We start from the raw sequence: 72089 nt of genomic DNA on the forward strand, positions 1-72089 counted from the left end.
GGCGTACGGGGAGTACGTTGGGCGTACAAGGATGAGTGATCGCAGACAACCCTTGGAGTATGCTAGGCATACTCCAGTCTGGTGCAAACCCGAATTTAGGGTCTTGGACCCTATTTAAAGGCCTTAACTTATGTGCAAACCCTATTCTCTTCAGCCTCCATCAACCTAAACCCAAAAATCAAAACCCTAGCTTCCTTTGAGTAATCTTAAGCCTTTTGAGTGATTTGGAGTGCTTTTGGTACACATTGAAGAGGAAGGAGCACATTAGAGAAATGTTGGTTATCTTGGAACTTGTGGATCTAGACTTTGTGTATCTTGATCTATCTTCTGGAGGTATAAAGCTTCAAACTTGTAACACCCGGATTTCCAGGTATATTATTTTAATTATTTATTTTGTGAATCATTGACCTACTCGACGAGTTGGTGTTATAAATCGTCGAGTAGAAGCGGGGTGGCCACGTAAGTTTAATGAACTACTCGACGAGTCCATGAGTAGACTCGCCGAGTAGGCGCTGTGGGTGGAAACCCTAAATCCTCGGGCCTGTGCCCTATTTAAGGAACCTTATGGCCCTCATTTGCGGCTACCAGTCCAAAGAGAGAAACCCTAGTGAGCTTGAGTGTGTGGTGTGAGGAGAAAGGCTATTTTAATCCTTGTTGGTGTGGTTTTTGCAAAGAAGAAGGAGATTCCAGCAAAAGAAGGTCAAAGGGGTTGCTATTCTGTGATTTCAAGCAAGGAAACTCCATCTTTGAGGTATTAAATCGAACCCTTTTCTGTTTTGGTGAAGAACCTTTCAATCTAGGGTTTTCTCTATCCTTTATTGGCTTGGATATGATGCTTATGATGTCCCTTTTGAGTGTTAAACTCTGGATCTGGACCTTGAGAGGTCCGGAGAGCCCCAACCTCCCTGCTTTATGCTACTTCCTTAGAGATATGAGCCTAGGTTGCCATTTTAGAGGCTATTTCACCAAAAGAAGCATATTGAACGTTGCATGAGTGTAAAGGTCGGACCTTTACGTGATTATTGAGTATGGTAAGGTCAGATCTATAGGTTAGAGAAACAGATCTGACCTCAGAAGGTCATTTGAGTGTTGCCATGGAAGGAACTCGCCGAGTCTATAAGGGGACTCGACGAGTCGAGTCGGGTTGCCCCGCGATTCATGACCGGTGGTAACCCGTTGAGTGAAAGGTTAACTCGACGAGTCGAGTGAGGATCTATGAGGATTCGGAAGACACCGGACTCGCCGAGTCACACAAGTGTACTCGACGAGTCTGGTCAAAGTTTGACCATTGACTTGAGTTGACTTCAGTTGACCTTAGGGTTCGGGTCAAGCTAGTTCTAGAGAAAGATCTGGGAGGGGTAGAATGGTCTTCTACCCACTCCTTAGAAATGAGGACAAGAGAAAGTATTGATTAGAGATGTTATTATGTTGATAGGAGAAGGCTAGGTCGGGTTATCGAGCACGAGAGGTTATCCGACATCGTACGAGGTGAGTCTTCTCACTATACTTTACCTAGAGTGGTAATATGTGTGATCGGAAGGTCATATGTGCTAAGAGGAGTATGTGATGTATGTTATTATTTAACATGTATGTGCTATGTTATGTTATGGGTAGTATGTTATGGACCGGAAGGTCATTATGATATGGACCGGAAGGTCATTATGTTATGGACCGGAAGGTCATTATGATATGGACCGGAAGGTCAACCAGGATTGTGGGACGGAAGTCCCCTGAGACACATGGACCGGAAGGTCTTATAGAGCTATAGCCTTGAGTGGCGTATGTGCGTATGTGGTATTTTGGGGAAATCACTAAGCATTTATGCTTACAGTGTTTGTGTGATGTGTTTCAGGTACCAGTGAGGATCGCGGGAAGGTGCCGGCATGATCTGTACACACTGATGAGATTTATGTATTGGAGATCTTGGGATTTGTTTTATTAAGATGACATGTGACACAATGGATTCTTATGATATCTTATGAATGACATTATGTTTTAAAAATGAAAAATTGTTTTGAAAATTTACGTTGTTACAAAACTTTATGGTTCTTTAGACTGGATCTAGTTATGGGTTTTGATAAGCATGTTTTGGTCCCATGGCTTGAGTTTTTGAGTAGAAGTTACTCCAAAACCTTTAGACTTCATATCTTGTCATTTCAAAGCTTGTTAAGTGATAAAAATAGGATCTTTGGGGTTGATGTACACCCATGCATGAGTTGTTGGCCATTTCATGGAAGTAGAATGTTAGATCTAGAATTTGGACCTCATGGAGCCATGCTATGGCTTAAAGCTATCAATTTTATGGATTAAGACCTTAGCTAGAAGTAGATCTGAGGTGTGGACATTAAGGTATTAAGGGGTTAAGCTCATTTGGTTGAGTTTTGGCACCCTGATGCGTACGCTCAACGTAATGCATGAAATCCCCACCTGTAAGCTTTAGAGACTTGTACGTTGTGCAGCGGCGGGAAGTACACGGGGCGTACTCCCGAGAAGCTCATTTTGGGTGTAACATCCCAAAAATTTCAACAAATTTAAACCTTTCAAAACAACTCAGTTATTAACAAAAGTGTTTACAAAAACATTGTTTCCAGGACATGATTTAAAACTAGAGTCTCCCAAGATCCCATCTGATGTAAAACCAAGGATGTGTACTGTCACACCTTCACCTTGCCAAGAATCATTTGAAGAACCTGAAACCATAAACAAAACTGTAAGCACAAATCTTAGTGAGTTCCCCCAAAGTATCAACACTCAAGCGGATAGCATATATAAATAACAGCATGCACTGGGTCCATAGCTAAAAGACTGGATTACCCGTGAGCCCACAGTATGAGTATGGCTTGCCTAACGGGCCCAAAACTCATATCTGGTCTGCTCTTGAGCCCACATCGTAAGTCTGGCTTGCCCCCAGGGCCCACAGCTTATGTCTGGCTTGCTCCAACCTAGTCAGTCATCGGACTGGAAGACCAATGTTCAGCCCTCAGTACAAGTCCGGTATACCAACCGGGTCCTCAACTCGTATCTGGAATGCTATTGAGCCCTCAGTATGAGTCTGGCATGCCCTACCCGACCCTCATATCATATATGGATTGCTCCAATACTCTCAAGCCCTCAGTACGAGTCTGGCATACCACCAGGTCCTCAGCTCGTATCTGGAAACTCTACTCAGCCCTCAGTATGAGTTTGGCATTACCTACCGGCCCTCAGCTCATATCTGGAATGCTCCAGGGTTTATTGGCTACAACACGAAGCAGTACAACCTCAACCCAACATAATATGTCGACAAATAACAACATATACAGATAATCGTGTAGACAGAAACACAGGTAGTCCTATAGATCTACCAGACTAGCATATCAAGACTAGCATGCATATCCAATCCATACTCAGCATATCAGCAATATCAGGTTATCAACAATTGGTCCGGCCTTGGTGCCTTCGACCAGAAAGTATAGTGAGGAAAAATCACCTCGCACTGTCGAATCATACATATGATCCCTAGCTGCTGGCTGACAGATCCCCGAACCGCCAATAGCAAGACAAAACCCCATCACAGTTGATCCCGCGAATAATCTCTGACCCCAGATCCGCTAGGAACCATGCGCTATCTGATATCACAATGATAACCCATCAACATCTAGCCCCTGACTTACACTATGAGTCCAAATTAGGGTAAAAGACCTTTTTACCCTTATTCAAGCTTGGCCCAAAGCGAAGGCCCAACTAGATGACCAAAAGCCCAAAATCCAAGAATAATATCCAAGGCCCAAATATGGGCCAACTTTTCAAATTGGGCCTAATTTCTTTCATGTGCCTTTACCCAAGAAGGCCCAGCAAAATAAAACAACCCAACAATAAAATCCAGATAGCCCAACATGGCCCAACACAGCCCAACCCAAACTGAAGTCCAAAACGCAAAAAGACCCAAGTCTACTGAGTACGCGGGCGTACTCAACCTATACGCTTAGCGTACTGCTTGGAAGGCTTGTATGCGCAGCGTACAGACTTGTACGCCCAGCGTACTCACCAGCCCAAAGCCAACTTTCCAAATTAAGCACTTCATCCGTTAAGACTTGGATCCAAACTCAGATCTGACTTCCCCAAGGCGGTTTATCACATAAAGTTGCCAAATTTATGTGCATGCATGGCTAAATGGGACTCTAGAGCTCAAAAGAGCTTAATACTTGAATTAATACATGCATGGACCCAAACCACGATAAAGTTTGCACCTTTATGCCCAAGGATTTCCTGATACAACTAGATCTACAATTACAAGCTTCATAAACGACTTAAACTCCCAATCATCAACCAAATGGATCAAAATTACCAAAAATGAACCAAGAAGAAGATATATGAAATGAAAAGGCAAGGTTGGGACTTTATACCTCCCAAGCTACCAAAAGGAGGTGAAAATTTTGGATCTCAAAGCTTTCCTTCAAACAATAAGTCTTCAAGTTCCTCCTTCATCTTCTAGATCCACAAAATGAACACCAAATCCTCACCTAAGGCTCCAACACCCAACAATGGAGGCTAAGACTCGATCTTAGGGTTTTTGGGGATTTAGAGGTTGATAAGGTGGCCAACCTTAAGAAATAAGGATGTTTAAATAGAGTACACATGATCAAAAATTAGGGTTTAGACACCCCTCGTACAACCAACGCACTCCTCGTACGCCCAGTGTACGAGGCCGGACCTTCGCGACCAAGACCGCTGACTATGCTAAGCTTACGCCAAAGTACGCCCAACGTAAATGCCCTTGCATGAGTATACCCTCCGTACATCCCATGTACGCCCCGCGTGCTAGAGTTTTCCCAAAAACCCTAAATTCTTCCGAAGGCCATAACTTCTTCATTCTAAGTCCGTTTACAACGAACTTTATATCCATGGAAAGGTGGTGAGAAGCCCTACACTTCTAGAAACCTATAAAAGCCTTGGAGTTCCCCAAACCATACCCAAAATTCATAAGGAACCGAGATAACAAATTACAATTATGCCTATTGGGCTCCGAAACACCATCGCACACTCAGATCACTTAGACTTTAACACCCTCATTCCAAAAAGGGCCAAATCCTTTCTTCCACGGGCTCCCACGCCTTATGATAACTGATGATCGGGCCGTAACCCCGAATAATGAAGCGATTCGAAACGGGTGTTACATTGGGCCTTTTGGAGGTTGGGCCATGGATTATTGGACCAAATATGGGAAGGGTAAAATGGTCTTTTACCAATGGGAAAATACAATATAGATTGGACCATGAATTTTTGGAGTGGCCTTAATTATTGATTAAGATATTTGGTTATGATCAGTGTGAGGTTTTCGGTAGCAGCAACATGTATATCTTGGTTATCTCAAATTGAGGTAAGTCTCCTCACTGTACTCGTGGGTTGACGAAACCAATGCCAACCTACTAGGATTTATTATGCTAGTTGTCTTTGTGACTCTTGCATGGTATGTTGGGCTAGCCCGTTGTATGACGGGCTAGGCCCATTTGTATTCTAGACTGGGCCCATGGATCTGGAAGGGCTAGGCCCAATGTATGTTATGCTGGATGCTAGTTGTCTCTGTGACTCTTGCATGGTATGTAGGGTTGGGCCCATTGTATGAGGGCTAGCCCATTATGGTAGGTTGGGCCCAATATGTGGGCTAGGCCCAATGATATGTATGGTATGTGGTATTTGGGGAACTCACTAAGCTTTGTGCTTACGATTTTTATGGTTATGATTTCAGGTACTTCCGGTTCGAAAGGGAAGGGCCCAGCTTGATTGCATCACATCCACCCACGTTTCCACAACTTGATGATTTTGAGACTGTACTCTGATAACTGTTTATTATGATACACTTTTGAATGTTTGGAGAAAGATTATTGGTGTTTTTGGTTAAACTAAAAATAAAATTTTTACCTTATAATTTTTGGATCGTTACAAATAATCTTCTATCAAAAAGTCATTTTAACGCTTAATATATCTCAACTGACTAGCCCAAATCTGTGGGTGTTACAACCGTAGATTTGTTTTGCATAATTTTCTATCCTTTAAGCTCCTAGCTTCAGCTCTAGTCCTCAAAGTATCCAACTTTTGTCGGATTCAGTCCTTTTTCTTTAGGAATGTCTTTTTTGGCAGGAAAATAGAATTTAACTTAATAAGTACCAAATATCTTTACATTTTACCAGAATATAGATAAAATGTATTAAAATAATGCCTAAAAATATGTATAAATATGACAATATCAGTAAACACAAGGACCATCTTGGCCATGAGCAAAACCAAAATCCTTGATTTATCATAAAATTGAAGATTTTAGCTCCTTGATGTTTGTTTCGATCCTTAAAAAGATAATTGAAGCTTGTATACTCTTTTAGGATACTTTTTGATTCACAAACCTTTTTCTTGTTACACCATAAATATATCTTCGATTAGGTGACCATTCAAGGAAACATTTTTGACATCTATTTGACATATCTTCATAATCATATTTTGTATTTGTGGAAATAAGAATTTTGATAGCTTTTACGCTTAAAGTTGAAGAAAAGGTTTTCTAATAATCTATAATATGAAACCTTTCACCATGACATGAGCCTTGAAGGTGTGTAAATTTTTTTCTTTATCAGTATTCATCTTGAAGACCTACTTATACCCAATAAAATTGTTGTAAAATATAAGATTAACATGTTGATAAAAATGATACTTTCGTTCATATTCATAATAAAATAAAATGTTTAAAAGTTATAATATAAAATAGATATCAATATCCACGTAATTGATAGTAATTGATATAATTAACTTTTACAATCTCATGTCTTTATAGACAACTTGTCCTTTATTAGGATACATGGTGTGAGTTCTCACATTCTCTTATTTTTCCACGTCACCCTAGTGTCACACCACTCCCATCATTCTCCTTTCACTTCTTTTTTCACATAGGAAGTGGTCACTTCACGACCTCTTATTTTTTATATGTTCAAGGCTATTAGACTGTATAAGTGAGGAAGAAAAAAAGAAAAGAAAAGATGTTGTAGGATGTAATGTGTTTTCACAGTGAAGGCCCTATTGTGCAGTGATATTAGGGAGGGGGCGATGTTCATCATGGTCCACCACGACTATGTAGGCTCAACGTGATGGCCACCACATGCCCCATGGCTTTATTCAGGGCCGAACTAGGCATGTGTGGGGCAAGCGACAACACATGACCCATAAGAGCCATAGTCTTGTAGTCTATGTATAGGTTTTTTTTCTTAATATCATAAAATGCAATTACATTTCAAATAGTATTGGCGCTGTGATTTTATCACGAAGACCAAAATTCAATCCTTACAAGTAAAACTTTTTTTTAACCCAACCCACTAGTAGTTGTTAGGCACCGCTGCTGGTCAAGTGTTTCAATCCCTTTACCATGCAATTCCAAGTTTTTTTAATGTTTTCAGTAACCATTAGGGAAGACGGAGTCGACAATTGGGTTGGGAATGGGTTGAGGCGGTACCGATAGTACCGTCGGGTTATGAATCCTTGATCGGCGGTTCCAACGCTTACAACAGGTTGGTGAAGCCGTCTCTTTCTCTTCTCTTCTTACATTGAATCAAATGGTGGATCCTCTTGGAGGAAAACCCTAACTTGCTTGGAGGAGGAGAAGACTGTTGCTATTGATTTTGGGAACTCAAAACATATTAATTAGAAGTGTTTTTGTAATGCCCTAAACTTTCTAGGGTTATGCACTTGGGCTGAATATTGAGCTCAATAAAATAAAATTAATAATTTATCAAAATTCTATTGGACTCAAGATATAAGATTAGAATTAGATCATTACATTGCAAACTTCTTTTGTTTTGGTCTAAATAATTTTTAATTAATTGTCCTTATTTCATTATTTTATAGCATTTGAGTTTCAATCTGCTAAATCTTTGACAAATGATTTGGTTTTCTCTAGTAATTTTTTATGTTTAATTGATTGTCCTTGTACCAAAATAATTTTGCATGTTTTTAAATTAGTTTTGTAGGTTTTTAATATTTTGTAAATAAGTTTTGCATAATTTTTATTAGTTTATGTTTATTTTTGATAGGTCATAGATTAGTGGTTTGGGCTAGGCAATCATTTGTATAAGTCTTATAGGGTCTTGGTCATGTTAGAGGTGTTTTGTAGCTTGTTGATGTGTGTTTACGGGTGAGTTGGTGTTCACGGCCAGTCAATCCCTATAAATAGTATGTGTCAGAGTCTGTCAGAAGTGACGTATCATAAGTGTTTACGGTCAACTATGTGTAATTCAAGGTGTACCAGACGTTCTTCCTTAATAAACGTGTGCATTGCTTGATAATTCTCTTCTTCTACTCATTATTGTTGTCGATTGTTTTGATCACTGGTTTGGATCTTGTAATTAGGACCTTACAATTCGTATCAGAGTAAATCTGGTGTCAAAACAAACTTTAGTGGTGTTTACGGTTGAAAGAATCTTCAATTTCTTTGTTGTTCAAGGCTTGGTTCTATATTAGATCGTGTTTTCACAGCTATGGGAATCAAGAACTGACTGAATAACACTTGTTTTCATCGTTTTTGGGGGTTTACAGTTATTGGTGTTGAAGGGAGTACGGTCGTAAACATTTTATACAGCTGTAATCCATTGATCTTCAAAGGCCGTAAATAGCTAATCTTCTAAAGCCGTAAACAGTTAATCTTCAAGGACCGGAAACTCTTGCTTGACCGTAATCTATCGAACTGTATTCGAGTATACGGCCGTAAACAGCTTTCGGCCGTAAACTAGTGTGAATTGATTACGGCCGTAAACTAGTTCTTGTATTCTAATTTTTGTTTTCAAGTATCTTTTCACTTAATTTGGAAATTTTTTAAAAAAAAACAACAAAAACAAAATCAAAAAAATGGATTCACAAAATTCTCACCATGAACTTGATTCTGTTATGGGCACTACCACTCGCATCCCCCGTTTGTTATCGGCTGAGGGGTTTCCGGAATGGAAATATCGTATGGAGAAATATATCAAGATGAAAGATTTCAAAATTTGGAGATGTATTTTGAAAGGACCTATCAGAATCACCACAACACTTCCGGATAAAACGATCGTTGACAAGGCTGTCAAAGAGTATACTAATGAAGAATTTGATAAAGTTGAACAGCAAGAGAGAGCACTTGCTACACTTACTATGGCTTTGTCACCAGAAATTGCTCAAGGATTTCGTGAATACACGTCTGCAAAGGCACTATGGGAGGCACTGATAGAAGTTTATGAAGGGAATGAGGATATGAAACAAAGTCGATAGGATATGCTGAGACAAAAGTTTAACATGTTCAATCATATCTTGGGAGAATCTCTTGAGTCTCAACTGTAGAGGTTCACTTCTTTAACAACTGAGATGAGCTCTGCAGGCATCTTGGTCACCAGGTCTGAAATAAATAAGAAGTTGCTCAATTCTCTGCCGAAGTCATGGGACATGAACGTGTCTGTGATTAAGAAGATGAAGGACCTTAACCATCTGAGTCTGGATGAAACCATGACAATTATTAAAGCTTGTGATCTGGATGACAAGCAAAGGGAGATCAATCACGTCAATTCGTACTCCACTGGTAATCTTGGGATTCAATCCAACAATGCATTCTCATCCTTCACCACTCCTCAAGTTTAGTCGTTTGTTGCTCCTCAACCATCATCATATGCCACTCCATTCATGCAAAGTGTTCAACCTCCAGTATCTTATCCACAAGTTGCTTCTTCTTCAAAAGCACCTACTCCAGCTCCTACTACCAAGGAAAATGATGAAAATTTGGCTCTTGCTACTGGTCTTGTCGATTGCTACAATGCTTTTGTGGCTGACGAACTACCTCCTCAACTATCTTTCGTTGATTTGGATCAAATTCATCCCGAAGATGTTGAGGAGATGGATATTACATGGCAAATTGCTATGGCGGTATTCCGGGCAAAACAATTCTCCAAGAAGACTGGCAAAAATAATTGGGGAATGAATGCTGAAAAGAAGGTGGGGTTCAACAAAGGCAAACTTCGATGCTTTAACTGCCATGAACCTGACCATTTTTCCAGAGACTGCCCGAAGCCTGACAGGAGAGAAAACAACGAAAGAACAATGGTGCCAGTGGGTAACAGCAGGGGAGCTACCACCAGCAACCAGACTGCAAATCTTGTTGTGGTAGCTCAGTCGTTTGATTGGGATGACCAAATTCAGGCCCTGAACATCTCGGGACCTGAAAATGCGCATCTTGCTCAAATCAACGACATTGCAGAAGAAGAAGCTGAGGTGGATCCAGAGGCGGAGATGATGAATCTACAATTTGCATTCATGATTCAAACTACGCCAGAGCCTGAAAAGTCAGAGGTCAGTGAAATCACTTGCTCTCCATCTTGTATTAAAACTATCAACTTTTTTTGTGAACAGGCTGATTTGATGTGTAGAGAAATAGAGGAACTAAAGTATGAAGGATACCAACTTAGGAAAGGCCAGAAACCATTGAAAGACCAATTAGAGGCCAAGACAAATGACTATAAGAAATTACAGGCAGACTATAGTGACAAGTGTGTTCATTATAGATATCTTAAAAAGGATTTTGATGTTGTAACTGCGGAACTTGACACATTGAAAACTTGTTTTGCAAATGCTGATTTTAACTTCAAGAAATTCGATGTGTCAAGTGAAAGAGTTGCAACAATAATTGAAAAAAAAAATGAAATGGAAGGATCAGAAGCAAGTAGGAATAGGTTATGAGAGTGTCCCTCCCCCATTCAATCACACTTATATTAACACTCCATTAACTCAAGCTGAAATAGACCGAGAACCATTTATGGTTTATGGTAAACCAGCTGCTGAACAGGAAACCGAATGTAGTGCTAGGAATTTAGATACTAACGTTTCTACTTCCGATGCAGATTCATCAGTAAGCCAGGAAAAGCAGGAGAATGGAAGAATTGAGTCTGATAATAAGTTTGTGTCAAAATTTGGTGTTCCTATTTCAAAAGTTGATGAGTCTGTTTTTGATGGTAAGACTGATGTTTTAATTTGTGATGATTTGGAGTCAAATGTTAATGTCTCTGATAAATGTGGTGTTGTTTTTGTGAAACCTACTGAATTTGAATCTGACACCAGCACATCCACATCTTCTACACCTGTCACACAATCTGACTCCTGCACTTGCACGTGTGGGAAAGTTAGAAAAGTCAATAAGAGCATGAAATCTGATAAAGGCGGTACCAGGTCTAATGATAATAAGCAAATATGTTTCAACTGTGGTACTGCCGGCCACATTGCTCGAAATTGTTTCAACAGGGCATTTGTGCATCTTTCATCACCGAGGAAAGAAAAGGAGTCTCGAGGAAGATCTCTAACGAGAAAGTCCTCGAGATCTCGTATTCGTAATGATGATCGGAAAATTCATGATAATAAGAAAAGGGCTGATCTTAAATCGAACAAAAAGGTTTTCTCTAAACCAGCCACAGGTACTTTGCTGAAATCGACTGCGGCTAAGCCAAGGTCAATTTCGTCAAAGGGTGCGTCTAGATCTTCGCCTAATTGTAGCCGAAAATCTAAACGCTAAAAGAAAAGGAAAAATGTTTCTAATTCACCTGTGAATACTTTAAAACCTAACTACGAATGGGTGCCCAAATCTATAATTGTCTGATCATCTTCATCCTATGAAAGTGTTTCTGATATTAATGCAAATTTGAAAAATCAAAAAGATAAATCCGTTAAAGTCAAGGGTACACCCAGGGCTGTAATAACATGGGTTCCCAAATCTAAATAATCCCACTCACTGTGCAGGAACAGCTGCGGAGGAATGTCGCCAGACCATGCTATGTCGACATCGGTTGTTCCAGGCACATGACAGGAGACATCTCCCAACTGCACAACATTCGGAATTTTAATGGGGAATATGTTTCCTTTGCGGGAGGAGATGGCGGAAAAATCACTCAAAAAGGAACAGTTTCCAATGGAGTGCTGAGCTTCGAGAATGTTAACTACGCGCCCGAGTTAAAGCATAGTTTGTTGAGCGTCTCTCAGATTTGTGACAAGGGCTATTCGACACATTTCACAGATAAAGAATGTTTAATTTTGAAGCCAGGCATTGTCATTCCAGAAGAATGGATTCTTGTGAAATCAAAACGGGATGGCAATGCATATATCATTGACATGAACAACAATCTTCCTGAACAAGTCACTTGCCTTTTCTCAAAAGTTTCCGAGCACAATGATATGTTGTGGCATCGAAGACTCAGACATGCTAACACAAAGAACTTGAATCGTCTTGCTAAGAATGAAATAGTACGCGGGATTCCTGTCAAGGATTTCATCACGTTTGAAAAGTGTGTGGCATGCGCCCAAGGAAAACATCACAGAAAGCCACACCTACCTAAACATGTCAAATCAATCAACCAGGTGCTCCAATTGTTACATATGGACTTATTTGGTCCGGTCAACGTCCTCAGTATCAACATAAATTCATATTGTCTGGTTGTGATTGATGACTTATCGCGGTTCACGTGGGTTTTCTTCTTGTCCAACAATGATGGGGTTGCTGACTTGATTAAGAAGTTTATTGTGATGATAGAGAACCAGACCAACCACTGGGTGAAGGCGCTCAGAACTGACAATGGGACAGAATTCAAGAATGTTGTTCTCGATCACTTTTGTGTAGAAAATGGGATAGTGCATCAATACTGTGCCGCTCGCACTCCTCGACAAAATGGTGTTGCTGAGCGGCGGAACCGAACATTACAAGACGCCGCAATGAGGATGTTATGTGACTCCAAACTTCCGGTTTTCTTTTGGGCCGAGGGGATCAACACAACGTGTTATGTTCAAAATCATGTTCTGATCAACAAAGCTCAGATGAAGACTCCATACGAAATTCTCTGCGGTCACAACCATCTGTTAGTCACTTATATATTTTTGGCTGTCCTCGCACCCTCCTTCATCTGGAATCCAATCCCAAATTCAATGCCAAAGACGATGATTGTTACTTTGTGGGGTATGCTGCTCGTACGGTGTATAGGGTCTACAATAAGAAGACAAAGCAAATCGTAGAATCCTTCGACGTGCGCTGGTTGGAAGAGAACGAAACGGATGCCAGAGTCGGTCCAGATTGGTTGCTTAATTATACATCTTTATTCAAGTCGTTCAATGTATTTTCAGATGATTTTTCTGGTTCCATCTCTGGTTCGAAGGCTGTGATTGAAGATGAAGACGAAGAAGTTGTTTACGGACCGTCGGTGGTGTCCTCTACGACTCCTACAGTGGATGCATCTGTTCCAAGTGATTCGTCAGAGTCTCCATGTCAACAAAATATTCCAGATGCTAATACTACTCCTCTTACTCCTGATGAAAGAGAGTTCATGTCCAAAGATGCTTCCGTTGTTACTCAAACATTCATGGAACTTCTCTTTCCCGAACCGATTGCTAATGAGTTTGTGGCAGGCCCCTTTCACGATTCCAGACCGTCTGAGGTGGATCATTCGACAGATGATGGATTTGTCAATATTCACAACTTTCCCGTAACGCTCAATGACATCATCCAAGAGCTACCTTCCAGAATTCAACGCGATCACCCGATCGAAAACGTTATTGGTCAGCTGGGCGACAGTGTTCAAACGCAGAGTCAGAGTGGAGATGTAAACACATGTCTCTATTCTTGCTTCATATCTCAAATAGAGCCAAAGAATGTTTAAATTGCTTTGAATGAGCCCAGCTGGGTGGATGCTATGCACGAGGAGTTAAATCAGTTTGAAAAGCTTGGGGTTTGGAAGTTGGTTGAATTACCTAAGGGCAATAAGTCTCTCGACACGCGCTGGGTCTATCGGAACAAGCAAGATGATTCAGGGGTCATTGTGCGGAATAAAGCCCGATTGGTTGTTCGTGGATTTCGTCAAATTGAGGGTCTTGACTACACCGAAGTTTATGCTCCAGTGGCTCGCTTGGAGGCTATTCGAATTTTCCTCGCGTACGCTTCTTACATGAACTTCACGGTTTACCAGATGGATGTCAAGACTGCCTTCCTGTACGACACTGTGAAAGAAGAAATCTATGTTGATCAACCTCCTGGGTTTGTCAATTCGAAGTTTCCGAATCACGTCTATAAGTTGGACAATGCTTTATACGGGTTCCATCAAGCTCCAAGGGCGTGGTATGCAACTCTTACGAAGCACTTGCTCGAGCATGGCTATTCACGGGGAACAATTGATCAAACCTTGTTCATTAAGCATGTTGCTGCCGATCAGATTCTTGTTCAAATCTACTTCGATGACATCATCTTCGGGTCGACAAGTCCACAGCTATGCAAAGAGTTCGAATGTGTGATGAAGAAGAGGTTCGAGATGAGTTCTCTGGGGGAGATGACCATGTTTTTGGGGCTTCAGGTCAAACAAGACTCAAGCAGAATCCTGCTACGTCAAGCCAAGTATGTTGAAGATATGCTTGAGAAGTTCGGGTTTCGAGACGCAAAACCTGCATTGACGCCAATGGCCGAGAGACCACTGTTGACTCTAGATATTGAAGGCGAATCCGTAGATCAGACTGACTACAGATCGATGATCGGATCGTTGATGTATCTAACCGCAAGCAGGCCAGACATCATGTTCGCGGTTTGTCAATGCGCACGATATCAGGCTAATCCTAAACTTTCACATCTTATTGCTGTCAAAAGAATTTTTCGGTATCTCAAAGGCAGCCCAAAATTGGGTCTTTGGTATCCAAAAAATTCTGAATTTGATTTATATGCTTTTGCTGACAGTAATTATGGAGGCTGTTAGCTTAACAGGAAATCAACGCCTGGCGGATGTCAATTTCTTGGAGATCGGCTGGTGTCATGGCAGTGTAAGAAACAACATACAGTCTCAACCTCAACGGCAGAGGCGGAATATGTAGCTGATTCTGCCTGTTGTTCTCAAGTTATCTGGATACAACATCAATTACTGGACTACGGTTTGAATTTTCTAGAAACCCCTATTTTTTGTGATAATGAAGCTGCAATTCAAATTGCTAAAAATCCAGTCCAACACTCGAAAACCAAGCACATCGATATCAAAGTGCATTTGATCAGAGATTGTTATGAGCGTTCGCTCATTCGGTTGGAACAGGTTCCCACTTCTAATAATGTGGCGGACTTGTTCACAAAACTGTTTAACAAACCTCGATTCGATGTGCTTGTGGGATTTTTAAAAATGATTCGCTTTGAGGACTAATTTTTGTTTTAGGTTAGTTTAAATTTGCGCATTTAATTTTCATTCTCACTCATGCACAAATTTAGCGGGAGAAATTAAACAAAATTAGAAATTAAAAAAAAAACAGTTGCTTTTCTGTAAGTGATGTGATGGGAAGTGATATATTCATGTGATAACAGACAATTTGAACATGTGTAATGTACCAAAGTTGAATTGTCTAGGCTCTGTGTTCGATGTGCTGGTAGACACGAAAGATTTAAATGGACTTGACTAGGTGTAGATGAACTTAAGGAATCTAGAGATTTGAAAAATCTTAACTTAGATAGTTCCACTTAGCCTGAAAATACGACGCTTGGGTAGATTGAGCAGGGAGATCTACATGAGAATCCACCGGTCACAGTAAAGTAATTCGTATCTAGAACCGTGGTTTAACTCTTCCTCGATGAATAGACTCTGTCCTTAATTCCGGTATTGATGGGGCGACTGGGGAATTCCGATAAAGTAGGTCTGTAGGAAATTATTTTCTTGCTTTCTTTCTTTTAGTCATATATTGCCTCCTTTGTGTGATTGAAATACATCCGACCTGGACTGCAACATATGCAATTCTATTTCTCTGCATCTTCTATCTATGCAGTTCTTCCTATCTGTTAGTCATATGCTGTCTCCTTTGCGTGATTGAAATACATCCAACCTGGTACACAACATATGCACCATTCTACTTCTCAATCCCTCTAAATCTGGTTAGTCATATGTTTCACCGTCTGCGAGATTGGAAGAGATCCAACCTGGGTGTATAGCATATGCATTCTAAATCTGACTTCTCTCATAATAATTGTCTGCTCACCTAAAGTAAGGAGTACTTTGGAAGTTCCTGATTATTGGGGTATGTCAGGAAGCGGGAAACATGTTCTAGTACATTTAAAATTGAACAATCACTAGGTTGTCTGTAGATCTCGCTACTCAATTTAGGTGGACAACAATATCCTTGGTTGTCGTCAGATGAATGGTCCTTAGGAATTTTATCTAGAAACGTAATTTCACAATGCCTTGTCATTTATAGTATGTCAAAAATTTGTCACAAACTTTCGTGTTTAAGTGGACCACAATACTGGCGATCGACCAGATCTAGACATGAAGGTAGAGGGACCGATAAACGGATTTGGACTGTCTAAAAACTTTGATCCCAATCTCATAAAATTTTATTAGTGTTAGTTGAAGTGAAATTAATGTTAATTCATTATAATTTCAAGTTTTATCTTTATGTTTATTTTTATTTTTATTTTTATCTTGATAAAAATCAAAAAAATTAAAAAATTAAAAATTAAAAATTGTTTAGTTTAATTGTTAGAATTTGTTTTATTTTATTTTATTTTTATAGTTCTCAAAATGCATTATTTTTAAATTGTTTTTGGGTATTGGGCTTAAGTTTTGAAGCTTTTTGGGTTGTAGTCCATGGGTTTTGGACCGGGTCTTGGGTCCGGGTATATAAAGTGCTAAGTTCGGCTGTAAACTCATTATCTCTCACTTTTCTTTCTACGACCGTAAACTCAATCCTGAATCCTCTTTATCACTGTTCATCGATCCATCTCATTTGTGTTTATAACTCGAAATCGACTGTTTACTCTTGTAGGTATGCATATTCCGACCACCAAAATGCTATTTTAACAAGAAATCGACCGTGAATCGAAGGATTAATCGACGAAATTGAATCTGTCGGCGTTTACGGCTCTTGAGCAGTTTACGGCCATTGAAGAGCTTACGGCCGTACGCCCGTTTACGGACGTACACCTCCTACATGACCGTACACTCAAGTTTTGGACATTTGAACTGTTTTTAACTCTTAATCACCATTAAAGCCTAATTAAATTGTTACATGAGTAAAACCTTAGTCTTAAATGATTAAATAAGTTGTTTTCTCACTTGGCTTGGTTAAGTGCAGATCAAATGGCTGGCCTCAAATTTGCTGATAGTCATAATTTGGCGATCTTTTTGGTCGACCCTCCAGCAGCTCATGGTGAATTCAAGTCTATGATCCATGGTTTGAAGAAATGCTGCTTAGCTACTGCTCTGACTCTAAATCCAGTGGTCATAGCAAGGGCTGCAAAGTCAGCTAAGTTACTGTCAAGGGATGCAAAGTCATAGCAACAGAGCAGATCATCCGGGAGGTGCTAAGAATTGAAGATCAGCTAAGTTTCCCCACTGAGATTGCAATGGATCAAGCTCAAGAACTCCTTGGTAAAATGGGATATGAAGGAGATTTTCCTCCTACTCTCAAGAAGCTGTTACCACCATACTGGAGGTTTCTAGCTCATGTCTTTGTGAGCTGCATCTCAGGAAGGCGATCTAGGGCAGACGAAATCTCTCTATGGAATACAGGCGCAATCGCTGCTCTGGCTGCAGGGTTTGATTTCAACTTCTCCAAGTTCATCTTGGACGAACTTGTCGAGAACCTTGAAGGAAAGAATAGAGACAAATTCTTCATGTATCCAAGATTCCTTCAAGTGATCATCAATGAGCAATACCCAAAGATTGAGAAAGTAGGAGAAACACTTGATATGAAATCTCTTGGATCAAACACTGTTGGTTTAATCAAACAAAACCGTAAGGGTAAAGTCATGTTTCAAGGAAAATATCCTTTGGTGAAGTTTGGAGCATTTACGGAGCTAAGTGATTCATCTGAGTCTGAAGAGTCCTCTGAACATTTGGAATCTGAAGATGATGTGATAACTGTCGCTGACCATGAAGATAAGAGAGTTCCTCCTGTTGCAATTGTAGCAGAGGAACATGATAATATGGTTAATGTGGAAGTGCAGAGTGACTTTCATGAGAGTGTAAATACTGGTGATGATGGTGGTGAAGAAGAGGGATTTGAAGATGATGATTCAATTTTTGGAGGAGATATGTCTGGGCCATGCAATTTCAACATGTCAGGACCAAATGATTTTGACTTGAACTTCGGATTTGGGAATGATTATTGCCCTACAAACGAGGACCTTGACATGTTCTTTGATAATGTCCATGAAGTTGCTCAACCGGCAACGGCGACACGGGAAGTGGATAATGTTCAAGAAGCTACGCCTACTTCATCAGCACAGATGGCCAGTACTCCAATAGATACGGATACAACATCAAGGATTCCTCCCCTTAATGTTGATGTTCCAACTTCTACGCCATTTGTGAGTGATCCGCCTATGACACACACCTACCAGCCTCTATTGAAGCGAAGAAGACATAATCTGAGGCCGGGGGTACTAATTCAGGAACATACCTCACCCATTCAGCCTGCAATCACAACATCAGCTACTACTCCAACCGTTTCAACTGCTCCTGATCATGAAGGACCAAGAACCATATTTGAAGCAGGGAGTGCTTCAACTCCTGGAGGCTCCTCCCTTCCAAGGCTTGATCATGACATCGCTTCTGAAAGACTTGCACAGGCCTTGGCAGCACCAGAAGCAACAGGCCTTCCTCTTTGCGGAAAAGGCATATCTATTGAGGAAGGTAGATCCGGGGAGTTGAGCCTTCCAACACAGAGCTCAAGGGTGAGATTGGTGTGTTGAAACATACGATCATCGAAAAAGATGTTTTGATAGGTAATCTTGACATTCATCTTTCAGATGTTGAAGTTCACAACAGGGCCAAGACAAAGCAAATAACTGATCTCCAAACTCACCTTGGAGCTCTGGCTGCATGCTACTATGACTTGAAGAATAAACTTTATGAAGAATTTGGTGACAAATTCAAGTCATCAGTAGATCTGTCTGCAACCACTGAAGGTCTTTCTAGTTTCCCTGTCCAGCCCACTCAAAATGACAACCCTGTGGATCCTCCACCTCCTAGAACCACACGAATTGTCGATCGATTCGAAACTGAGCCTGTCAATGCCAATCCTCGAATTACTATCAAGCACGCTAAGAGAAAAGTTTCTGCTGAGAAGAAAGAAGGATGGTTGTTTATGAAGAACTCTGATGAGAATCGAAGTGGAGACCAACATCAACTCACGGTGACTGATCTCGAAAAATGGAGGTTTGGTGACAAATATGGCAATCGATCGGAAATTAAGATGTGGGGATATCATGCTGACTTAACACGGTGGTTGGTGAAGAGGAAATTTTGTGACATCCCCAATTTCACGGCCAGAAAAGACCGGTTTAATTTATGCTTTTAAAATAATTTCAGAGTAATCATTTGATTAAAAGTGTTGCGGAATTTGTTCCCAGAAAAACATGATAAATATGTTATCAAATCATTTCCGAAGAAATGTATTTTATTCACTTAAACCATTGGGATGTCATTGTCAATACAAAAACATAAGCATAAACAAAACTTACATTCATTTACACTAGTGATCTACTTCTCTTTTAATCTCTCAGTGTAAAGCAACTTCGTATCGATACCTGTGATACAATTAAACTGAGTGGGTCAGGCTTGGGAGCCTGGTGAGCATATAGGGTTTTCAACCCACAATAAATAATAAACTTATTAAGTTCTCAATCAACAATAAATTTATTAATTTCATCAACCAAAATAACCCTAATTACCCATTCCCATTATCCTCGCTTTACGTCCCTAAAACAACTATCACAAGGGACCTAGCCTAAGGATTTTCACTAGGGGTGACAATACTGCTTTCCCTCAGCAATTTATGTCAAATAGGCACGATGTCACATCGTCGCCATGTGCTAAGTCCATAGCTCTTATTTATCGACAGTATTTCCCATGGGAATCCCCCCCCCCCCCCGCAATACATGTCAATGGGTTTTCCATGTGCTAAGTCCATAGCTCTTATTTATCGACAATATTTCCCATGGGAGTCCCCCCTCCCCCCCCCCCCCCCCCCCCGCAATACATGTCAATGGGTTTTCCATGTGCTAAGTCCATAGCTCTTATTTATCGACAGTATTTCCCACGGGAGTCCCCCCCGGCAATACATGTCAATGGGTTTTTAGAGTACAGTTGATGAACATATAGTTCACACACTTACAGGTTTCAAGCCTGCTAGTGTTCCACAGACCGTCTAGAATAGTCCATGGTTGTCATCCATACTCTGCTGAATGACGGGGGCCAACGTTTGGGTAAGGGCTTTTCTCATATTTCACCACTCACGCCAACGTTTGGGTAAAGGCTTTTCTCATATTTCACCACTCACTCTCAACTCATGATCTTATTTCACCACTCACTCTCAACCCATGATCTATATCACTGATCATCTCATCCATCCAACTCACCTTTCATCACACACCCACTATTTCATCTACCCGTGTTTTACCCAACATTTTTGTAGATAAAATATATACAGTTTAAATTATTTAAAAACATGTATAAATCATTCCTTCAACATCCATCTCAAATAAACAAACAATATATATTCACACAGCACGTATTTTATATAAAATACTTCATATCTATGTGTAAGATGAAAGTAACTACACACTCACATGATTTAACGATAATCGGGCAGCACTTCGTTGCCTAAAACGATCGTTTCTAATAAAACCGAGAGTTTTATTGAGAAACCGGGCTCTGCAAGGGTCGGGCTTCGAAACCGAAAAAAATAAATTTCCCAGGCTTCTCGGGCACTCCGGGACGTGTTCCGGGCGTTGGAATTAATCTCGGGGCTTTGGGGGATGTTAATATGAAGGAAATATTGAAAAAGGGGTCAAAATTGCCAATTTCTTAAAAGTACATGGGAGGTCTCGCAGGCCTTGTATTTATAGGCGAGGCTCCTGATCGGAGGGCTAGGAGGAAGCCACGCGGCAGCAGATGCGAAGAGTGTTCATGTAGCATCTGGTTCTTGGTACGTATTCTTTTTATTAATTCTTTAAATATTTTGCATTTTGGCCTTGGACTCGGCGAGTTGAAGGACCAACTCGCCGAGTAGAAGCGAGAAGGGACGCAGGACTTAAGTGATGAACTCGGCGAGTCGGGTCCCGGACTCGACGAGTAGGTGTTGTTCGGACCAAAAACCCTAATCCGAGGGTTTGCACCCTATTTAAGCAATGATATGACGGCCATATTGTCCCTTATGCTCCCAAAACACTTCTCATTGAAACCCTAGCCGTTTGTGCATTGTTGAGGCCATTTTTGGTGTTCTTGTGTGGTTGTAAAGCTTGGAAGGAAGAAAGGAGCTTGGAACCTGAGTTGGGGACAGTAGATCCAGAGATTTTATTTCATTTTCAGCAGCTTCAAGGTATAATGCCCCTGTCTTGACTCATCTATGTGTTATTCATCTTTAACTTGGGATTTCTTTGGATTGCTAAGTCATGTTTTGGTATTGGAAGTGTGGAGTGGGTTTTGACTTCAGATCTGGGCCTTAAGAGGGGTTTCATGGCATAAAGGTGCCAACTTTAGGGCCATGAGAGCCCCATGCACATTGTAGGACACTTTATGTGGATTTTTGAGCTAAAAAACCCATGCATGTGCATCAAGTTTGGAACTTTACGTATAAAGTGGACATTAGGAGGCCAGATCTATGGTTTTGGTGTGCTAGATCCCATTTAAATCAACTGTATGAAATTGGTCAAGACTGGACTCGGCGAGTCCGTTCTTGGACTCGGCGAGTCCAAGGCAATCTTCTTAGAACTCGACGAGTTGTTCATCAACTCGGCGAGTCGAGGACAGATCTTGTTCATCAGATGAAGGTGGACTCGACGAGTTGTTCATCAACTCGGCGAGTCGGATGAGTTTTCATGTGACGTTCATATGAGAGAAGAGCTCGTCGAGTTGACGGCCCAACTCGACGAGTAGAGTCGTGGATAAGGACAAATTGAAGGTTAGGGACTCGGCGAGTTGGCTAGCCAACTCGGCGAGTCAGGTCAACTGGAAGTTGACTTTGACTTTGACTTGACTTGATCAGGGGTAAAATGGTCATTTTACCCAAAGAGTAGATATCAGACTCTGATTGTGTGTTTTGTGGGATTTATAGCCGGAGGATTTCCGGAGCAGCAGCAGCAGATAGAGAGTTCCCGCACAGATCAGCAGCTACTACGAGGTGAGTTACTTTCCAGTAGCGGTGGGTCTACGGCCACAATGCCGGCCCACCAGTAGGAGTTGTATGTTAGATGATTGTCTTTGTGATATCATCTAGTTTTGCTACTACCTGATATGTTAGATGTTGGCATGATATGTTATATGTGACAGTAGTAGAGTTCGGTTGTCAAGACCGAAGGGTAGGTCAGACACCCCAGATATGTCTGACAGTATGTGATGATATGTTTATATGCTGGCATGATATGTTATGTGTGATAGTGGTAGTAGGAGGGGAATAATCCCCAAGTTCGGTTGTTAGGACCGAAGGGTAGTTCGGACACCCCATATATGTCTGATAGTATGTTTATGTTATGATATATGTGATAGTAGCAGTAGGGGGTGGAATAGTCCCCGAGGGTCGTTTGTTAGGACCGACGGGTAGGTCAGCACCCCAGAATGGCTTGACATGGGTAGGTCAGCACCCCAGAATGGCTTGACACGGGTATTCAGCACCCCAGAATGGCTTGACACGGGTAGGTCGGCACCCCAGAATGGTCGTACGGGCAGGTCGGCATCCCAGAATGCCCGTACCGGGTAGGTCGGGCACCCCAGAAATGCCTGGCAGTACGTATGCTATATGATTGTATGGTATGTGGACGATGGGGGGAACTCACTAAGCTTTGTGCTTACAGTTTACAGTTTTGTTTCAGGTACCTCTTCAGCGAAGGGGAAGGAGCTGGCGCGGTAGCGCCACATCATACACACACGCATTGGTTTTTCCGCATTATGAGATGTTCTGGGATTGTACTCTGACACTATTATTATTTTTATGATTTGGTTTTTAGACACGAGATATGTTTTTATGAAATGATATGATCGGATGATGTTTTACTACAAATGTTTCGCAAACCACTTATTTTAAATGAAATTTTTGGGCGTGAAAATTGGGTCGTTACAAGTTGGTATCAGAGCCCTGGTTTGAGGGATTCGGACACACCTTCGGGGGTGTCTGGACTCAAATCGAGGTATTAAAAGATTTTTATAAAGAAATTATTTTCTAAAGGCTAAGTAAAAGAGTTTTGATAAAGAACAAGGTGTGTGATGTGCGCGACCGGCCGAGCTCAAGTAAGTTTTCCCCAGAGTACCCATACAAGTTCATGTTATGATTTACCAGTTTCAGTAGAACTGCATGCTAGAATAGGACTAAGGATCTAGGAATGATGCCTTATGTGCCTGCTTTATGTGCTTCAGCTTTATGAGAATTGCATGCTAGTATTGAGTAGACAGCAGTAGGATAGCCTGTTTAGGTTATGCCTGATAGTATGAGCTTAGCATTGTATGCTAGTACAGTTTCTTGTTATGAAAATAGATTTGCTTGAGTAGTTTCCTTTGTCTGAATGCTGCTTGCTTTGCGCTTTTAGGAATTCTTGCTGTCTTTCACTAACTAGTAAACGAATACGTTAAGTTACATATTGCAAGGACTAAATAATTCCAGAAGGATGGGTCTAACCCTATTTCGCAACTCTTGTTTGAGTCCAACCATTGTGGGGTAGGATCTCTCATTCGAAGAATTATCTAGTCTGAGTAATATGTAATAGTATTCGCGAGCTAGTTAGGGACTTCTTATGCAGCTGATGACGGAGAGTGGGTTGGTGGTTACCTAGGGCAAGCCTAGGATGAGAGTAGCATGAGATCAGCAGTAGTAGTAGAAGGGACTTGGTGGAGTCAAGGCAGTTCTTGAGGAAAGTACGGATAGATGTGGAAGGTAGTATGGGCCCGTACTACTGGAAGTAGAGGATCCGTACTTGAATTGAGGAAGGCTGAGGCGAGACCAGGAACCTTGCAGTAGATGTGATCCTTCTAAGATGTATCAGTACCACTGACAGTTGTCGTTATGTATTGCAGAATGGTGGTACTACGTTCGAGGCCAGCAGTTGGCAGTTCGGGAGAGGGATCGGGTTCGGGTTCAGGTTCCGAACCAGTGGATGAGAGGCTACGCGAGTTCATCGCGTCAGAGATCACCAGAGGCATCCTTGAGTCGACCCCCATCATTTTCGGGTCGATCAAGGAAGGGATAGTTGAGCTGATGGAGGACCGCCTCAGGGCGTTCAGGAGTGACATGGTATCTGGCCAGTCAGGATCTCGCACACTGTCCTTTAAGGACTTCAGGAGAAGTGGTGCGACGGACTTCCACGGGGCGAAGGACCCCATTGTGGCCAGACGATGGATTGCAGACATTGAGTCTGCGCAGCTGACCAGCTTCTGCCCCGAGGGGTCGAAGGTGAGATATGCAGCAGGGTGTTTGAGAGACAGAGCTAGAGATTGGTGGGAGTCTGTTGGTGACTCATTGGGAGCCTCGACTGTTGAGGCTATGACTGATGGGTTTTGTACAAACAATCATATGTGTGCATGCAACCCTAGAATTGGATCTATGTTTTCACTATTAGATACACAACATTATGAACACTTGAAGAACCCTAAAAGGCTTCTAGGAATTTCGAAATCCACAAGGAAAGATGAAATACATACCTCTTGTTGTTATATTGTAATAACAACTTAAATCTTGAATCTTCTTGTCTTTGAAAGCAAGTACCACAAGTGTAGTACCTCTAATGGCTCACAAACACCAAGAGCAAATGGAGAGGTAATAGAGAGAGGGAAGAGGTATAGAATTTCGTCCCTAGGACCCCTTGGGAAGGCATCGACGAATTCATGAGCCTTAGGGGTCTTTATATAGGTGTAGAGATTAAGGTTTCAGTCCTTATCCTTATCTAGCTGCTTGCCCACCAAGTAACAATAAGATAAGACTTGAAATCCCTTATCCTTTATCCTTTGGACGATTTCAAGGATCCTTATCTCCTTGAATTCGTTCAACCCATATTTAGGATAACCATTACCATATTTTGTAACTATCACATAATTACAATTCAGCCCCTCTAGTTTAATTAATTACACTTGATCACAAAATTAATTCTTAATTAATTATTGACCGATATTAATTAAACAAATAGGATTTCTCGTTTAATATATTATTCTTATAACATATTAATAAATCATAATAACCTCTTTCTCTATTATTTCTCCAGCCAAGTTGCTTTGGTGAAGGCAACCCAAAAGGACCATGCACAATCGGGTCAAGTACTTACCAAATATGGTTACAGGCTTAGACACTAATCCAACAGTCTCCCACTTGGATAAGTCTAGTAACCACAAATGTAACTACAACTCGATTAGCAATCATAGCTCTCAAAGACGCTGTCAAACTCTGATCTTATCAGTAACCTGTCCTTTAGATAAGGGATCATATATTCCTCCATTCTAGATATCGTATAGACGTGAGACATGGATTGAAATCATTCTCTCAATCTATGTGTTGTTTCCCGATTTCCGATTTACGACGACTGACTAATTGAACAAATCAAATTAGCCCTAGCCCGGCCGAGCATTTACGTTTGTCATCACTAAATCATCGAGGGGCCCACAAATATCGCTTTTATCCCACTTTGGATAAAAGGAACGGATAAACTTTGACTCAATGTTTGCTTGCACTCACTCACCAAATCACACACAACAATAAGTTTTATAACACCAAGTTACTGGTGCGTTTACATATTATCAATGTGTAACCGATTCGCAAGATACAACTCACACATCTCGGTTTCAAGAATACAAGATATTATCGTCTCACCAATCGCTCGTGATAAAATCCATGAAACGATCCAAGTGAGCGTGGGTTTAATCCAATGCTCAAAATCATATTCATAAGCACTCATGAACGTTGCAGCAAACCTTTGCTATGTCTAATACACTTTAGACAATCTACAAACCAATTCATGACAGTCTTCATTCATACCTACTTCCAACATATGAACGACTGCGGACCGTTTGAATAATTCGATTATTCTTAATAAACTCAATTATTCTGGAAGTCAAAACATGCAAAGAGAAACACAAGAATAATACTAATCCTATATGGTCTCAAACCTTTGAGTATAAATAAAACACCTTTTATTTATCACCATATCGATTACTCATTATCCATTGTTTAATGTTTCAGATAATCAACTTTATAACTCGAATCATAACCACAATTGTCCCATGCTCAAAGCATGCACACTTTGGTTTCCTATGGTCCATACTTTGTGAAATAGATTAATTGAAACTTTTCAAATGCAACTCATTTCACAATCCCCAATCCTTATAATTAGTGTAAGAATACCAAATTCTTGCCACCTTTTAGAATATGTTAAATTCTAATATTTTATGCAATGATCCTCTTGTGAAGTCACGGCACAAAAATCACAAAGACTCGGCCAACGAAATCACAAGGTACTCTATCAAAATTGTTACAGAACAATTCTATAGATGTGATGTCTCTCACTCAAAGTACATTCCTTTGAACATCCTTTTGCATAAAATTTTCTAATCATGTAAATTCTTAATTTCCAACTCCCAATTATGGAAACATTTCCATATTTACCATATGATAACTCATTCTTAATAGAATCTTATCTATTCATAATAATGTCGATATGATCCATTCAATACCATACTTCCAACTACTCACAAGCGACCAATCCTCATGGAACTTTTAGGTCGTCCTTTGATAGTTGTTTAATTATCTTAGTCAATACCAATTCTTGTCCTTTTCCCTTCTTAATGCGCTAGACATTTGGAAAATTTTAGAATGGTCAAATATTATAGCAATTGCAATCGATCCTTTACCCGAAGCGTATGGGACACGATGCATAATGTCTTACATAAAGATACGATACTCTATCAATCTTCTGCCATAATATTTTATGTGTCACGTTCTTACAATTCGAACTATGAAGAGGGATACCGTAATCATAATCGAAGTTTAAGAAGACACTATGTATCCTTTGACTAAATTTATTAAAATCTCTCAATCTAAGCTTTAGATTTGAAATGAAGCACAATATTCTCTCCCTTAATTATAGCAAAACAACTTTTCAACCCTTACAACTTTGCAAAGTATAACTCTTGTTTTCTATAATTAATATTGCTAACTGGCAATACTTACCATAATAATCATGCTCCCACTTACATGATGATTATTTCTTTACCAGCATAACACTTATGCTCCCACTAGCTTCGACATGTATTCAGAAATTAGCTGAACTTCTAGAAAACAATTTCTTAAGTTCATATTTCTAATACTAGATGCTGTGATAAGACTTTATCTAAGCTTCTCAAACTCATACACTTTTCCTTGGACATGTATATGTCTAAACGATTCTAGGACTCATATCAATAAGTCTAAGATGTCCAGACCCATTTGCCATTTCCCACAATTCGAACTATAAAGAGGTATGCCGTAATCATAGTTGAATTTGAGAAACCCAAATTACATAATGCTATCTTCAAAATCTCTCTTAGTGAAAGCGCTTCCTTACAATCATTCTTATGAATGAAAGAAACCTTATGACACTTAGATTTTGTGGTGTATTCGTTCTTATCCATGTGAATTTGTCATAACCATAATCACAAGATAATGTTAGTGACAAATCCAAACTCTTATGGATAGAACTTGTTCTTCTTAATTTCTTGCCATCAAGGGTCCCACCATTACTTCCAAGTTATTGAGCAGCTCACCCCTTCGTTTCAATGTACTTGCCATTGAACAAGGTGTCTTGCCCCTATACAATCCATTGAGAACTCGTAGAACTCACATGCATAATTAACTCGATTGGAATGGCACAGAAATAAAATTAGTGTCAACACGATAGGTTGTAAACCTCAAGTCGTGTGATAGTGATGAATGATAAGGTTTATTCTTGATTTGTTCTTGAAACCTTTCAAGACCATTAAGACTCCCACTGACTCCTTGACATATAAGATTCTCTTGTCAATAAACATTTCTCGACAAACAAATATTCAAGAGTTAGTGTAGCTTTTATCAAGACAAAACACTTCACAAAATTGGTCCTAGTTGGTCTTTGTCTTATCCAAGACATCACAACTTTCCACATTTAATGAATGTTATAAACCTTCTTAAGACTTGTCACTCAATGTCACAATCTTAACTCTAAGACTTGTTTTTGGAACGAAGTATGATTGACTTCTTGATTTAACCATTTCTTCAATTCTTGATTCCTCTTCTCAGACATACAATTGCACTAAGACTCACTTAGAGGATTAATTGAGATATGGTTCTTCATCATTAAGACCTATCATAAAACATAATAAAAGGTACTCTCCCTTCTTCTTAGAATAGAGAAACTTTTATCTTTCTGCTTACTTGATTCTTCTTATTCGTTCTGCTATTGATTGAAGCTCTTTCAATCAACTCAGAATTACACTTAATCTTATGAGTATAATCATATTTACTTAACCTTAGTAAATCATGACGAATATCTTTGTTACTCTTGTGGTGGATTTGATCAACACACAACTTTGTGTACTCGATCTCCTAGTCCTACACTTGACACTTTGTCAAAGAATTTGTCTAAATTTCCAAATATGAAATTTCTCATTCATCATGCAATCAAGTTGTATGATTCCAAGTTTCTATCCAATTGAAACTTGGGCGATGAGAAACTTTCCCTATTTGGTAAATTCTTGACCTTTCCACAAATAATACAATTAAGAATCAAATCCATTATTGCTAATAATAGAAACTTACAAACATCAATTTTTTCATACACGCCATTGCAAGGATAAATAAATAATATAAAATCAAAATTTATTTTATTGCGGAAAAATTTGTCCTTACAATGCAATTTAATTGAAAAAATATGTTAATACATATTTCATAGCAATCTATTCTAACTCCAAGTAGTAGCTCAAAATTCTAATCTTCAAGCAATGCGATCGAAATTCATTTCTTCACGATTAGATTCAGCTCACTTCTTCCCTTAAGCTTCCTCTCTTTTCTTCGATCCTATAAAACATCAAAATGTAATCTTATTACATCATGTATTAAGAATCTAGAATAGGAACTTAAAAGAGTTAGTTAATGGATTTTACCTGAAGTAGAGCCATGCATCTTGACTCTCCCATCTCTTAGATTTCTCAGGTAGTTAGGGCAGCTTCGTCTCCAATGTCCCTTCTCTTGGCAATAAAATCAAATGGACTCCTTTGGCACAGCACATCGGACAATCATAGACTTAGTTCTTTCTAGACTTCCGATGTTGCCAGTGCCCATTGCAGTTTGGGAGTTTGACTCACCAGACAAATTTGCTTGACCAGCACGCCAAATCATTGTTGATTCAACAGCTATAAGCAAATAGGTGAGATCAATGAGGGTCACGTTGTGATGCATCATATAGTACTCTCTAACGAACTCACTACATGATTCAGGAAGTGACTAAAGGACCCAGTCAACAGCCAGCTCCTCACAGACAACCGATCCCAACATTCTTAACTTATCAATGTGTGACTTCATCTCTAGGACGTGTGCACACACTGATTTTCCTTCTTCATGTTTACTTGCCAAAAGGACTTGAGTGAGTTTGAACTTTTCAATCTTTTGAACTTGTGGGTTAGGGAGAATAATAGGAGGAGGTGGAGGAAGTGAAGCATGATCTCTTGTTCCCCGATCGAATCATGGAATATCATTTTCATGTGAAAAGCTTGTTCCACGGGATTTGGGAAGACCATAGTTGTCATACTTTGACATCTACAAAACGGGAGAAAAATTCAAGTTAGTTGATTGATTGAATCCTTAATAAATCACCCAAATGAGATATTAAGGCTAGGACCCAACACAATACTCTACAATTTGGGAGAGGGATGCCGTAACCCAAATTGCAGAACATTTGAAGGTAAGTAAATGACGATTCACTAATTTCCACCATGAAAAACGAAAAAGAAATTTAGTTTTAAATCTATTGAAAATTCCTAGATCTTTTGAGATTCATTGAACTTTTCAATGGCATGTTTAAATCTCGATATGCCCCTCGATTTGTGACTGGGATGCCGAGGATCACAAAACAGGGTGTGAATAACCATGCAAACTTACATGGTGCCCCCAATGTTACAATCACCTATTCGATGTGCCGGTTAACCACACACGCTCCACCGAACTATGACAAACAATGAGTCATCCTTTGCTACCTTTGCTTAGAACCATTTAGTGTGCCGGTTAACCACACGCGCTCCACTAACGTCTCCGCAAGGGCACAAAGTGTAATTTCATGGGATTGCATCAATTCACTTTTGCCTAAAGTAACTAAGATTGAGAATTTTGTAAAAACATTTAGTTACTTTATACTTCATTATACTTTTAATGGAAAGGGTTTGCCCTATCCTACCCGTTTGGCTAACGACCCTCCACCAATCAAGGAAGCGGTGGGTGAGAGTGGACACCCATTAAACGGTCATTTTATAGGCCATAACCTTATACCCCCCTTATAGATCGGCTTTGTGAATGAGGCCTACTAACGGTAAGACTAGCATTTTAGTTATACATATATAATATTAGACTTTCAATGTTATATATATAGTATAAGGGTGTATTTTACACTTTTAAAATACTAGGTGGTATAATTTTATAAATTACACTTTTAATTTAATTAAACATAAACCATATCATTATGGATTTATTAACTTTCTTTTAATTATACACTTAATTAATTTAATAAAACCATAAGGGTGTAATTTGAACTTTTCAAAAATTAGGGTTTTAGAATTTAACATTTTTCAAAATTAAACTTTTAATCAAACAATTTAAATTCCAAAACTTGAGGGCAAGTTTTTGAAACTTTTCAAAACAATTAGGTTTTAATCTCATTTTAAAATTTTCGAATTTAAGACTATTTAAATTAAAATTTTAAATATTAAAACTCTTGATTTAATAATTATCTTGAATTAAACTATTAATTTAAATTATTAAATCATAAAGGATTATCTAAATCATAAAGGATAATTACAAATTAAACAATTAATTTATCCTAATCATTTTAATCCCTCTAAATTTCGAAAATCATGGGATAGGATAATTCAAAATCTTTAATTAACATATATAACCATTAAAGGATAATTACAAGATATAGGATAATCCAAATCCCTAAAATTTAGGATCTTATCTTGGGGAGGAGGCTAATTTCGAAAATCATGGGGTTTTTCAAACCCTAGATTTCGAAATCTTGAGGCTTAAGGAAAGGATTTGAAAACCCTTTCAAATTTTCGCAAATTAGGGTATAGAAACCCTAATCTCGAAATTTCTAGCCTCCTAGGGTTTATTGGCTATAAACCCTAGTATGTCAAGTTCATACAATTGTATAATACTAATTGAAAACAAGTTAACCTAAGGCTCTGATACCACTGATGGGTTTTGTACAAACAATCATATGTGTGCATGCAACCCTAGAATTGGATCTATGTTTTCACTATTAGATACACAACATTATGAACACTTGAAGAACCCTAAAAGGCTTCTAGGAATTTCGAAATCCACAAGGAAAGATGAAATACATACCTCTTGTTGTTATATTGTAATAACAACTTAAATCTTGAATCTTCTTGTCTTTGAAAGCAAGTACCACAAGTGTAGTACCTCTAATGGCTCACAAACACCAAGAGCAAATGGAGAGGTAATAGAGAGAGGGAAGAGGTATAGAATTTCGTCCCTAGGACCCCTTGGGAAGGCATCGATAAATTCATGAGCCTTAGGGGTCTTTATATAGGTGTAGAGATTAAGGTTTCAGTCCTTATCCTTATCTAGCTGCTTGCCCACCAAGTAACAATAAGATAAGACTTGAAATCCCTTATCCTTTATCCTTTGGACGATTTCAAGGATCCTTATCTCCTTGAATTCGTTCAACCCATATTTAGGATAACCATTACCATATTTTGTAACTATCACATAATTACAATTCAGCCCCTCTAGTTTAATTAATTACACTTGATCACAAAATTAATTCTTAATTAATTATTGACCGATATTAATTAAACAAATATGATTTCTCCTTTAATATATTATTCTTATAACATATTAATAAATCATAATAACCTCTTTCTCTATTATTTCTCCAGTCAAGTTGCTTTGGTGAAGGCAACCCAAAAGGACCATGCACAATCGGGTCAAGTACTTACCAAATATGGTTACAGGCTTAGACACTAATCCAACAATGACATGGTCGGACTTTGTGACCCGGTTCAGAGCAGAGTTTGCACCAGCTGTAGAGCTTCAACAACTGGCCAGGGAGTTTTTGGATATGAGGCAGACGACGGAGACTGTGGCGGAGATCACCGCCAAGTTCCGGGAGAGGGCGTTACTGGTGCCCCAGTATGCGGGTGATGAGGATATCAGGAGGACCCGCTACCATGACATGTTGCGAGCCGACATTCGGGAGCATGTCAGTTTTTCAGATTGACTTACCCTGGATTCTATGATTGCCAGGGCAAGGGAGAGGGAGATAGATCTGGAGCACATCCGGAAGAGGAAGGCAGAGGAGGGACAGACGATAGGGGCTTTGGGAAAGAAGCCCAAGGGATCAGATGGTAGGCCGAAAGGCCAGTCAGGACCGGGCCGCTGCAGGAAATGCGGCAGGCCACATGAGGGGGCATGTAGATTGGGGTCGTCAGGCTGCTATAAGTGCGGCAAGACGGGGCACTTCAGCAGGGATTGTACCGCCCCTGCACCTGTTATTCAGGCGTCTGAGTTGCTGTGTTTCCACTGCAACCAGAAGGGCCACAAGAAGGCCAACTGCCCCCAGTTGACAGCAGCAGCAGCGCCAGTGAAGGCGCCAGCTCCAGCGACCCTGCGGATTACAGATGGCCGGCAGGGCAAGGCAGAGGCTCCGGTGGTGAGGAGTCGGGCATTTCAGCTGACTACCGAGGAGGCACGCGCCGCACCCGATGTGGTGACGGGTATGATTCTTTCCCTATGATTTATTTATATGATGTTTATGATATTGATATGTGCTCTGTTTAGGATCGTTCCATGTGAACGGTATCCCAGTTCAGGTATTGTTTGATTCGGGTGCTACCCGATCGTTTGTTTCTCTTGCGCTTAGCAAGAAGTTTTCTGAGTCTTCGGGCATGTTGGATTGCCCTCTAGAGGTCGAGATTGCGGACGACCGATCAGTGCGAGCATCTGAGGTCTTCCGAGATTGTGTGCTGAGATTATTTGAGGAGCGCTACCTGGTGGATCTGGTTCCCATACCTTTACGGGGGAACAAGGTGATTATCGTTATGGATTGGCTAAGCCCCAACGGGGCGGTGATAGATTGCGCACAACAGCTAGTGCGAGTCAGGACCCCAGGTGGGGGAGAGTTAGTGATTCATGGCGAAAGGCCACAGCGAGGACCAGCTTTGTGTTCAGCAGCGAGAGCTAGGCGTTACCTTCAGCAGGGTTGCGCAGGTTATGTCGCGTATGTTATGGATACCCGGGAGGCGGGTAGGGCGACAGTGGGCGATGTGCCCGTAGTACGAGAGTTCGCGGATGTATTCCCCGAGGATTTGCCAGGGATACCTCCGGAGCGACAGGTAGAGTTTAGGATCGACCTAGTTCCTGGTGCGGCTCCGATAGCCAAGGCACCATATCGGTTGGCTCCTCCCGAGATGCAGGAGTTGTCTACGCAGCTGCAGGAGCTGCTAGACAAGGGATTCATCAGGCCGAGTAGTTCGCCTTGGGGTGCCCCGATTCTGTTTGTGAAGAAGAAGGACGGGTCGCATCGTATGTGTATAGACTATAGGGAGCTGAATAAGGTAACGGTGAAGAACCGTTACCCACTCCCGAGGATTGACGACCTCTTTGACCAGCTACAGGGGGCATCTTGGTTCTCCAAGATTGATTTGCGTTTAGGGTATCATCAGATGAGGGTCAGAGAGGAGGATGTACAGAAGACGGCGTTTCGGACGCGTTATGGCCACTATGAGTTCGTGGTGATGCCTTTCGGGCTCACCAATGCTCCTGCCGCGTTCATGGACCTCATGAACCGCGTGTGTAGACCGATGTTAGACCGGTCTGTGATAGTGTTTATTGATGATATCTTGGTTTACTCCAAGACGCAGGAGGAGTACGAGGAGCATCTGTGAGAGGTTCTAGAGACTTTGAGGAGGGAGAACTTGTATGCCAAGTTCTCCAAGTGTGAGTTCTGGTTGCGTGAGGTGCAGTTTCTTGGGCACCTTGTCAACCAGAACGGGATTTCGGTAGATCCGGCCAAGGTGGAGGCCGTGATGAGATGGGAGGTTCCGAAGTCTCCATCTGAGATTCGGAGTTTCCTGGGATTAGCTGGCTACTATCGGAGATTCATCCAGGATTTCTCCAAGATAGCCTTACCCCTGACCAGGCTAACGAGGAAGGTCGTGGTCTTTCGTTGGGGGCCTGAGCAGCAGGTTGCATTCGAGACACTGAGACAGAGATTGTGCGAGGCGCCAATCTTAGCCCTGCCAGAGGGCATGGAGGATCTCGTCGTGTACCGTGATGCGTCCATCTCAGGCTTGGGCGCAATATTGATGCAGAGAGGGCATGTTATCGCTTACGCTTCAAGGCAGCTGAAGCCTCACGAGGCGAACTACCCGACGCATGATTTGGAGCTGGGGGCTGTTGTGTTCGCCCTCAAGATTTGGCGTCATTACCTCTATGGGGTTCGTTATACGATTTACACGGACCACAAGAGCTTGAGGTACCTCATGGATCAGCCGAATCTAAACATGAGGCAGCGTCGGTGGTTGGACGTGGTGAAGGATTACGATTGTGAGATCCTTTACCATCCGGGGAAGGCCAATGTGGTGGCCGATGCGCTTAGCCGCAAGGCGGCACCGATCAGAGATATCTGCATGCGGATGACAGTAGTAACCCCGTTATTGGAGCAGATCCGAGAGGCCCAACAGGAGGCTATGAAGGAGGAACATCGGAAGAGTGAGCGTATAGTGGGTCAGGTTTCCTCCTTCGACTATGACAGCAGGGGATTATTGACGCTACACCACAGGGTGTGGGTTCCATACCACGGAGGCGTGCGCCAGGTTTTGATGGAGTAGGTGCACAAATCCCGATTCTCCATTCATCCCGGGGCGACGAAGATGTATAGGGATCTTCGTCTTGACTATTGGTGGCGCTGCATGAAGCGGGATGTGGCATGGTATGTGGAGCGGTGCTTGACCTGCAGGAAGGTCAAGGCCGAGCATCAGAGACCACACGACAAGATGCAGCCGTTGGATATTCCGCTGTGGAAATGGGAGGATATTACGATGGATTTTATCACCAAGCTTCCCAGGACCGCGCGGGGAGTGGATTCGATTTGGGTCATCGTCGATCGATTGACCAAGAGCGCCCACTTTATCCCGATTCAGGAGAGCATCTCGGCCGAGAAATTGGCCGATATCTATATCAGATAGGTGGTGGCGCGGCATCGAGTGCCAGTTTCGGTGATTTCGGATAGGGATGTGCGGTTCACTTCCAGGTTTTGGAAGAAATTCCACGACGAGTTGGGTACTCGTCTGCATTTTAGCATCGTCTTTCACCCGCAGACGGATGGCCAGAGCGAGCGGACCATCCAGACTCTGGAGGATATGCTGCGGGCAAGTGTTTTAGACTTCGGAGGTAGTTGGGATACCTACCCATTGGCAGAGTTCTCCTACAACAATAGTTACCATGCGAGCATCAACCGTCCTCCCTTCGAGATGTTGTATGGGAGGAGGTGCAGGACCCCGATATGTTTGGGCGAGGTTGGCCAGAGAGTCATGGGGAGCACCGAAGTGGTGCTCAAGACGACGGAGAGGATTCAACAGGTCCGGAGCAGGCTTCAGACTGCTCAGAGTCAGCAGAAAAGTTATGCCGACAAGAATCGTTCGGACCTGGAGTTCCAGGTCGGGGATATGGTTCTCCTGAAGGTGTCGCCTTGGAAAGGCGTCATCCGATTCAGGAAGCGGGGCAAGTTGGGCCCAAGGTACATTGGACCGTTCAGGGTTGTAGCCCGGGTGGGCAAGGTGGCGTACAGGCTGGATCTGCCAGCCGAACTCAGTCAGATCCACAACACTTTCCACGTCTCCCAGCTGCGGAAGTGCCTGGTGGACGACTCAGTAGTGGTGCCCCTAGAGGATATTCAGGTTGATGACAGCCTGAACTACATTGAGCGGCCTGTGGCGATTCTCGACCGGAAGTCGAAGGATTTGAGGAACAAGAGAGTGGAACTCGTGAAGGTGCAATGGCAGCACCGGAAGGGGTCAGAGTGGACTTGGGAGCCGGTGGACGAGATGATGAATCATTACCCCGAGCTGTTTCAGGAACGAGCAGCAGACTTCGAGGACGAAGTCTAAAATAAGTGGGGGAGATTTGTAGCACCTGGTTCTTGGTACGTATTCTTTTTATTAATTCTTTAAATATTTTGCATTTTGGCCTTGGACTCGGCGAGTTGAAGGACCAACTCGCCGAGTAGAAGCGAGAAGGGACGCGGGACTTAAGTGATGAACTCGACAAGTCGGGTCCCGGACTCGGCGAGTAGGTGCTGTTCGGACCAAAAACCCTAATCCGAGGGTTTGCACCTTATTTAAGCAATGATATGACGGCCATATTGTCCCTTATGCTCCCAAAACACTTCTCATTGAAACCCTAGTCGTTTGTGCATTGTTGAGGCCATTTTTGGTGTTCTTGTGTGGTTGTAAAGCTTGGAAGGAAGAAAGGAGCTTGGAACCTGAGTTGGGGACAGTAGATACAGAGATTTTACTTCATTTTCAGCAGCTTCAAGGTATAATGCCCCTGTCTTGACTCATCTATGTCTTATTCATATTTAACTTGGGATTTCTTTGGATTGCTAAGTCATGTTTTGGTATTGGAAGTGTGGAGTGGGTTTTGACTTCAGATCTGGGCCTTAAGAGGGGTTTCATGGCATAAAGGTGCCAACTTTAGGGCCATGAGAGCCCCATGCACATTGTAGGACACTTTATGTGGATTTTTGAGCTAAAAACCCCATGCATGTGCATCAAGTTTGGAACTTTACGTATAAAGTGGACATTAGGAGGCCAGATCTATGGTTTTGGTGTGCTAGATCCCATTTAAATCAACTGTATGAAATTGGTCAAGACTGGACTCGGCGAGTCCGTTCTTGGACTCGGCGAGTCCAAGGCAATCTTCTTAGAACTCGACGAGTTGTTCATCAACTCGGCGAGTCGAGGACAAATCTTGTTCATCAGATGAAGGTGGACTCGACGAGTTGTTCATCAACTCGGCGAGTCATATGAGTTTTCATGTGACGTTCATATGAGAGAAGAGCTCGTCGAGTTGACGGACCAACTCGACGAGTAGAGTCGTGGATAAGGACAAATGGAAGGTTAGGGACTCGGCAAGTTGGCTAGCCAACTCGGCGAGTCAGGTCAACTGGAAGTTGACTTTGACTTTGACTTGACTTGATCAGGGGTAAAATGGTCATTTTACCCAAAGAGTAGATATCAGACTCTGATTGTGTGTTTTGTGGGATTTATAGCCGGAGGATTTCTGGAGCAGCAGCAGGAGATAGAGAGTTCCCGCACAGATCAGCAGCTACTACGAGGTGAGTTACCTTCCAGTAGCGGTGGGTCTACGGCCACAATGCCGGCCCACCAGTAGGAGTTGTATGTTAGATGATTGTCTTTGTGATATCATCTAGTTTTGCTACTACCTGATATGTTAGATGTTGGCATGATATGTTATATGTGACAGTAGTAGAGTTCGGTTGTCAAGACCGAATGGTAGGTCAGACACCCCAGATATGTATGACAGTATGTGATGATATGTTTATATGCTGGCATCATATGTTATGTGTGATAGTGGTAGTAGGAGGGGAATAATCCCCAAGTTCGGTTGTTAGGACCGAAGGGTAGTTCGGACACCCCAGATATGTCTGATAGTATGTTTATGTTATGATATATGTGATAGTAGCAGTAGGGGGTGGAATAGTCCCCGAGGGTCGGTTGTTAGGACCGACGGGTAGGTCAGCACCCCAGAATGGCTTGACATGGGTAGGTCAGCACCCCAGAATGGCTTGACACGGGTAGTCAGCACCCCAGAATGGCTTGACACAGGTAGTCAGCACCCCAGAATGGCTTGACACGGGTAGGTCGGCACCCCAGAATGGCCGTACGGGCAGGTCGGCATCCCAGAATGCCCGTACCGGGTAGGTCGGGCACCCCAGAAATGCCTGGCAGTATGTATGCTATATGATTGTATGGTATGTGGACGATGGGGGGGGGGGGGGTGAACTCACTAAGCTTTGTGCTTACAGTTTACAGTTTTGTTTCAGGTACCTCTTCAGCGAAGGGGAAGGAGCTGGCGCGGTAGTGGCACATCATACACACACGCATTGGTTTTTCCGCATTATGAGATGTTCTGGGATTGGACTCTGACATTATTATTATTTTTATGATTTGGTTTTCAGACACGAGATATGTTTTTATGAAATGATATGATCGGATGATGTTTTACTACAAATGTTGCGCAAACCACTTATTTTAAATGAAATTTTTGGGCGTGAAAATTGGGTCGTTACAGTTCATCTGGCTCGCACATGCGAGGGTCCGATGTCGCCTCCTGATTGGACCGAGGTCTAGTCCGAGGCTTCGAACGTGGCACCATATGCGAAGCTCGGACGCGTCATAGAGGGGTACGAGGCAGCTCCTGATTGGCCGAGCCTTCGGTCCGAGGAGAATGTGACACGCATCGACAGGTGGCCTCGGATGACTCAGCAGTTCGGACACGTGGCACGATTTGGGCGAGGGTGACGTGGCCGAAGTCCACGTATGCGAAATTTCCCAGTTTTGACAATATTTCTCGATTTTCGCGCCAAAACTTTTAAAATCCATAACTTTCGCATACGAGCTCCGTTTTTGACGTTCTTTATATGCACGCGTAGGTAAAATTACGCTCTACAACTTTCGTTTAGACTTCTTCGGCTAATTTTGAATTTAATTTTTATATTATTATTTTTAACAGACCGGGACAGGAAATCCGTCAAAAATTCATAACTTCTTCATCCGACGTCCGTTTTCATCTGTCTTTTTACCATTGTGATACTATTGACGAGACCTTCGATTCTCGTTTAGGTCGTGTCGGCTAAAAATCACTCGATCTAAAATTCGAGTTTTTAGCTGTCTACTGTTAAGCTGAAACTTCGAAAAATCATAACTTCCTCATACGAAGTCAAATTTGGGCGTTCTTTTTATACCTACTCTCGGTTTAACGAACACTACGACTTTCGTTTAGATCACTAAGGCTAAAAAGTAGTTTATCGAAAACTCACTTTTTACGACATTCGGCACCGTGCCGGTTTTGTCGCGAAACTTCGACAGCTCATAACTTCTTCGTTATAACTCGGATTTCGGCATTATTTATATATCTGTAATCCTTGTCACGACCACTACAACTTTCTTAATAGATATCGGCTTTATCTAATATTTATTTTTGACGCTCATTTTTATTCTTAATTAATTAAACCCTAATAATTAAGCATAAAACACATAATTTTCACATAATATTCACATAATATTCACATAATTCCTTTTCATTTCTTCTAAATGAGTTACAAAGGTTAACCTAGACCATTATTTCAATATTAATGCCTAGCCTAGAAACACGGGCGTTACAACTTTGGCCCTTCTGAATACTACAAGAGTACTCACGACTTCTGTTCTTGGACAAAAGTCGATCTTACGGAACTATCAAATGCTCCATTTCACAATCCCTCCAAGGACCCTCAGGCTTTCAATTTCAAATTCTTTTTGGAGCGACAGGTCAAAGAAAAATTTTCTGGAATGACGACAACTACCTCTATGATTAGAAAAGATCCAGATGTGCTCGATCCCAAAACAAACGAGCCAATAAAGATAGTGTTGTGGCCTGCTACTAAACAGCTGAAAGAAATTCCAATTCCTCAACATTTTCAAGATGGATATCTGGATCGGATGGAATTTTGGGCTTACGATGAGGCTACATCCACAATAGCAATCAAGTTTTCAGACAGCGATATTGTCTGTCGACTTGTTGATTCTAAAGATCTTCTGAGGTTCAGGGAGAGAGATATTCACACCTTGGCAAAACATCAAATTATTTGCAAGTCGGAGGTTATGGAGCCTGCTGCCAAAGAGTTCACGGACATGGTTGCTAAGATAATTGACAATAGGCTATGGATGGGGGCAATAGATAGATCGAATGTGAGGCTGCTAGAGAACCCATGATAAAAGAAGACCGAGCTTATGCTAGCCACAAACCAAGGGGAGATTGATAGGTCATAGATTAGTGGTTTGGGCTAGGCAATCATTTGTATAAGTCTTATAGGGTCTTGATCATGTTAGAGGTGTTTTGTAGCTTGTTGATGTGTGTTTACGGCTGAGTTGGTGTTCACGGCCGTAAACATGTTTACGGCCGTGAACTTGTTTATGGCCAGTCAGTCCCTATAAATAGTATGTGTCAGAGTCTGTCAGAAGTGACGTATCATAAGTGTTTACGGTCAACTGTGTGTAATTCAAGGTGTACCAGACGTTCTTCCTTAATAGACGTGTGCATTGCTTGATAATTCTCTTCTTCTACACATTCTTGTTATTGATTGTTTTGATCACTGGTTTGGATCTTGTAATTGGGACCTTACAATTTTAAAATTAAAAATTGAATGAGTTGAGTAGGTTGGGAAATTTCTGGTTCCATATGTTGTGGGTTGGAAAATATGGAAAAAAAACTAATATGAAGCTCATGTGACAGTGGATTGAATGGGTTGGGAGGTAATGACTCCCTCCACCCTCATAAGTAACCATTATGTAGAGATTTTGTTTCAATAATTGAACTTGTTCAATCCCTATCATAATTAATCTTTTTTAATGGCCCCTTGTGATTTATCAAACAAAACCCTTAGACATTGATGATATTAAGAATTCTTAAACATAAACACTTTCAACAACATTATATATAGAAATGGTTTCGATAATTTAACTTGTCTATTCGAATTATTTTAATTTTTTTTAAAGCATTTTGATTTGTCAAGCATAACCCTTTAAGATTCTTCTATCTTTTTAATCAATTTTAAACGGTGATGATGGTTTTGACAATATGGTTGTACACTAAAAAACTCCCCATTTTTTTTTACAATTTATTAATTTTATCATGACCTAAAGTTGTCAAATTGCAGCAGATGGCCTAAAAAATATTTGGGTCTCATGGCTTTATAATTGATATGTTATCTACGTCAAAGGAAATTTATAAAAGGTATTTCAATTTTCACGTCATGAACGGAACTGAAAATGAACTTCAATTCACTTTATTCCCATGCAAAATTGCAAATGCATTTATGTATGGTACACGCACCCCACCGAGACGTATAAGAAGGATGCATGAATTAATCAGCATGAATTCCTGGGATAAAACTTAACTATGGTTACAAATACCCAACCCTGGTTAAAACTCTAGTTAACAAGCATGTAGGTCCCACTCAAAACCCTTTAAATAGGACCCTTATACTGCATTCACTTCTCACCACCTTCTCAACTCTATTCCACCATAATTCATATTACATCTGTTTCATGATCGAAGCATTCGAAATTTTCTCCTCGATTGAGTTCTAGTTGTTCATTATTTCCGGTGAGTTATCCCGTATCCGTCTCTCCTTTGTAATAATTTTTAGGTTTTGATGAATGATGAAGCTAGAATTGATGATTGATTGATTTTAATTATGAATGTGAAGGAAGTACTAATCCAGCAAGAGATCGATCGATCGAGATGGCGTCGAACGGAAATGGAAATGCGAGCGTAGCCACCGGAAAAGGTAGCGGTGGTAGGAACGGACTGCCGAAGATACAAACGCAGAAGAGACAGAACGCGATTTGTCACGATGACACTGCGCCGACGGTGAAGGCGCAGACCATCGATGAGCTGCACTCACTTCAGCGGAAGAAATCGGCACCGACAACGCCGCTCGACGGTGTTCAAGGTGCTTTTGCTAATTTGACGGAGGAGGAACGCCATAAACAGCAACTCCAGTCCATCAGGTATATCGATTATCGACACGTGTTCGCAACGTACATTTTATTTGATAAAGTAATTAACAATTATTTAAATAATCAAAATTGGATTCTGTTGATTGTGTTAGAGTGGACCCCAGTTATTGGTTGGTAGTAAAATTACGTTCAATAACTTTGTCAGACCATTTATCTCTTAAAGTCTGTATAAATTTAATAAACATAGGGCATATGACTCCTATAATAATTATGATCTTATAGAAAAAATAAGAAGTTTGCTAGTATTTTTTCTAATTATTATTATGAATATGAATTTATCCTATAAGTTTGTAGATGAAATTAAGTTTTAAATATAATTCTTCACGTTATCTCAATGGTAAAAACTTGGCTATCTTCGTATATGGCTTCCAAGACGCTATGCCAAGAATCCGATGCCAGTTTACATGGCACATCGCTAAACTTCTGATTTATTCTTTACAAGAATAAATTCTGTCTTCAAGAAGTAAGCATACTAGGATTGTTTTTCAAATAACATTTGATGACAACTTAATATTTTTTTTAAACAGTTAGAAGATCATATTAATTAAGAATACAAACCTTTATTTAACTTTTCATTGATACATTATATGAACGTATATCCACATATTATTTGGATCCATCTATTAACTTTAAAAAAAAAACACAAAATTGAATTCATGTATCGTAATAAAACTTTTGTTACGTGTGTACTAACTTTTTTAATATGTACATATGCATTAACGTGTGCATACATCTATGCTTGTGTAGACTCGCGTGAGATTTGTGAATGATATTTTTGTGTAAGTTTCAATCATTGAATTGACTAAATTGACCCATCATTATTAAACATACCATAAGTTTTTATAGACTATTATATGAAATTATGATTAATGCCTGTGTGTACAATTTTGTCTATCCTTAAATACTATTTTAATTTAAATCCTATGTAATTTAATAACTCTGTTTATTTTTGAACAAAGAACATTTTGTATATTGGAACGTTACCTTTCTCAATATTTTTTTCTTCAATAAATAATTTTTATTCTATTAGGATCGGTAATTCTTCAATGGTCATGTGAAAGATAGTTTGGAATCTCTTTTTCGAAACGCAAAAAATATTCAGCCATTAAATTGCTATCAAATTCAAACATTCAATTTCACAATATCTAATTATTGAAACTGTATTTTGAGTGTTCAATAATCTAAATTATTACTTTTTTTTTACAGTGCATCGTTGGCGTCACTGACAAGAGAAACCGGACCCAAGTTGGTAAGAGGAGATCCGGCCCGACAGTCAGAGACCCCTAGGGTTTCACACGCCCCTGACCACCATTTTGCCCCAACATTCTCTGCTAGTGACAGCTCTCTCAAATTCACCCATGTCCTCTACAATCTCTCCCCCGCAGGTAATTTATCTCCATTTTACACTTCAATAACACCTTCCAAACATTGCAACAATGGCAATAATCGCTAATATTTTGATATGCAGAGCTATATGAGCAGGCGATCCACTACGAAAAAGGATCGTTCATAACATCGAGTGGCGCATTGGCAACATTATCTGGTGCGAAAACTGGTCGCTCTCCGAAGGATAAGCGTGTGGTTAGGGATGAGACCACCGAAGATGAGTTATGGTGGGGCAAGTATGTTTCCAATCCCTCCAAATTTAGTTGCTGATGTCATCAATAGTTACTCGCACTACTGAATACTGATCTGGATTCGTCATCTTGATCATAAATCGGTTTTGAAATGTGTGCAGGGGTTCCCCGAATATCGAGATGGATGAGCACACCTTCTTGGTCAACAGAGAAAGAGCTGTCGATTACTTGAATTCATTGGACAAGGTATTACATATATTTTCTTTGGTTATTTTTCTCAATTAATTGAAGTTTGATTTTTTTATCGGTATTTTGACTATAACGTGACTAATCTCACCATAAAGTCTTTATTTTAGGCTTGTAAATCTGAAACAAAAGCAATATCAACCTAGGAACTAGAAAGTATAAGAAATACAGAGATAATATAGAGGTCCCCACTATTATAATGAGATATATAATCAATGAAGGAAAAAATGATGGGCAAGATATGTGAAGATAAAGGATAGATGAATCTTTCTTGTCTCTTTTCTATTAAAGTGTCAAAACTGGTTACTGATCTCATCTCTTGGCCTCGAAAGAGGTGACCTTTGTCGTTTATCCATATCGTATTTTTGTTATTTTATTGTTGTATGTTACAAAATAATCATATAGATTTGAAATTAACTGTACACCTACTAAAACTTTCAGGTAGTTGTGAATGATCAATTCTTGAACTGGGATCCAGAAAACCGAATCAAAGTCCGAATCGTATCCGCTAGAGCTTACCACTCTTTGTTCATGCACAACATGTAAGCAAATAATAAAATAACAACAAATACATTTTATGTGTTTCTATTTGTGATTCCCAGATAGATACTCAAAATCCAAGCCCACTCCAGATAAGTATTTTATATTTTCAACAAGGTGTCATAATTAAATTCTATAATAAAAAGGTAAAAAAATAGATAAGATAATAAAAAATAAATGTGTGTAAGAGTACACGACGAGTGGATAACTGGGTAGGTTGCAGGTGCATCCGACCCACAGCCGAAGAACTGGAGAATTTCGGTACTCCGGACTTCACTATTTACAATGCTGGACAGTTTCCTTGTAATCGTTACACACACTACATGACATCATCCACTAGCATAGATTTAAATCTCGGTAGACGAGAAATGGTAATTCTCGGCACACAATACGCCGGGGAAATGAAGAAAGGTCTTTTCGGTGTCATGCATTATCTCATGCCTAAACGCCAAATCCTCTCCCTTCATTCTGGTTGCAATATGGGCAAAAATGGCGATGTTGCCCTCTTCTTTGGTTTGTCAGGTAAGCCCCCAAGCCTCATCGTCATCCAACGGTGAGGATCATTAATCGTCCCACACGTGTCACATCACTAATCCCTCTCATACCTACTACCTGGCATTATCATATCATTTTAAGCAGGATGACTATTAATGACTAGGCTTCTTGATAATTTATTTATTTTTTGTATCTTATTTATTTTATTACTTTTGAAATAGGTACCGGAAAGACAACTTTGTCTACTGATCATAATCGATATTTAATTGGAGACGATGAACATTGCTGGAGTGATAAAGGTGTATCGAATATCGAAGGTGGTTGTTATGCCAAATGTATCGATCTCTCTAGGGAAAAAGAACCGGATATATGGAACGCTATTAAATTTGGAACCGGTATGATTCATTTATATATTTTTAATTTTTAATTTAACAACATGTAGTAAAATTAATTATTACCTTCTTTTGTAATTTCAGTGCTGGAAAATGTTGTATTTGATGAACATACTAGAGAGGTGGATTATCTAGACAAATCTGTCACAGGTATAAGTTTTATATGATTTAATGCAAATTTGGTCCCTATACTTTACTAAAATCGCAAGTTTGGTCCAGTTTTTAAATAAAAACCTTTTTTTCCTTGAAATGCAGAGAACACACGTGCGGCATACCCGATCGAGTACATCCCAAATGCTAAAATCCCCTGTGTTGGTCCACACCCTAAGAATGTTATTCTGTTGGCATGTGATGCATTTGGTGTACTCCCTCCAGTGAGCAAGCTTAACCTTGCTCAGACTATGTATCACTTCATCAGCGGCTATACAGCACTGGTACAGTTTTGTTTTATTTTTCTGTAACATTAAATTATTTTTATTTAATGTAAATAAATTGATGGATTTGTTTTATATTTATGAAGGTGGCTGGGACTGAGGAGGGTGTTAAGGAGCCACGTGCGACATTTTCCGCCTGCTTTGGTGCGGCATTTATTATGTTACATCCTACTAAATATGCAGCAATGCTCGCTTCAAAAATGGAGAAACATGGTGCTACTGGGTGGCTTGTTAACACCGGTTGGTCAGGTGGCAGGTATATAATATATAAACACATCTTGTTTTGTTGGGAAAATGGTTTCAAAGATACGTATTTTGAGTCCCTATATATTTTTGTAGCTATGGTTCTGGGAGTCGAATGAAATTGGCGTACACTCGGAAGATCATTGATGCGATTCATTCTGGGAAACTTTTGAGTGCTAATTACAAGAAAACCCAAGTGTTTGGGTTGGAGATCCCAACTGAGGTGGAGGGTGTGCCTTCGGAGATTCTTGATCCAGTGAACACTGTAAGGCTTTTGGCTGATTTTATAAAATTAATTTTAAGTTTTTGATTGTTTATTTTGATATATGGAATGCAGTGGTCCGACAAGAAGGCATATAAGGAGACACTGTTGAAGTTGGGTGGGTTGTTCAAGAACAATTTTGAGGTGTTTCTCAACTATAAAATTGGGAAGGATGATAAGCTGACTCAGGAGATTGTTGGTGCTGGTCCAAAATTTTGATTCAAAGGAAGATGAATTGGTGATGGGAATCAAGGCTTGTTGGCCTCACAACGGATGTATATTAGTCTAGTTGTGTGTTTCTATTTACTAAAGGATTATAGTTATCGTGATTTTCTGTTGCGGTTTAAGCTTTATATTATCTAATGAAAAAAAGCTCCTCGTGTTGTATTTTTAAATAATTTGATTGTATCTATAACACTTATATTCAATTCAACAGCCTTGATTCGATCTTGACGGAACAACTCTTGCAACAACTTATTCTCTATGTCGGAGCTCGATAAAGTTGTGAACTAGATTAAACTGAAACTACTTGATAAAGCTCGATCCACCTATGGGATTACCATGATTACCTAGAAAGATATGCATTTGCCATTTTATGGAACAAAAACGCTATTTATTGTATTGGGCTTGGGTGGTGGTGGGTGACATTTGGATACCGGGCTTATCTAGTTATCTTCTATTGACTATATATGAGTTTACTCTAGTGGTAGGACCATCAAAGGGCCTGGGGCAGCCTGAAAGTGGCTAAAGAGGCCTGGTCAAACAGGGCCCAATACAGTTATGAAAGTTGGAAGGCCTGTCCGATTTTGGTTGGTTATGGTTTTTTGAAGTCCAAACTGTTTAACGAACTAACCGGACTGGTTTAGGATTGAGCAGTGGTCCAATCTAGATTGACCGGTTTGTGTTCGCTCCAACATTTTGGACTTCAATCACTTTCAAGATGGTCTCATATCGGTTCGAGACAATCTTAAACCGGTCTCTGAAAAACTGATATTATTATCAATATTGGACTCAATGGCTAATTTTCCTCCAACGACTACATAATTGACTACTTTTCAACCTAGACCGCTCTCGACAATAACATATGGTTAGTTGATGCTACGTAGCTGTATAATTTTTTAACCCAAATACTCTCCCTTTCCAACCATTTTTTCATATCAATATCTTCTTTTGTATTCTCTCATTTTAATACGGATATTAGTTGTATGCTTACAATGTCCGACAGAAAAAGGCAGCAGTCATCATGCCACTCACTCAAATTTTGATCCAAAAGCGGCATTCGATATTTAAGCATGTACAAAAACACAAAGGATTCCAACATAAACCGTTCCCTTTTTATTACTTTAAGAACCAGTTGGTTTTCATAGACTTGCATAAGAAACCTTACTACAATCACACTCACACTCGAATGATTATGATTACAACTGAAAACAATGATTATGATTACAACTAAAAACAAGAACAATAGTAGAATTACAAACTCAAGAACTCAACAAAAGAAACCCTAAATACAAACAAGAGGATGAGAGAGTATATGAAAGACGAACAAGAACAAAATGAGTTGAATTATGCCTCCTTTGCCTTGCAGTCTTCAATATATACGCTAGATTGAATACCGGTTCAAGTCCGGTGTAAACCCGGACCAAACCCGACGAATCTGACCCGGTTAACCGGGTGTTTGAAAAACTTTGACAAGCATGAGCCGTAATCCATTTACTTTTCAAAATAACACACATACCCCTTAGAACTTTAACTGATACTTGTCAATATTACATAACTCACCCTTTAACATAATAAATAACAAAACACATTTAATTTCCATATTGTTTACAATTTTGAACTTGTATATATATAATTTTTAACAAAGCATAAACCTACGTGGATATCGGGTGTGAAGTGATGATATGACACAAAACGAAATTTTGATAAAATTGAAATATGAATTTGTGTTCGTGTTTAGTGTAAAAAATATGACGTCGTGTTTGTGTTTAAATTTCAACACAAAATTAACACAATACTAACATGTGTTTTTCATGTTTTGTATGATTAAATATGAATTAAATAAGCTAATGATTATTTTTATGTTATTTTTGTCGTGTTTCAATTGGGTTGTTTCCGTGAGTAAAAAAACACGACATTGTGTTACCTAAAAATTATCGTGTCATGTCGTGTCACACATAAAAACGATAATATTACTCGATTTGACAATACTAACAAATATCTTGTAGAATGCTTAACCAACATTGAACAAAAATATTTTGAAAGACGAAATGCAACGATCCGTCATCATATATTAACACCGATGTTGAAGAAAACGACAAAGACTTTATTGTTGACACTCCAAAATGATTTTTTTCACCACAAGTACATCATTCAACGCCACCCCCAACCAATAATACACATATATCGACAAAACTACAATTATTGGAATTTCCCTCCGGTTATGTATTCTTAATGATACGTTTATGTTTTAAAATTTATGTAATATTATAAAACAATTTCTAAGTTTGTTTTATTATTAAAGTGTTTTATATTAATGTTAAACAACAAGACCGCACAAAGCGATCAACAAAAAAAAATATGGAAACCAAACTGAAAAAAGATCGAAACCAATTCGACGATCACAAGGAGCACCATACTAAAATTGAACCAAAAAATATCTCCCCACATTGGTCCTTTTTAACACTAGTTCACCCGATACCGAAAAAAGACCAAACCATCTGGTACCAAAGTACCAAACTAAGACCGATTTTATTTACCTCTAAATCGATTATGCATACCCAATTAAGAAGGTTGGGTTGTGACCCTAAAACCATGGTGATTATTTTTCTTTTGATTTTTACTGATTAGTAAGTTGTGTCGTTTTTTAATCAGTTAAAAAATCAATCATATAACTATTTACAAAGGCCCATTTCTAATCGGGTATAGGTTGGTTATAACTTTCTTTTACCAAACATGAGATCTAATTAGAGGAGCACAACCCCAACTAGTTTGTTTAAAATTCGATATATAAACGAAACTAGTTTGTTAAGTAACCGATTTTTAGAAAATGCACATTTCATATTAGGCCAGAGAACGATTTTAAGTGTTAAAGCTCGGTCACATACGCATGAAAAGTATATCGCTACCTCTGAACGGAAGGGTCTCTGTCATGTAGTTTTTTTTTACTAAACTTTTTTTTATTCAAACAAGAACTCAAATTCATTGCTCTCAGGAAAAATCTCACTGTGTATCTTGTTATTAATCGACTGCTTCTAATGTGCGGCTAATCATTCTTCGCGGCGAGAACATCTCTCTATTTAAAAGTGGGAACGAAGGCCTCGACCAGCAACCCATATTTTTGGTTAGAAAGTAATTGCAAATGAAAGAAAAATTTGTGTGCATTATCCATAAAATGGAGCGACTCTTTTGAATCTGTCCCGCTCTCCATACCTCACTTTTTGGAGTATGAGGTGAATTTTGTTGAGCTAATTTCCCAAAATAAACCCCTTATAATGTTTTTGACATCATATTATACTATAAATGAAATATTTTTCGTATCATCATATGCATTTAAAACTTTAATGACCTTTTAATTTTCAACTTAATACAATTAATATATTAATATAAAATATGTTATTAAATACAAAATATTATCTTATATTGGTAGACTTTTAAAATGATTATTATAATAATTTTATTTGTTACTAATATTATGTTAAATTCAAAACATAAATCAAAATAAAAATAAGCTTGAAAAATATATTCAAAATGTTATTTTTAAAATAGTTAAAAATGTTTTAAGTATTGTAAATATATAAAATATTATATTATTATTGATAGACTTTTGAAAAGATTCTTATAATATTAATTTAAATATTATTTTAAATCCAAAACATAAATCAAAATAAAAAATAAACTTAAAAAATATATTCAAATATTATTTTTCAAAATAGTTAAAAAGGTTTAAATATTGTAAATATAGAACGACAAACCAAATTAAATAAAAAAATATCATGTAACACCCGATCCTTGCAGGTAAATTCATTTCCTTATCTTTTAAAATGGAAATGTTGAATTTTGATATACGCATTGCGTAGATAGCCTTCTACGCGCTGCATAGAAGGAATCTTGGAGACGGAGCTTTAATGATCTACTCAGGGCGTAGATCTTAGTATGCATGGCATACTTGGCCAAAGCCCAAACCCAAATTTCGGAGTTTTGAGCCATATTTAAGGAATTAAACTTTCATGGCCCTTCCATCCTCAGCCTCCAATCCCCCAAACGTTTCCTTTGAAACCCTAACTCCATTTTGGTGCATTGTGAGCTTAAAGAGTGTTTTTGGGTGCTTTTGAAGAAATAAGAAGGTGGTGGAGTTGTTGGAAGCTTGAATCAACATTGGATCTGGAAGTCCTTTCCTTCCATTCATCTCCTGAAGGTATAATTTTTGTACTTTTATGCTTCCATTGTTAGATCTAGCTTAAATGTTACATTTATGTCATTTTTGTCCCATAAATCGGTCTATTTGAGTGTGAATTGTTCTAGATCTTGTAAAGTGCATTTCCAGATGTATTTGTGGGTATTAAGTCATAAAAATGGGATATTGGTCATTTCTAACCATCCATGCATGAGTTTTTTGGCCCATATGAGTCGTGCTAGTGCACAAAGTTTGGAACTTGATCACTTAATACATTTATTTAGACCACATATGAGAGTTGGACGTGGTGTCTTTCTGTATGAAGCACTTAATGGAAAGTTTGGCTTCAACGTAAGTACGCACGACGTACCTATGGCTACGCATCGCGTAGCCTTGTTCTGTCCTGTAAAATTCATATGATGCTTTACATAGGGGCGTAGAGCTGTTACGCATGGCGTAACCTGGCTAATGTTGACTTTTTGACTTTTTTACCGTTGACCGTTGCCTTTGACCAAGTTTGACTTTAGGCCAAATGGAGTAATTTGAGTAGTATATTGAAGCTTGGTCCCTGTTTGATGTTTAGGGGATCTGTAGAGCAAGTATTTGGAGCACTGGTCAGTTCAACCATCTTCTAGACTTTGAGGTGAGTTTCCTCACTATACCCATTGGTCGAAGGCACCAATGTCGGCCCACTAGGTTGTGTTACGTATCATGGTATATAGGATGTTGCTATGCTGTAGTAACCTATTAGATTGGTAGATCTGTATAATTACTTGTACTTGCTGATTATTGTTTATCTGTAGAGGCGGGAGGCCAACAAACCCTAGATGGGTGGGTTGAGGTGTAACACCCTGTTTCGAATCGTTTCATAATTCGGGGCCGTGACCCAAAGACCAGTTATCATAAGGATTCAGGACTTGGGTGATAGTGAGATTTAGGACCCTTTGGATGTTGGTAATGTAGATTAGATGATCCGAGAGTTCGGTTGGTGCTTTGGAGCCCATGGGTATAACCGTAAAATGATGGTTTGGGCCTTTTATGAATTTTGGATTTAAGTTCGGGAAGTTTTAAGGAAAAAGAGATTTGATAGGATTATAGAGCTTCTCATTACCTTTCTGTGGATATAAAGATTGTCGAAAACGGAGTTGAGATGAAGACGTTATGAACGTTTGAAGTTAGGAGGGTTTTGGGGCTTAGTCTAGTACGCTGGACGTACTTGGAGTACGCTGGGCGTACTAGGCATACATGGAGTACGTTGGACGTACATGGAGTACACTGGGCGTACTATGCATTCATGGAGTACACTGGGCGTACCTGGAGTACGTTGGGACTACGCGATCAGTGCCCAAACCCTATTTTCGAGGTTTGAGCCTTAGTTAAGCTCCTTAACTTCCCCAAACCCATTCCATTCTTAGCCTCCACCTCTCCAACACCCTCCCTTGAAACCCTAACCCTAGTTTGAGCCTTGTAAGCAAAAAGAATGTGTTTTTAAGTGCTTTGGAGTGTTCTTGGTGCATCTTGGAGAAGAAGGAGCTCATTGGAGAAGTGTTAGTTGCATTGGAACTTGTATATCCAGACTTTGTTCACATTGATCTTTCTTCTAGAGGTAAAAATTTGAATCTTGATGATGCATTAGATAGATCTAGCTACTCTTGGGTGTTATGAGCTTTAGTCACTTTAGTGCATAAAGTTTAGATCTTGAAAGTTTGTGACCTTGTTATGGATAAAGTTGGAAGCTTTATCTATCTAAACATCATATTAATTCAGATCTAAAAGCTTGAGACTTGGACTTAATGGATTAAGTTGGAAAAGATGCACTTTTGGTCCCTTTAAGACTTGAAGACTAGATCTTGGTTGGTTGGACCATTCTAATGGATAAAGTTCGAAACTTTATCCATTATGAGTTATTAGGAACAATAAAAATATCATGTTGATGGGTTTTGATGAATCATGCTTAAGTTGATGTTCATATTATGGGTTTAGATGGATAAAATCGGGTTTTGGATTAAGACCTGCAAAAACATAAAGTTGGCAACTTTATGGCTTACTACGTTTTAAGGAGCCTAGATCTGAAGTTGGACGTCATGTCTTAACCGATTAAGACCTTAAAAATGGAAGTTGGTCATCTGGGGCGTACGCAGGGCGTACGCATATGTACGTTGCGCGTACGTGCCGAAGGACCCGATGCTGTGAGGGTTTTGAGTACGCCATGCGTACTCCGAGGGTACGCTGAGCGTACTCACCAGAGGGAAGACTTGGGCTTATGAATTTTGGGCTGTTTTGGGGCTTAAGGACTTTGGGCCCTTGTTGGGCCATGAGTTTTTCTATGATGGGCTTTTAGACTTGGACCCATTTTTGACATGACATATCTTTTGGGCCTTGGGACTAATTGTATGTGGGCCTTGGTGGTTTAGGCCCAATAAGGCAAGGATTAAGTAACTTTTTCCCTTAAAGACAGGATTTGGGGTTTGGACCCTCGTGGCAGGCTATTCACCTAATTTCTAATTAGGGTTTATTTTACTTGTGATTTAGAGTGAGAGAATTTTGCGAGTCAGCAACTCGAGTGTGATTTGATACCTTCATTTTGAGGTGAGTTTCCTTCACTGTATCCGTGGGTCGAAGGCACCAATGCCGACCTGCTAGTTTATGATGTAGTATGATGCTTGTCTTCATGACAAATGTCAGTTATGCCTGTATTTTCTTGATGACTCTATGATTCTTTTGTTAAGATATTATGTGGTAGTGGTAGGGGTGAAATAGACCCGATACCGGTTGAAATAGACCGAAGGGGAATGCAAGCACCCAAATATGCTTGATTGTATCCAGTTGAAATAAACCGAAGGGGCTTTCAAGCACCCATATATGCTTGACTGTATCCGGTTGAAATAGACTGAAGGGGATTGCAAACACCCAGATATGCTTCACTGTATCCGGTTGAAATAGACCAAAGGGGATTGCAAGCACCCATATATGCTTGACTGTATGTTTGTATGGTATGGGGTGTTTTGGGAGAACTCACTAAACTTTGTGGTTACGGTTTTCAGTTATGTTTACGATACTTTCAGCTTGAAAGGGAATGGTTCGACCTGATCGCACTGCATCCACCTATGTTTTTCCGCATCACGTGATTTTGGGATTTTGTACTCTGATAATATTTTATTATGATATACTCTTGACTGTCTTGATATGATTATCATATGATCAGAATGAATTTAAAAATGAAAATTTTATCTGATTTTTGAGATGTTACATGAGGTGGTACTGCTTCGTGCGGTAGACCAACAAACCCGAGATGGTTGAGTTGAGACTATAAGCCAACAAACTCTGGATGGTTGGATTGAGGAAATATGACAACGAACCCTGGATGGTTTGGTTGAGGCCATAGGCCAACAAACCCTGTATGCATGTATTGTACTTGTTATTATTGTGTGAAGTATTTTGGGGTAACTCACTAAGAATTGACTTACAATTGTGGATTTCAATATTTCAGGTACTTCAGATGATTGGGGGAAGACAAAAGCTTGATCGTACACATCATCCTATGGAGTTTTTATGATTTGAGAGATGTTTTGATAATTTGATTTTTTTTACTATGATTTGAAAACAATGTTTGTATAAGGTATGGTTTATGAAAATGGTTTCTGAAAACAAATTTTTTTTTCATGATTTTTGGGATGTTACATATCAAAAACTATCTTTTTTATAATTCATATCTTTCTTAGTAAATGGTTTTCAATTTATTAACAAAAAATATTACATTGCATTAACTTATAAATAATGGTACATATATCAATTAACCATCATGATCGAAATTAAAAAATTAATAGATAAGTAATTTTTAAATTAATCAATCATAACGTTAAATCGTAATACTAAATCAAAAACTATGTTTTGTTTTATTTAAACACAAACCGCGAATAGATGTTATTGAATGATATTATTCTGATAGATGTGTATTTTATAATATGGTTCAAAATAATTACAAATTTATATATCAACTTAGAGTAAGAGATTATTTTATAGTTAATGTCTTATTATTTTCAACATATATATGTGCAAAATTTAATTATATAGTTTTATTATGCACAACGCGTAGATATTTGTCTGGTTTTGTGAAAGAAAGAGAATTTGTTACTCAAATACACCTTTGAAGGAACCCTAATTGACCCGATCAAGAATCACGTCGAAATAGGTTGCCATAATTCGATGTGTGTGTTCGATGAAAAGAAACAAGAGAGAGATGGAAACGAATATATGTTATATGAGTCTTGAATCAAGCCCTAGAACTTTAGAAATCAAATATGAAGGAATATGTGGACTAATATATGTGGCTACTGCTGTGTAAAACCTGACCAGCACCCCTCTGCAGTTGCGTCATTGTCTTCTGGCACCGTGGAACCAACGTGGTTGCGCACCTCCATCGCATTAGCGAGGTTGCTGTCTTTCTTCCAAAATTTTGTTTTGGTCTATGTATCTCTCTCTCTCTCTCTCTCTCTCTCTCTATATATATATATATATATATATATATATATATATATATATATATATATATATATATATATATATATATATATATATATTAATCGAGCACTCGTTGATTCTTAATCTCTCCTCTCGTCTTGTTGATTCACGTATACATGCACACATGTAAATTATTTATTTAACAGATAAATAAGAAGACGAATCCCGTCAACACCATCTTCTTGCATAAAAAAAAACAAATCAAATTAAACAACACAGAATGTGAAGCCACCTGTCATTCCACATCAGCCAAAACTCCGTCATAGCGCCATGTTGGCTCCCCGTAACAACTAGCTATGAACTAGGGATGGGCATTTGACCCGGTAGAGCCGAACCAGACCAAAATAACTAGAGTCGACTCCCCAGACCGGACCACAATTACAATATATCGATGCAGTTCCCGATTCCAAGATATCCACTTTTTGGTTTTTGGGTATTCGGTTCTCGGGCCTGAAACCAAAAACCGGTTCTAGAAAAAACATTTCGTTGGCTAAACCCGATTCTAGAAACGAAAACCTATGGTACTCTATTTTTGTGCATTTCGGTTATTGGGTATTCGGTTCCTGGTTGGGGTTGGAACCAATATTCATACCTACTATGGAGTGGTAACATGAGAAACCTGTTACCTAACTAACATTTATGACAAAAACTTTTGTATTGTCCAGACATCTACACACATAAATTTAAGAGTTTTTTTTTTTTTTTTTTTTTTTTTTTTTTTTTTTATATAATTCAAAAAAAAAAAAGAAGCTTAAAAGTGTTCATGTCTGCGTTTTCATATGTGTAGGTCGTATATCAGAATTCAGAAGCAGTCGTTTTATCTCCATTGAAGACATGATTATCTAATTATAAGTAGAAGAAACACAAGTCCATAACCACTTTTAAGTTTTAAGTTTTGACTTTCGTATCAAGGTTTAGAGCTCCGTAGACGATCTCCAAAACCTGCCTCTGTTCTCAACAATGGCTTCATCGGAAGAACCCGATAGCACCGCCTCCATGCCCCAACCCTACAGGCTAAAGCAAACCCTCACAGGCCACAAACGTTCCATCTCCAGCGTCAAATTCTCCGACGACGGCAAGCTAATCGCCACCTCTTCCGCCGACAAGACAGCCCGCACATGGTCCACCTCCGATGGATCTCCTCTCCAAGAATTCATCGGCCACGAACAAGGAATCTCAGACGTCGCATTCTCCTCCGACGCTCGGTACCTCGCCACCGCTTCCGATGACAAGACCGTCCGCCTCTGGGATGTATCCACCGGCTCACTCGTCAAAACCCTAACCGGACACACAAACTACGTCTTTTGCGTAAATTACAACCCTCAATCGAACATGATTGTCTCCGGTTCCTTCGATGAGACAGTTAGGGTTTGGGACGTGAAATCTGGCAAATGCTTGAAGGTGCTTCCGGCGCATTCTGATCCTGTAACCGCTGTGAACTTCAATCGCGATGGGACATTAATCGTGTCTAGTAGTTACGATGGATTGTGCAGGATTTGGGATGCATCCACAGGGCATTGTATGAAGACTCTGATCGATGATGAAAACCCCCCTGTTAGCTTTGTCAAATTTTCCCCAAATGGAAAATTCATCCTTGTAGGTACCCTGGATAGTACACTGGTAAGTCAATTCTTCTTTCTTCTCTTTGCAATCAGTAATTCATACCTATTTCCCTAAAAAATGCCAATTTTGTGTGATATTTTTGATGCAGAGGTTATGGAATCTATCAACTGGCAAGTTCTTAAAGACTTACAATGGCCACACAAACTCAAAATACTGCATTTCATCAGCATTTTCAATCACAAATGGCAAATACATCGTGAGTGGGTCAGAGGACAATTGTGTATACTTATGGGAACTTCAAACAAGAAAAATAGTCCAGAAACTTGAAGGTCACACAGATGCTGTGATAACAGTTGCTTGTCACCCAACTGAGAATATGATTGCTTCAGGTGCTCTTGAAAATGATAAAACTGTGAAGATTTGGATTCAGGAGGTCAACAAAATAGAAGATCAAACAGATGCAATTGAAACAATAAAACAGTAAGTCATTTCATGGTTTCTATATGCGTTCACAGTTCATTGTCTTCTTTGGATTTTCTCTTTAAAAGATGGCAAGAAACATTCGAATTAGCTGTAGCTTTTTGTATGCAGATTCTGTAGTTTAGTTGGTTTCTTTTGATCATGGTCTCATAATCAAACTGTGTATTTAGGTTGATGTTAAATGTATTCTAAAGTTGAATCTTTTAAGTTATGGACTTTTAAACTTAGGAGTTTGTTTGGCGTTATTGAATGTAATCACAAACAAGATAATGGAATAAGTCATGACATTCAAACGTATAATATGTTATATACAATTATTATTATTTATATATATTAAAACAAATTGGTTTATGAGTAGTATAGTTTTATTGTTTTAGACATTGGCCACAAAGAATAGTTTTAGGGTTTTAGACTTTGGCCTCAAAAGTTTGTTATTTTAGACTTTGGCCATTAAATTTTCTTATTTCAGACTTTGGCCATAAAACTTTCTTATGTTGACAGATTTGGTCTTTAGACTTCCATACGTTTCGTATTTTCCACCCTCTTTGTTGAAAAATAAAATAAACTTAAAACAAATGGTTTCAAACAAATTCCATAGATATACATCGCCTATATTCTATTATCAAGAAACATATTGATGAATACTTGGATTTCAATGTACAACTTGCAACATGGATTTCAGAATTGAAACAAATTGAAGAATCGAACAAAATGGAACGGGTTTCAAAGCCAAATTAAGGGTTTAAGTTTTGATGTTTAAGTAATCACAAGAAGGGGTACTAGAAGGCCAGCCTATTTTCTACATGGAATAGGAAAAATGGGCCCAAAGACAATATCTTCATTTTTGTTTCCTTATAAAAACGAATGAATAAAACTTCACAATTTTGCAACACGGAAAATTGCCTTAAGTTTGGTTTTTAGTTCATCATTCATTTTAATTTTAGTGTGGGTTAAGTTTAGGTTTAATTTTTAACAACTTGTTTGGAAGTGTTTGATTTTAGGGTTTCTCTTGGAAGGAAGGAAGAAGGTTGAGGAGATAATGATAAATTAGTCATTTTTAAAAATCTAAAAGGTAGGATGTTATTGTTAAGTGTAATGAGACTGACCAAATCCACATATGAAACCATGAGAACGACTTCGAAAGAATAAGAAAACTTGGACGAAACTTGAAAGTTTTTATTATGCTACACAGATCAAATATGTATTTTATTCTATAGTATCATTTTTCATTTAATTTAATAGTACAAATTGTAGTCACGTGTTTTGGACTTTTGGGGGTGCTAGAACACATGGATCGGTCCGATCCAATCCAATCAAGTGAAGTCAAATTGATTTTTATTTTTAAAACATTAATACCAATAGTCAAAAATATATTCTAATATGATCAAAATCAACTAAATTATAATTTAACTGGATCGGCTTTTACAATCCGGTTATCAAGAAGCAGGACATTTAAAAGAAAAATACCTTGCATATTAGTCTAACTCTAAACAAAAAGTAATTTTTTTAGTCATGATTTAAAGCTTACGAACAACAATTAAGAAAAAATATATTATAATTTAATAATTTATAGATAAATAACTTTTAAGTGCATATTAAATTTTTTATTGGGTAATAATTACTAATCTATTTAAAAAACAATTTAGTAACTTAATAAATAATTAAAAGATATATATATATATATATATATATATATATATATATATATATATATATATATATATAATAAATTGTTATTCGGTTTTTTAAAATATTCAGTTTTTTATTTTAAAATCGAAATCAATAAATAATAATTCGGTTTTGATAATAACTGATAAAAAAAATTCTGAATATCGGAACCAAATAATCTAATCATTATTCAATTAGAAAATTCAGTTTTATTCTAATAACAATTTTAAAAGAGTTCCAATCCTACATTATTTTAAAAGTTCTAGAATGTATATATAAAGTGTAAACCCTACGAAAGCTTGAACTTATAAAATTTCGGCGATGGCGAAAGCTTGAAATTATTGGTGCTCTTTTTTTTTATTTTTTTATTTTTTTTTCTTCTTCTAGAATCCTTTTAAGATTGGAATTAAATAATATTTTAATTTTTCTCAACTATGGATTAATATATTTCATCTTTAGACTAAATTACAAAAGATGTGGTTTATCATTGTATGGATATAATATAATATTTTTTTCTTTTTTCATTTCACAACAATACCTGTCGTCCCTAAGCTGTTCAATGCAACAACCGACTACCAAGCCATTAAATCTATAAAATGGTCAATTTACCTCCATTTTTTTTTCATGTACTAAGTTTCTTTCATTTTTTTGTTGAGGAACCTTAAAATCAAACCTAATATTTCAAAATCACAAAAACCCATGTCTCATCTTAACGTTGGCCCATGAGATTGCTGAGAGTGGGATTAGTACGGGCTCGACATGCATTGAGTTAGGGCATCTTCAACCCTACACTAAAAATGCATTTTTACACTATAAATTACATTATAATGTTCAAACCTTACACTATATACAATGTTGGATTTTAGTGCAACACTAAATATAATGTTGAATAAAAACAATATACATAGAATATTTTTTTTTTTGGAAACGACAAACGAATTAAGTGGAAGCCTACTCGCAATATTTCAACAAGCACCCCGGGTTCGAGCTCCTTTACAGGGCAAACCCAACCCCCATAGAGATTTCCAGGGAAAAATTCCCCACATGTGGCACCACAAGAGGTAGTTTAAGGGAATAAAACTCCCAACCTCACGCCCCACAGGGTTATAAAACCCGGTGCATCAACCCAGCTAGGTTGGACATCACTTGCCATAGAATATTCTTTTTAGTGCTAAATATACTGTAATGAGTTGGAGGACTTTAGTGTTTTACACTATAATTATATGCATAATGTAAAAAAAAGTGTTAAGGTTTGAAGATGGTCTTAGTTTGGAACCTCTAACTCGACATGTCGAACTCAACTATCCTACTCGACAACAACTTGTAGAGGAGAGAGAGTGTGATTTAAAAAAAAAAAACTATCCATTTTTTAATTAAAAATTATTTTTTTACCACTATTCAACAAAAATATATACTAACTAGTAAAGAACTCGCGGCTACACCGCTTTTGGGGTAATATGAGAAAAATCAGCAAACTTTAAAATGTATGTGCTGAAATTGTAAATCACCACAAATAGGGGAGAAAGTCGACGACCCATAAAATTAGATTTCAAAAGTGTACAACCAAAAGAAGGGACACTAGTGGAGAAAATCCAAAAATGTTGTGGCAATAATGTTGAAGTTGCAAAAGTTGGGAAAATATGGTGGCAAAATTCTAAAGAAGGTTTTTTTTGTGTTTTTTATGTCAAAATGTAAAATTTTGACTACAAGGACGAAAAATGTCAAATTCATTAAAGATTTGTGGCAAAAACACCAAAATGTAAAACTTTTGATTGCAAGGACAAAAAGTATCAAAGTCACTAAAGTTTTGTGGCAAAAACCTAAAGGTACAAAAACTTAATCAAAACGCAAAAATGTAAAAGTTTTGACTTTAGGGACGAAAACTATCAAATTCACTAAATATTTGTGACAAAAACCTAAGGGCAAAAAAATTAATGTTCCTAAGCTCCTTTAGATTTAATATATACTAGAAAAGGACACGCGGCTCCGCATCTTTTAGACTATGTCATAGAAGTTAAATATCGGCAAACTTTAAAAGATGTGTTGAAAGTGTAAATCGCCACAAATAAAGGAGAAAACTGATAACCCCTAAAATTAGATGTCAAAAGTGTACAACCAAAAGAAAGAACATTGAAGGAAAAAAACGAAAAATATTGTGGCTATAATGTGAAAGTTGCGAAAGTTGGAAAAATATAGTGGCAAAATTCTAAAGGAGGTTTTTTGTGTTTTTTATGTCAAAATGTAAAAATTTTGACTCCAAGGTTGAAAAGTGTCAAAGTCACTAAAAATTCATGGCAAAAACATCAAAATATAAAAGATTTGACTGCAAGGACGAAAAGTGTCAAAGTCACTAAAGATTTGTGGCAAGAATCTAAAGTCACAAAAACTTAATCAAAACTTAAAAATGTAAAAGTTTTACTTCGAGGACTAAAAATGTCAAATTCATCAAACATTTGTGTCAAAAACCTTAAGCAAAAAAGATTACTATAGGTCCCTTATATATATATATATATATATATATATATATATATATATATATATATATATATATATATATATATATATATATATATATATATATATATATATATATAGGGCTAGGTTATTTTGTTTCTTACATTTATTGTGTGCAGAATGCACCAATAGGAATTTGGTAAATTAAATAATTATTTAATTAAATAAATATAGATATTAATATGTATATTATATGATATCCATAATTATAATTCTCTTTTTATGGAAACTAATTAAATCCGTCATTAATGCCAGCAATAACATTCTTTCAGAATGAATTCGTATCTAGGTTTTTATATATGAGTTTGTATTTTGTTTCACGACTCACTCACTTAAAATACAATAAAGTTGCATGAAATATGAAGAACGAGAGTGTATTCTACTAGAATACACTCATTCTGCTGGAATACACTCTCATTCTTCTAGATATGAATTCATTCTGAAAGAATATTATTGTTGACATTAATGACGAATTTAATTAATTTCTATAAAAATGAGTTATAAATATGGATAACATTTAATATAACATATAATTAATACTAAATTCCTATTGGTGCATTCTAACACACAATAGATGTGAGAAACAATTGAACCTACCTCTCTCTCTCTCTATATATATATATATATATATATATATATATATATATATATATATATATATATAATAGTATAATAATTATCTTTATTTCTTACCACTTTCAAACCTTCAATATTCATCTTACTTTTTTTCAAACTTTTAACACTTTTTTTTTTGAACCGGCAAATACAAATATATAAATCTACTTCTAATCTAACACCTAATACCACCTATGTCCACAACGGGACTTGAACCCTCGACTTCAAAGAGGGAGGACACCACCTGGTACCGCTGGTCTAGAAGCCCTTTGGTTTCCTCAAACTCTCCAAACAATCAAAAAATTCCAAAAAGAAACAAACAAATAACTCTAAATAAAATCAACCAAAACCCTTCATCACCCATGTTTTAACAACCTTAAATGGATCGTCTTCACCACATATGTTGAGTTAGTCTCTTGCTGGTCATAATCCATATATATATATATATATATATATATATATATATATATATATATGTAACTTCAAAATAAAAAAGGTTGAGAATGGGGAATCATTTTCAGCCACTAATTTATTTTTGCCGCAAAAGCCTCCGTTGTACCGACGGAAATAGATAAAGAATACATATGTGTTTCCAACAAAACATGTTTCCTTAAACTATGCTAATCATCACCTTAATATATATACAAAAACATAGTTTTTTTTTCGTTTTTTTTAACTTTTAAGAAACTATTTTTATCGAAAAATGATTTTAAATATACCAAAATTAATGATTTTTTATTCTCTACAAATAAACATCCATATTGATATACTTTTAAGATAAAATAAAAAATTTATTTTTTTTATATTTTCAGCTATCGTTATTCATAAGTGAATAAAAATGCATCAGATTTTTGCTACAATATATTCGTTATTCACTTATGAATAAGAATATATAATTAATTTTTTTTTTACAGTTTAAGTATCATTTATACTACTTATTCATATATGAATAATAAATTAACTGTAACAAAAATCTGATAAATGTTTTATTCATATATGAATATAAAATATGACGACAACTAATACACGTTTTATTCATATATAAATATAATATATGACGAAAGATGATGTAAAAAATATATTTTAAGTAAGAAAACTTTATTACGTGTCACATTCATATATGAATGAAAGTTAAACTATAAAAAAAAGTTAAGCATACGTTTTATTCATAAGTGAATAACGAATGTACTGTAATAAAAATATGATATATTTTTATTCAGTTATGAATAACAATAGCTGAAACTCTAAAAAAAATAAATTTTTTATTTTATCTTCAAACTATATCAATATGAATGTCTATTTAGAGAGAATAAAAAATTATGAATTTTGATATATTTAAAATAATTTTTTGATAAAAATGGCTTTCTAAAAATAAAAAAAACAAAAAAGTATGTTTTTGTGTATATTAAGGTAATGATTAGCATAGTTTAATGAAACATGTTTGGTTGGAAAATACATGTTTATCCGTTATCCATTTCCAATGGTACCCCTAAGTGTTTTGCGGTAAAATAAATGTGTGACTGAGAATGATTCCCCTATTCTCAACTTTTTTTTTCTCAATTGAACCTCCTATATATATATATATATATATATATATATATATATATATATATATATATATTGGAATGAGCAAACAGAAAATACATAAACCTAAAAATGTATAAAAAAATACTTTAAGAAATCTAATTTTTTTTACTTTACAAACTTAAAAATCGCTACTTTTTTATAACATCGTTGATTTTTTTTTTAAAAATCAATTTTTGTTAACGGTTTTTATGTTTGTAAAGTAAAAAAAAAAATAGATATCTCAAAGTATTTTTATTGATTTTCTAGGTTTTAGGGTTTCCTAAGGTTTATATATATATATATATATATATATATATATATATATATATATATATATATATATATATATATATATATATAAACCTTAGGAAACCCTAAACCCTAAAAATAAAAAAAATACTTTGAGATATCTATTTTTATTGATTTTCTAGGTTTTAGGGTTTCCTAAGGTTTATATATATATATATATATATATATATATATATATATATATATATATATATATATATATATATATATATATAAACCTTAGGAAACCCTAAACCCTAAAAATCAAAAAAATACATAAAAAATACTTAGAAATCATAAATCTGTTTTTTCTTTACTTTATATTATGAAAAATCACAACTTTTTTTTTATAAATTCGTTGAAAAAAAATTTAAAAAAATGATTTTTTTTTCAAAATAGTTTTCAGCGAAATTATATAAAAAACTGCGATTTTTCATAATATAAAGTCAAAAAAAAAAGATTTGTGATATCTAAGTATTTTTTATGCTTTTTATATACTTTTTAATTTTTTTTAGGGTTTTTGTTTTCCATAGAACCTAAACCTATATATATATATATATATATATATATATATATATATATATATATATATATATATATATATATATATATATATATATATATATGGGCTTAGGTTATTCTATTCAAAGTAATTATTGTGTTATTGTATGCATAAATATGGGCCAATCAATTTTACTTATTTTAAGAAAGTGATTAATACATATTATTGAATTAAATATAATTGAAAAATATCATCTTAATTAATTACAAAGGTAATTTAGTCAAATAATATAAATTTAATAAAGGAAAATTGCATTTTTAAGGGATCATAGATTCTATTAATTTAAAAATCCGATTTTACGAATTATAATTCTTTTAATTCGGACATTCTGACAGAATATGTTTATGAGTATATTCAAAAATAAAAATATTCTTGAACCATAAATAATAAAAATATTCTTGAACCTATTTCTTGATCATGAATTTAAAAACTTCTTGTAGAATAACAAATTCTTGAACAATCTATTGAAGAATAAAAACAAAAAATACATTATTTCTTAGAGAATACGGGTAACAATTGTTAAGAATTACATTTATTGTTAAAGAATAAAACAAAAAAAACTTTCAAAACGGGAAAGAAAACATCAAAATCTAACAACGACTAAGACATTCTAAAAGAATAATGTTGCTTAGAATCACTTTCACTTTTATGGTCCGTTCTTCAAGCATCAACTTCTGTGATTCCAAACAGAATTGGAATTCGTGATTCAATTCCAACAGAATTAGAATTCGTGATTCCATTCCAATAGAATTGGAATCTCACCAATATCATCCATTGAATCATCTACATAAACATAGTTGATACCTTTTCAGAATTCAACCTTGTCAAGATCCTGCACTGTCCACATAAATGAAGTGTTAAATCAGAAAAAAAAACATAAATTGAAATATGAATCAATTCATACAATAAAATTACCTAATTACGATGATAAAAATTGTTTTTGTAAGATATGGATGATCAAAAAAAAAAAAAAACACCTTCTGGAATCGATGAAGAAGTTGTTTACTGCCATTTTCTTTCTTATTCTTAATTTGATACCATGAACACACCAAAGTGTGTGTTTTTACTCCTAAGGGTCGACTAACCCCCCTCCATTTGGCCTACAAAATCACCACAATCAAACCACTCTCCATCACCCATTCGATGTCCCCTCTTCCCTCTATATTTTCCTGTCAAAAATCAAAATCAAACACCAATTCCTCCCAATGATTTTTGTTCAAACAATAAAAAAAAATAGAAAGAAGAAGATTAGGGGAGCTGCTGGAGCAGCCCCCGTCCACGCACCTTTCAACCACCGAGAGCGAAACCCAACGAAGTGGGTGTTTCCCTGGAGCAAACAAGGGTGGCGACAACCCCCTCTGATCCCTCGACCTCTTTCCTACCGCGACGATGCTGCTGCCCTACCCCATCCCGTTCTTCCCTTCGGCACGTCGAACCCAGGAGACCACATCGCTGCTTTTTCACGTCTTCGATGCTTCGGCCTCATCGAACCCCAGAGACGGCGATCCTCCTCTTGATGGATCGACCAGTTCCTACGGGGGGTTTAGGTTAAAATCCAAACTTTGGATCGTGGTGGCTGAAAGCTTTCGATCGAATCCTACGGGGGCTTTTCAAAGTGACATCGGTGGTAATTAAAAGGGGATAAATTAGGTTAAAATCAACTAGCATAATTATAGGAAAGTATTTGGGGAAGTTGTTTATAAAATTACCTAATTACCCTTATTTATTTATTTATTTATTTATTTATATTTTAAATTTTGATTGACCCACATTTATGCATACAATAACACAATAAATACTTTAAACACCTGAACCTAGCTCTCTCTCTCTCTCTCTCTATATATATATATATATATATATATATATATATATATATATATATATATATATATATATATATTTATATATAGGTTCTATGGAAAACAAAAAGCCCTAAAAATAAAAAAAATGCATTTAAAAAATATTTAGAGATCACAAAACTTTTTTTTTTGAATTTTTTTTATAAAAAATCGCAGCTTTTTATTAAAATTCGCTGAAAAAAAAATAAAAAATCAAGTTTTTTTTTTATATATAAATTTTTTTTTTCAAATTTTTTTTCAACGAATTTCTTTAAAAACCTGCGATTTTTTCATAAAAAAAGTCAAAAAAAAGTTTTGTGATCTCTAGGTATTTTTTTATGCATTTTTAGAGTTTTTTTTAGGGTTTTTTTGTTTTCCAAATAACCCTTCCCTATATATATATATATATATCCTAGCCAATCCCAATTCCTATCCCAACCCATTTGAGACCATCAAAAAATTCAATTCGTATTGCAATCCCAACTCCAACCCCAAACCCAATTCCAATCCTAACCCCAACCCTAACAGAAACTAATTCTGAACCTCACTTGAACCAATGAATAAAGGAAAGGCCCCAGATATACCTTGGACCTCGGAGGAAGAGAAGACGTTGACATGTGGATGAGTTGATGTAACGGAAAACCTGAAGGTCGGTAACGACCAAAGTGCATCGATTTTTTTATAGAAAAGTTTAAAAACGTTTTTCACCGAATTGAAATGACGTAACTATCGAAAGAACGATCAAATATACTCGAAATAGAGGAACACCAAAAAAATGGCCGTGGAGTTTAATGGTTTGCTTATGAACTTGAAGCACAACTGCCAATGTTATCTATTAGGCACAACTGCCAATATTATCATTTAGGCGCAACTGCTAGGATTATGACGTTCTCTATTAGGCGCAGCTGCCGATATTATCATTTAGGCGCAGCTGCCAGGATTATGATGTTCTCTATTAGGCTCAGCTGCCGTTATTATCCTTTAGGCACAGCTGCTAGGATGTTTAGAGTACATCGTAGTTAAAAAACATCTATAGGTTGTGGCGCAACTGCCAATATTCATCTATATCATCTTTCACCCCTCATCATTCATCTACCCATGTTCTACCCAACATATTCGTAGATATAAAATACATATATACAATTTAAATCATTTAAAACATGTATAAATCGTTCATCCAGCATAGATATCAGGAACACAAATAATATGCACACATAACACGTAATTTATATTAAATATTTAATGTCTATGTGTAAGATGAAAGTAACTATGCACTCACTTGTTAAAGTGATCATTCCAAACTCGGACAGCGCTTCGCTTCTAACAATTCTATTTTTCTTCGACGAAACCTAGTATCATTACCGCTAGATTTTACTATAATATTTATTGCGACTAATTACGAGCGATATTGTTTTATAAGTGTTAAACAATACTTTTCAACCACAATGTACAGACAGGAGCCAGACAGGAAACACCGGAAGGCAGGACCATTTTGACATTATAGCACTTCTGAAATCCAACAATCCTATACGACCCTTCAAACCAGATTCCCCGTACCGCGAGTAGTTAAAAGATATTATAATAACACTTTTTATATTATATTTTATCATATATATATTGTTTATAAGCTCATAATAACAATAATAAACTTAAACATAAGTTATTGTTAGAGTAGGGTAAGCATATCTCACTTACCGGGAGGTTTGGCTAGGAACCAGGCTCTGCGAGGGCAGAACTTCTGAGCCCAAAGCTCTTCTTCTCGGAGCCTTCTAGCGCTCCAAGGCTTTCCTCTAGCAATTAGAAGTTACCAGGATTTGGGCGAGGTTTAGAGAGAAGTTAAAAAGAGAGAGAGAGAGAGAAAGAGAGAGAGAGAGAGAGAGAGAGAGAGAGAGAGAAGGGTTATGGTGTGAGGAAAAAGGGTGAGCTTCGCATGGTATTTATAGGCTGAAAAATGGTCCAACTCGGTGAGTTTAAGCCTCCAACTCGTCGAGTTGAGTGCCAAGTGTAACCATCTGGTGGCAAGGCGTGGGGAGAAAGCAATGATCCATATTAAGCCACGTCATCCCTTTCGCAACAGCACCCTTCCGACTTCTAAATTCCGTAACTTTCGCATACGAGCTCTATTTTCGACGTTATTTATATCCACGCGTAGGTATTGACAAGATCTAAAACTATCCTTTTGACTCCATCGGCTAATTCTCGACCAATTTTAAATTTAACAGTATAAGAAGTACACATTGTTAACGACCATGTAAAATTCATAACTTTTACATACGAACTCCGTTTCCGACTGTCTTTTAATCGTTGAACTCCTATTAATGAGATATTCAATTCTCATTTAGTTTGTTTCGGATAAAAATCGCTCGATCTAAAATTCAATTTCCGGACTGTATACTGCTATGCGAAATCTTAGAAATGTACTACAACTTTCCTCATACGAAGTCAGATTTGGGCGTTCTTTTTATGTACGTTCTCGGTTTAAAATGTACTACAACTTTCATTTAGATCCCTAAGGCTAAAAAGTAATTTATCTAAAATTCACTTTTTACGTTACGCGGTGCCATGTCGGTTTAGCCGTAAAACTTCAACGGGTCATAACTTTTTCGTTATAACTCGGATTTCAACGTTCTTTATATATACAGAACCCTTGTGACATATAATATAACTTGGTTAAGATTATTTATTCTAAATAATATTCTATAAAAATTCATTTTTGACGCTTATTGTCTCTAAATTGACTAGACCGAATTTGCGGGCGTTACAGAAGCCATCTCAAGCTGTGAAGACTCCATCTAACCCTGTGAGGACTCCAGGTCCATCTCCAACTCCAAACATCAGAAGAGCTCATGTTGGTAAGTTTTCTAAAGTATATTCTTGGTTCAATAACTCTTCTTATGGGGTATCATTCGCAAAGAAAATGATGTTGAGTCAAACAAAGCCAAAGAAGGTATGGGTTCCAAAGAAGTCATTCTCTGAACCCACAAAGATGAAGCAAGTTTTGGTTCCAAAGAAAACATCTTCAAAACCTGGAACAAAGCCAACAAATAAAGTTAGAAAGAAGCACTACAATCAGAGGTCTCCTCGAAAGAGAAAAAATGTTCAGAAATTTTCAGATGTTTGGTATGTTCCAAAACCCAATCTCAAATGGGTTCCTAAGGTTGTTTGTTAATTTCTGAGGATGTGAGAGAGTCTAATTTCTTTTATAAAAAATAATAAATAAAATAAAAGATAATCTATATTAGTTATCTCTCACTAAAGAAATATTTGAAAAGGGTGTGATGTTAATTAATTTTCTTCTAAATTCTCTTTTGTGTATTTTCATTTATAGTTGTTAAATTTATTTTGTCTTTTATGTTTATTTTATTTTTCTAGTTATATAAAAAAAATAATAATAAAACAAATCGTTTTTCAAAGCTTTTAATTAATTTTGTCTTTGGTTAAATAAATATAAAAAACAAACGAATTGTGAAGAAAAGTTGTTTGTGTACAACTTGTGCAAAGATATAATATATACAAGTGTGAAGTGTGTACGATAACTTGATCTTATTGGGACCTGCCAGTTGCCTTGGTCTGACAAAAAGTAAAGAACCCATGACTGGTCATTTATTCATGATACAGTGCTCTTGTGGCTGACCTAGCATTTAATCACATTGACTTTGCATGTTAGTTTCCTCAAGTTCTCTCTTCCCAGCTTTAGTGTCAACTTATCATCCCTGGAATTTAAGTGGGTCTCACTTTGATCTCAATAAAGATAGAGTTTGTTGCTATCAACCTTTTCTTTTGGTATGTGATGGTTTGACTGTGTACAATGGTGTATGACATGTAATACAAGGAGATGGAATCTCTGTGTGTATCTTTTGATTCTTTTCTCAAGAATGCACTCAAATGGGTGTTTCACGCTGCATAGAACAATATTAAGAAATGTGTTTGTTAGCAGTCAAGTGAAAGAAGAAATCATCCCTGGAATTTAAGTGGGTCTCACTTTGATCTCAATAAAGATAGAATTTGTTGCTATCAACATTTTCTTTTGCTATGTGATGGTTTGACTGTGTACAATGGTGTATGACATGTAATACAAGGAGATGGCATCTCTCTGTGTATCTTTTCTCAAGAATGCACTCAAATGGGTGTTTCACACTGCATAGAACAATATCAAGAAATGTGTTTGTTAGCAGTCAAGTGAAAGAAGAAATCATCTTGTATGGAAGACATTGTACTTACTAATGATGTCTTGGAGATCATGAAGGCAATACATGTAAGAGATTAAAATGACAAGTTTCCATCGTAACTCATTTGGTTTTTACACAAAATCTGCAAGAGAGATGCACAAAACTTGTGGGGCCTTTTTGATATCGTTTTTTTAACCTAAGGGTAAAAGAGTTCATAATGTGGTTCAGTGGACTCTTTTGATATGAACTGAATAACAACTTCAAATACGATTAACTTAATGCTTAAGAAAGTAACAATGGGGCTCTGAAGGTTTCGAGATTCAAAGAGATCTCCACAAGAAAGACAAAACGTAATTCATGCATAAAAAAACCTAGCCGACCCTAAACCCCTTATTTAAATAAAAATTAAACTTGGAAACTCCTAAAATCCAAGAAACTAGAAAAGATAAAAACTAGATTACTTATTTAATAAAAATACCAATCACCCCTTGGTCTTATGCCTTCGGTACACCTTGCCCCATCTCCCCTGATTCATATCAATATCCCGCCCCTGAAAATCCACCTTGTCCCCAAGGTGAAAATCAGGAAATTGAGTGTGTATCACAGCAGCTTCCTCCCAAGTCGCCTCTGATTCTGACAGATTCTTCCATTTGATCAAAATTTCTGTTAAGCCATGGTTTCTTCTTGAGTCCAGCACCTGATTCGGAACAATCGCTACTTCCATTGTAGCTGTCAACCCATCCGGTAAGCGGGATAAAACCTCCTGGTCACCTACAACTTTCTTGAGTTGTGAAACATGAAAAACTGGGTGAATGGCAACAGAAGTCGGTAACTCTAGCCGATACGCCAACTTCCCCACCCATTCCAAAACTCTAAAAAGGACCATAAAATCTGGGTGCTAGCTTGGTATTACGCCTCCCTATCACCGTTTTGATGATACGGTCGCAACTTCAAATAAACCAGATCACCGACATGATATTCCACATCTCGCCTTCTCCCATCAGCACATGCTTTCATCACTTGTTGCGCTCGTCCCAATTGTTCTTTAAGCTCTTCTAGCACCCCATCTCTCTCCCAAAGATAATCATCTACGTCAAAAGTAACAGCCGTACCGTGATCATAACTGACCATCCGTGGGGATCACGACCGTACATAATTTTAAACGGAGTCTCTTTAGCTGATGAGTGATATGATGTATTATACCAGTATTCTGCCCAAGGCAACCATTTCATCCATTGTTTGGGTCTTCCTGATGTGAAACATTGTAAATAGGTTTCTAAACTCCGGTTCACCACTTCCGTCTGCCCGTCAGTCTGCGGGTGATAAGCAATAGTATACTTCAACGTGGTGCCTTGAAGCCGAAATAACTCCTTCCAGAAGCGACTCAAAAAAACTTTATCTCTGTCCGAGACCACCGATTGGGGAACACTATGTAATCGTATAACCTCTCGAATAAAAACATTAGCTACCGTTGCTGCAGTAAATGGATGTTTTAAGGGGACAAAATGAGCAGCCTTACTGAGACGATCAACCACCACCATAATCATGCTATAACCCTATGACTTTGGTAAACATTCAACAAAATCCATACTTAAATCTTCCCAGATTCGCTTGGGTAGTTCCAACGGTTGTAATAATCCTGATGGAGCCAAGTTTGAGTA

General features: G+C 37.9%; 2 protein-coding genes across 2 annotated transcripts; both read left to right on the plus strand.

Moving 5' to 3' along the window:
• Positions 1-41532: 41532 nt before the first annotated feature.
• On the plus strand, positions 41533-46646 carry PCK1 (phosphoenolpyruvate carboxykinase 1). Its single transcript, XM_079079376.1, has 13 exons — positions 41533-41643; positions 41747-42050; positions 43266-43444; positions 43528-43681; positions 43798-43882; positions 44324-44424; positions 44646-44944; positions 45139-45312; positions 45394-45459; positions 45565-45743; positions 45830-45999; positions 46083-46251; positions 46324-46646. The coding sequence occupies exons 2-13, from the start codon at positions 41782-41784 to the stop codon at positions 46465-46467; spliced, it is 1989 nt and encodes a 662-aa protein (XP_078935502.1). The 5' UTR covers positions 41533-41643; positions 41747-41781; the 3' UTR covers positions 46468-46646.
• Positions 46647-55947: 9301 nt separating this feature from the next.
• On the plus strand, positions 55948-57508 carry WDR5A (Transducin/WD40 repeat-like superfamily protein). Its single transcript, XM_079079377.1, has 2 exons — positions 55948-56785; positions 56877-57508. The coding sequence occupies exons 1-2, from the start codon at positions 56126-56128 to the stop codon at positions 57210-57212; spliced, it is 996 nt and encodes a 331-aa protein (XP_078935503.1). The 5' UTR covers positions 55948-56125; the 3' UTR covers positions 57213-57508.
• The last annotated feature ends 14581 nt before the right edge of the window (positions 57509-72089 follow it).

The sequence above is a fragment of the Lactuca virosa genome, chromosome 2 (assembly GCF_052849685.1).
Source record: "Lactuca virosa cultivar CGN04683 chromosome 2, Lactuca_virosa_CGN04683_v6, whole genome shotgun sequence".
Classification (NCBI taxonomy): domain Eukaryota; kingdom Viridiplantae; phylum Streptophyta; class Magnoliopsida; order Asterales; family Asteraceae; genus Lactuca; species Lactuca virosa.

What these genes read in the sequence shown, in the direction of transcription:
- WDR5A (XM_079079377.1), top strand. Translation starts at nt 56,126, where the DNA reads ATGGCTTCATCGGAAGAACCCGATAGCACCGCCTCCATGCCCCAACCC. An exon ending in GTACCCTGGATAGTACACTG is followed by an intron (nt 56,786 to 56,876) that starts GTAAGTCAATTC and finishes TTTTTGATGCAG; the next exon opens with AGGTTATGGAATCTATCAAC.
- PCK1 (XM_079079376.1), top strand. Translation starts at nt 41,782, where the DNA reads ATGGCGTCGAACGGAAATGGAAATGCGAGCGTAGCCACCGGAAAAGGT. An exon ending in CCTCTTCTTTGGTTTGTCAG is followed by an intron (nt 44,945 to 45,138) that starts GTAAGCCCCCAA and finishes CTTTTGAAATAG; the next exon opens with GTACCGGAAAGACAACTTTG. An exon ending in ACCGGTTGGTCAGGTGGCAG is followed by an intron (nt 46,000 to 46,082) that starts GTATATAATATA and finishes ATATTTTTGTAG; the next exon opens with CTATGGTTCTGGGAGTCGAA.